Raw genomic sequence first — 72,089 nt, forward strand, 5'->3', positions numbered from 1 at the left:
TGATTTCGAAATTTCCAGCGCATCCCAAACCTGCACCATACAGTTCTACGCGGCTTCCTCAGTGGTACTCTCTGCAAAACCCACACCACTCCTGGTAGTTGTCATCTTGTTTGAACTGTCTGTGGTTGTTTGTGAACTTGGGGGCTCAAATACCGCTTGGCGCTCAACACTCTGTGCTCTTCGTAATAGCTCAAACCTCAACTAAACAAGTGTTGTCTCATGGCTAGCCTTTGGAGTTTGATAGTGTCCTTTGAATTTGAATTCGACCGTTCCCCCACTTTTGAGTCATTAATGCATTCTTGGTGGTAGATCGTTCTTAATTCGTGTCTTAATTGCCCATCGCCCACTCCCTTTTTCCTTAAATTGGACATCTCGTCATGAACAGTGACACCAACGATTACTCCCCAGTCTATCCGCAAGGCAGTGCAGCCCCCCGTGCACGGGTGCAAACCTTGTTCCATGCTGTTTCTGTGCACACCTCCCTCATCGCGCAGCTCCCACACAAACTCTTTTATAGTCCCGCGCTCTCTTTCAACTGCTTGGAGTGCTGAGACTGTGCTCCCTACGGCTAGTCAAGTGGTCACACCATCTGTGCGAGACTTCAATTTGACTTCTAGTATAGTCTGTGGACACTCCTAAATTTCCCTTGTGACAGCTGGCACCATGTGTTCTACCTTATGTGGTGCACTCCCCTTGTTACTGCATTTGGTAAGGTGCGGTTTCAGCCATGGTAGCAAAGATAAATTCTCGGCAACAATCTTCTAATGCAATGGTATGATCACCTGTATCTTGCCTTGTCATCCTTGGTTTATCAGCAAGACATGCCTGCATGATCTCTTTTTCCAGCCTCTTGATCTCAGTGTCCATCAAAATGCTTTTCTTCCTCAATTGTACCTCGTCCTTTTCAAGTGCATAAAGTCTAAGGTTCCCTTGTCGGATGGCTTCATGAATCCTTATATGTTCTACCTCGCGTAGATGTGTGATTTCTTCCTTCTGGTCATCGTGCACTATCACTACTACAGGGTCCAGTATGTGCGGATTGCTTTTTTCATTTTCTTCAGTAAGTACCATCTTCATTCCATTCTGCTCCTTTGGAACCGTCTCCGCATTCAGGGTTTTACACATGGTTTGGTAGGCCCATCGAACCGCTAGCACATGTAAGTCCCAATCATTTCGTCTCGCCTGGTGAACCTTATTCAGTACTCTGCACAACTTATCGAAGGCTTCGTCGTGGACAACTGGTAGTGCACATCACCTTTCCTGTTGTTGCGCTTTGTTCTGATTCATTATTCTGGGGCTGGTGTGTGCTTGTCTGGCTTTTACAACATATGTCTGTACCCATCGAGAAAGGTGGGCTTGCAAGTTGTTCCGCCCATGTTGACTGATTTGCATTTGAAGTTGGGGTTTTCCAAACCATAGGTGCATCATCCTTATGCATCCATGCCAGTCCTTGAAATTTCCTTGATGGGTACCCCACCATTGCGTGGGTGTTGTGCGTAGTGCCCACTTTAGTGCATCGAACCGCTACTGTTTTGGTACTGCACTTTCGAATTTTCTCAAAAATTCATCCATCGCTGACAATCCATCATATGAAGACAACTCCCTTACCTCTGTTGTTATGCAACACAATGACCTAATCATCATGTTACAGTTTAGTGTTGTTACTTCATGCAGCCGATTCTGCCATCGCTCTATCTCTTCATTTGAATCTGAAGTGTAGGAGCTTTCACGCTCCCATGAAATCATTCCATCAACAGTCGGATTCACCCAATCCTCTCCTTGTGTAGTTATCTTGTAGATACAGTCGAGATCATCATGTAATCTCACTTAGAAAATTTCCTAATGAAAATAGTCAGATCGAAAGAAAGACGGAGAACAAATTAGATCCATTTCCTTTATGGTTGACTTTAGCATACATCTCATACTATACTTAAAGGACGGACGAATGACTTGAAAGGACAAAAGATTCTATCTGTCCATGGGATTCCCATATCTCGGCGACATAGCCAAGCGGTAAGGCAGAGGACTGCAAATCCTCCATCCCCAGTTCGAATCCGCACTATCATCATTGTGGATCGGTTCAATGTATCACACTCCTTCGATTGGATCTAGCGGTACTACTATGCGTAGTGGCGTTTTCTCAAATATCATTTTGTTCTTCTTCAGATTTATGACTCCATTCATATGGGTAGCCTATTCTATTCCTAGTAGCATGGGATAGGGATTGTTGTCATCGACAATCTCTATCACTTCAAAATTCGCCTACACGTTCATGCCTTCAATATCAACTATCAACACTTGCAATCTTCCCATGGGAAAAATCTTCTGTTGGTTTGCCATTCGTAGCTAAATAGGGGACCATTATAATGCGGGTCTACCCATGCGTTCCCATGTTTGTTTTCGTAGTACATTTTCATTCGAACTAGATCTAGGATTACCTGATCCATTTCATACTCGCATATTTGCGCAGTCAACCTCATCTCCCTTCCGGTGCGCAATGCATGCTTTCCAAGTTTTTGGACCACGCACGGTTCTCCTGACCCCGCACACCTAGTGATAAGTTCCTGTAGCCCTTTCACTGGCTTGCTATCATGCAACAGTTTCATGCATGTCTCCAAAAAGGTAGTGAGCATTGAAGGATCCATCCCTAGTTCTAGTTGATCCTTACTACCTGAAGTGGAGACCTCCATGAAGCTCTCTTTAGCTTCCATGAATGTCTCCTTTGCGCATTCTAAGTCAAACTCGGGTTCCTTTGTAGGAGCCTTGTGAACCCACACGCTTTCTTCTGGCTGCTTCCCTTTATCATCTCTCATGGTCATACCACTCCTGAGAATCATGTTTACATTTGGGTCTTCTTCGCATGGTTCAGACCTCATCATTTGTAAATTCTAGGTCAAAGGAGGCTGTACTACCCCCTTTTCATGCATCCTCGCTATCAGAGAAGGGCAATATTCTACATCATGATCAAACTAATTACAGTACCAACATCATATCCTAGTTGGGTTCGTACAATCACGGGCATAATGCCCTGGCCCTCCGAAATTGTAACAAATTATCTGGTTGCGACCCCTTCCTAGTCCCATTCCACCTCGACCTCGATCGCGCCCATGAAACCCAGTGCACACCATCCCTGCATTTGGGTCGAGGGCTCCCGTTTCGGCCTGAACCCTATACACAGGAGTCTGATCCATCATTAGTTCATAGCTTCGGCAGGTGTGTTCGTCATGGCCTACCGACCTACGGAAATTACAAAACAATTGTTGGAACACCTACGTATACTTCTACAACAGATGACAATTATCTGTGGTGTGTTTTCCTCCTATCTGGCAGATCATGCACCATAATTCAGATGCCATGCTCGGCCCTGTCTGTGCCTCTAGTATTAACGACATTGGTCCTCCCCCTACCAAGTAGTTCGCAAACACTAGACAATGGTCCTTGTCATGCCCTTGTGTTATAGACATTTTTGTGCCTTGCAGCTCCAAGCATGAAATGTCCATAAACCAAGGGCTCCTAAGTCCCTAAAAGTGTTGTTCTAACCCCTAAAGGAACAAGGTCAACAAATTACAGCTTCTCCCAGAAGTTCTCCACCAGAAACTGCTCAGAATAAGTCAAAACAGGATCATTTGAGCTACTCCACTAGCTAAGTGCGTTGCATAGCACCTAAATCCACTAGCTAGGTGCGTTGCAACACACCTAAATGCACTACCAGGGTGCGTTGAGCGGGAAATGATAAATGGAAGTGTCATTTCACGAGGTGGAGAGACAATGGAAGCTTCCAGGATCTTCTCCTATGACACTTGCCTGACTGAATTCGACCAAGGATGAGTAAGAGGCCTTCAGTCTCCAAGTGGAAGCAAGAACTGTCAGAGAGAAGCCACTAATCAAATCACAAGCTGACTCATCCTCCTTGCATACATCTATATATGGATCCCTCATCCCAGAGATCCGGAGGCTGGAATTTTGCACATTGTAAGGAATTGCTGTTGGTTTTGAGACACATATCAGAGAATTGGGTGATCTATGCTTTGTTGGAGGTGAAGAGGGGATTCTTTGCTGGGAGGTTGATGCTGGGTCAGGAATCATCGGTTGTAACTCCTCCTGGATCTTCTTGTATATCAATAAAAACTATTTGAGTTTCTCCTCCATGCTTTTGTATCATTGATGCTTGTTACATTTGTATGGTTAACTTAAATCTGATCCTAAGTTATTTATGAATATAGATCCATGTCTTTGTATAGTTGTCTTCTTCTGTGAACTTATAGGTACTTGGTGAAGCTGGGCAAGTAAGGGAGCAGGCAGCTGGAAGCTGTCAAAGAGGAGAGAGATTGGATCAAAGGACTAGCGCAAGACACAGGTTGGTTCTTCCTATTCCTCTTTATTTATAGTTCATAAAGGAGATACAAAAGTAGTTTTCTCTGTTTGTTTCTAAGGCAGCTGTCACACCTTAGTGGGATAGAGCAATTCTAAATAGACACTTTTCCCGGTAACACCTTGTCCTTTGCATTTTATGCACCATACTTCCTCATGCACCTCTAGCCGATTTGTCCTATCCTATTTCAAACTTTGCATCTCTAGACACAGTTTCTGCAGTTGTGTGTGGATTTTTTGGACTCCCAACCCAGGGTCTTGTATAGGGGTCTCATGCAATCTCATTTTCATCTCCCACGCTTCGGCCTAGGTGGCAAGTTTTTGCTGTGACAACGTCATCCTTAAGTGTGGCGTAAGTGAGGCCACAAACCATGTGTGATGTTGTGCATCTGTTAACATCATATTAGCTTCATGGATCATACTCTTCAGCCTTTGGTCCCGATCCTAGGGGGTTTCGCCTGGGAGCATCAAGATCTCCTTAAACCCAATGATTGATTGTGTCTCCGATTTTGGCCTGCTAAATTCCCTGTTCAGCGCGGTTTGGATCTCTGCAATTCGTGTGTTCAAGTGGTCATTAGAATGCTTGATATACCACTTTAATGTGTGATCCTGTAGCACGCTCACCAGTGTAGCCTTTTTAATTATCATCCATGACGCCTTGTGCTTCCAATACTTCTCTTACCACGAACCAGAATTGGTCCAGATCTTCATTTCCTACTCCTCTGAACACCAAGAGTTTGATCACACTCACCATACTGAACTGTGGTGGTGGCAGAGGTCGAGTGGGTGGAGATGGAGGTGAGGGGGGTGAAATGAGTGGTGGTGTGGGTGGGGGTGGTAAATGTGGAATTCTCTGTCTTATCAAACTAACTGCGCTTCTCAGAGAAACTTTCGCAAGCTCCTCCTCGCTTTCCCGCAAGGGTGAAATTAAGGGACTATTTTCCAACTCCTCACTACTTCCGCTTCTTTACATCTTCCTGCTTCGCGTAGTCCCAAAAATTAATTTACTTGCATAACCCGCTTTTCACACAATAGCATCTTAATCCAAGTGTTCAAAGATTTAATATACTTACCTTGCGGTCCCTTGAGAAAATGTCGCTCTGCCTCACTATAGCTGACGGTCGTGTCTACCGCGAACTCAGTGATAAATCCTCCTATTATTCGGTCGATCTAGTGGTCCACAGCTCGCGCTATCTTATCTTCTGATGCTTCTAGTCTGTGCACTAGTTCTGGAGTCCACACTATTGGTTTTTTGAGCCTACACCTTCCCTGACTGTCTGCTAACTTCGCGATACACTGATACAGCTCAGACAGAAAATATCGAAAGAAAATTTCATGGATTTCTGTATACAAGTAGCACTCCAACCACTATTCCTTAGATACTCACATATTTATGTTTTCCTGTGCCACGAACTCGTGAATCTTCTTGTCCCACCACTCTTCAATTTCTTTCTTCATTGGATTCCAGTGGCACGACATCAGACATCCTTTATGCAGATCTAGGTCCTGGCAACAGAACCATTTGTTGGCTTGTATGGGCCTGACCTAGGTTCAGTGGTGATTTAGCTAAGCAAATCTCGGTACTACTGGCCCTTTCGGCAACAGTCCACGGAGCGCGGACTAAGGTCTCACTCGAAGTAGTATGGGAGGGTGCTAGAACCAGGTTTTCGCACCCTGGGGATGTCTGATGGGCTTCTGGAGGTTCGCGGTCCGACCCATCGCTACGCACACTTGTTAGTCCTTCACAACCTATGTTGTTGTTCCCGTGTAGCCCTACTCGGGGTGCGACCCGTATAATACCCAAGTTCCTTGCTAATTAACTGATTACTTAACTTGTGTGTGTAAGATTTATGGTTATTACAACATATTCAACAATCATATCAGTGCGCCCGATACATATCTAATACAAACATGAATAAGATAATGCACAACAAATACACAGAAATAAGAATCAACTTCTCTTTATTAATCTTCATTCCCGCTTACAGACTCGGCACCGCCTTGTGCACTCAGTTGTAGGGGTCTGCGCACTCAGCTGCAGACTCTACTAGGCCTCTGCGCACTCAGCTGCAGAGCCTCTTCCTACTACTACGACCAAACACACTAAGAATCCTACTCTAAGCTCGAACCATTCCTTCTACTCACTCTATCCTCTACTATCTTTACAACTTAGAGCCTCACTCTATTTATACAATCCCATGGTTCTTGGACCATGGGTAGGCCGACATGACTTTACATTACGTTACATTACTTTAGGGTGGACAACCCTATGACTTAACCTCTACTTCGCGCACCGCGCCTGAAATTCACGGAGTCTTACAAAACCTTTGACCAAAACTTGCGCTTTGAGCCCCAAAACATGTTGTGGAGGGATTCCATGCCCAACAAATATATATCATATGCCTACATCTATGCCCATCCTCCAATCCTAGGCATCAACTAAATCCACCAGGTCATCCAAGGTTGAGTCCTCCCTTATTGTGGCATTAAAATCTACAGTCATAATATTAGCACCCACTTAAAAAAGAATGATATTATAATGTTTCCATACCTAAACAAGCTCTATTTTCCTATCCTACACTTGATCCAATTTTCCTTTAGGTTCACCAACAAGATTTCACAATAGTTGGACATTGTAGGGGCCATGATCTATACCGCAATGGCAACTTGGACTTTGGAAGCCAAGTGGGGACTCATTGAACATACCACTCAAGTCATAGTGAATAGGATGGTGCAAAGAGGGAGGTCCACTATGTCCCTAACCAGGATCTTTCCACTTAATTTCCAAGCAATGGTAACACAGTACTCAACGATGAAATCCTCCATTGACCTGTCACCCACTAATCTACCTCTAAACACTAAGACTAGGGCTCCTTGTCTTGAAAGAACCATGATAAAGTGGATATACTCCCCCTCTATGTTCAACACAAGACCTTTTACTTAGAAATGTTGCTTCAGAGGAATCCGCCATTCGATGATCCTCTCCAATAATCGAAGTTGACCCCTCATGATATGGGTACCAAAGAACTTGAGGAGACCATAATCTAACAAGGAAATCAATGTCCCTGGATCTACCATGGTAGTGACATCATCAGCCTAATGTTTTATTTCCCTCTGCTCAATCATCTTGAAAATTCAACAAAAACCATGTAGAAAGCATCAATGTTTATCCATAATCCAGAAACATGAGTCAACCCTTGCTTCAACTGAGATAGATCTACCGAAAAGGAGATTCAACACTCTACCTTAGGCTTCATGGAGATTTTTAACACTTTGTACCCTCCACAGGGGAGCATTCAACAACCTAACAACTCTCCATTTGCTCTATGATAAAGCATTAGAGTGCACTCAACTTGAATAGGGTTTCCCCAACACCTAGTTTTCATGGTAAATTTTATGAATATAATTTATGTAAAAATAATATAAATAAAATTAATCATAATAATGATTAATTAAATATTGATTAGGATAAAAGAGGCATGTTTCTAAGGACAAGACCATTCATGAATGGGCATCAACGTAGGTATATAAGCGGGCCCTCATTTGTAATCAATCATATCTCATATCAATTATTTTATTCACTATTCAATATATACATTATTATCCTCAATGGATGTTTTCATCCACCAAGTGTTATAAAGATTATTGTGAAGCACTAGCTCTACTCATTACATTGGTACTAGAGTTGTTTGATCCTCATGCATTCAACTATTGCATAGAGCCAATATGATCTGACCTTTGGCCATCAACCCTTTGTCAACTTGTTGTTGTTGCAATTGAAGCATTTCGTTATAGAGAGTTTGGAGTTTCTCCATTTTTCCATCAGTCCTTTGGCCATTAAAATAATAATAATATATATATATATATATATATATATATATATATATATATATATATATATATATATATATATATATATAGAGAGAGAGAGAGAGAGAGAGAGAGAGAGAGAGAGAGATTAAAAAAAAGAAATATATGCATATGATAAAATTATTTATATATACTTAAAATTATTATTATTATGAAAAATAAAAATAAAAACAAAAACCAAAACCAAAAAAAATAATTAAAATATAAAATAAAATAAAAAAGCAGGTGTAGCTCAACCAGTTGCCAACAGACCTGGAGCTACCACATCCATCGGTGACACCGTAACTTACAAAGCCACACACTGCATTGAAGCAACGTGACCACAACACTTTTCCATATGTTTAAGACTTTACCACATGTTAGCACTCAGATGAACCTCAAGGCTGAGAAGAGGCAATTCTGAGGTAACCACAAACCAAGTTTTTGATCTAGCATCTAGCCCTGCCAAACCAGAGAGAGCTCTCTCTTTTCCGAAAAAACGTGGCTGCGATAATTGAATCTTAGGCTAGCTATGAAGTACGGGGATTTTATTGAAAGTTGTGGGTCGAAAACAATAAGAGAAGATATCATTGGGCTATGGAATCGAGGCTAGTTTCTACCAACAAACTTAGGGAAAAGTAAGCGCAATGATCACCAGATTAAAGATATAATGAGAGAAGAAAAGAGGAAAAATACCAGAGCCCTACAGGCATCAATCAGGGCATGGATCTACAGTGGCAACTTTAGAAGAAAGAGAAGCACAGGGTTACTCAACAAAGCATTTAACAAAGGATGGATTCTGAAAAGATAACCACTACACTAAAAAACATAATCATTATGAAAGGAGCATCGTGCATGGATGGATTCCTAACACTTCCCTTAAAGAATGTTGTAACGAAATTAGTAGAAAAAACAAAGCATGGAAATGAATTTACAAGAAAAACTTGTTGCACATTAAACACCATGATGGATCCTAAGTTTAAAAGGCAGAGACTGCTCCAATAGAATAGTATTAAGAAAAGTTTAAGCCTTACACAGTTTAATAACAACTTTCCTCTGCTGAAAAATTAGAACCCTTTACACTTTGAAATTCATAAAATATATACAATTATCTCATCCCTGTACTGAGGGAGTTGAGCTCAACCATCTCCCGAAAGATAGAAATAGTTACATTAAATTTGGACTGAATTTCTGAAAATAGGGGTCAAAGATGAACTCGTATCTCTTGAACCATAACACCTGTTACAAAACTGAAAGAGGGTGTTGTATATAAGGTCATTTTTGAGAAAACACTCTCTCAAAGTTTAGAAATTCGTTTCCAGTTTCTCGGAATCTGTGCCACACAATAATCTCTAAAATAAGAAATCATTAAATATTTAAATCTATAACAATATGTTGTAAATATCTAGTAAAATATTCTAATTCATGACACCTATACATAAAATTAAAGAGGTTTCTGTTATATGGCTCATGGTTGACAAAAACCTCCTTGGGTTTCTCAAAATTACTTTCCATCTGTTGTACAATGGCGTTGCACTACAATGAGTAAAACAGTAAAACAAATGCAAAATTTGTTTTGTTTTAATGTAGGCTTCAAAAATCACTGTATATCTCCCACATAGTAACCCCTATGCATAAACAGAAGGAGGTTTTTGTTATTAGGTATGTCATTGAAAAAAACCTCCTTCACTTTTGTAAAATTCATGTCCATTACTTCATAAACTGATTTTGTAGTAAACTTGTCCCTGTGTGTAGCAAATGACCTCAAAACATGCATAACCAAGAATCAATCATTCATTTCGATCATATCTTCTAATCTAGGAACCAGTTTCAGGCATGCAATATACCGTTGGAAATATATTTTTGAGCTGATTCTGATGAACATGCTTATGACATGTTTTTCACAGAAGATCATGTGAAAAACATCTCTGAAAACCAAACATAGTAAGAGCCCATTTTGATCCCTGGTGACAGGTTGCGAAGGATGGAACTAACATTGGCCTTATTGGGGATGGCAGCTCCTTGAAGGTGTCAAGAACATCGTATACCAAGTGCCTCATCCATTGGGCAATATGGTCACAAACAACTGCAAACCTGGACAACTTATACCAACAAAAAAAAAACACACATACTACAACCTGTACATTAGGAAACTAAAACAAATGCCAAAAACTGAAATGATTCTTTGGGAAGCTTATTTATGTACAACCCTACCCTACTTTGCTGCAAATCACTAGATCAAATGATGTTGTAAGGCCAAATTAACCAATCAAGGAACTGTGGCAACGATGATGCTAGGGAGTGCTTGAACCAGGACACAACTGGAAATGTTGACAACCATACATGCAAAAAAAGAGTTTGGTTGTGTAAAAGACAATCTGGTTTGTCATTCAAACTAAAAAAATACTCCATATATGCAACAATAAGATCATAGAAACCAGACCATGTCTGCTGCTCTAACTCCTCGACATATGCTTCCAGCTGCAAACTGTTAATGCAAACATATATGGGTAGCCCTATTGTTTCTTATTTTGAAGGAGCGAGAGTTTCCAAGAACATTTTGGGATCTCGGAATTCATATGACTTAATTTGAACATCTATATACTCAATCTCCTTCTCAAATTTTTCGACCACTAACTCGGAGAAACTAGTTTTACCGTTAAGAGGAAACTTTGGAGATCTCAAACATTGAAGTACAGTAATGAAAAATACCTCATCTATTTCAATATCTGCTAATTGATCTCTAACTTCTTTGAAAATTTCACAACACACAGGGTTTGCCACATACCCTACCATCTTATTTTAGTACATGAACGGATCAGTGAGCATTGGAATCTTTGGATTGAGTTGGAGTCACCAGGTGAATGTTTCAGCCTTCATATGTGTCTGATCAATGTCCACCATCAATAACCATATCTGCAACTTGAATGATCTTTCTCGGAGAAGATCTGTCACCTCGTTCCCCAGCAACGGCGCCAATATGTTAGCACTCAGAATGAACCTTAAGGCTAAGAAGAGGTAATTCTGAGGTAACCATAGACCAAACTTTTGATTTGGCATCTAGCCCTACTAGACTAGAGAGGGCTCTCTCTTTGCCAACAAAACGTGGCTGTGATAACTGAATCTTAGGCTAGCTATGAAGTATGAGGATTTGATTGAAATTTGTGGGTCGAAAACAGCAAGAGAAGGGATCATTGGGCTTTGGAATCGAGGCTAGTTTCTGCTGGCAAACTTGGGGCAAAGTAAGCACAATGTTCAGCCAAATTAAAGATATAATGAGAGAAGAAAAGAGGAAAAAGACCATTTCCCTGCAAGCATTAATCAGGGGATGGATCTATAATGGAAAATTTAGAAGAAAGAGAAACACAGGGTTACTCAACAGAGCAACTAACAGAGGATGGATTCTGAAAATATAACCTCTACATTAAACAACATAATCATTGTGAAAAGATCATCATGCGTGGATGGATTCCTAACACTTCCCTTAGAGAATGCTATAATGAAATTAGCAAAAAAAAAACAAATCATGGAAATGAATTTACAAGAAAAACATGCCGCACATTAAACACTGCGATGGATCCTAAGTTTAAAATGCATAGACTGCTCCAATAGAATAATATTCAGAAAAAGCTTAAGTTTTACACTTTCCATCTGTTGTATAATGGTGTTGCACTACAATGAGTAAAACAGTAAAACAAATGCAAATTTGTTTTGTTTTAATGTAGGCTTCAAAAATCACTGTATATCTCCCACACAGTAACCCCTATGCATAAACAGAAGGAGGTTTTTGTTATTGGATATGTGATTGACAAAAAACTCTTTCACTTTTGTAAAATTCATGTCCATTACTTCAAAAACTGATTTTGTAGTAAACTTGTCCATGTGTGCAGCAAATGACCTCAAAACATGCATAATCAAGAAGCAATCATTCATTTCGATCATATCTTCTAATCTAGGAAGTGGTTTCGGGTGTGCAATATACCGTTGGAAAGATATTTCCAAGATGCTTCTGATGAACATGCTTATGACATGTTTTGCACTGAATATCATGTGCAAAACATCTATGAAAACCAGACATAGTAAGAGCCCATTTTGATCCCTGGTGATAGGCTGTGAAGACTGGAACTAACACCACACACTCTACTTCATTATATGTTGCCACCCATATGCTGCAACCTTTTTACCACCATTTTTGTCCTCGTTAGTTGGTACCATTGCTACCAAAAATCATTGTTAGGTTAATGAGAATAATTACAATTAAAATCACATACTCCATTGCATCATGTCTATGTAAAGATACCTTACCCTGACACCACTATACCACCTTCCAGCCACCTTTTGAGTCATACAAGCAATTCAAATGACACATCAACACAATCTAGTCATACCTATCATGTATAGCCATGTCTTTCATTGTGCCTTTTAATTTTTTAATTTTGAAGAGAAGTGTAATCTCTCTCTCTCTCTCTCTCTCTCTCTCTCTCTCTCTCTCTCTCTCTCTATATATATATATATATATTTATTTGTTTATTTAAGAGAAAAATAAATAAATAAATTACCAATTATAGGAGAAGAAAAAACATTATAATAAAAAAGTACTAGATTGCAAAGAACAAAAAAATAGGGTTTATTGAAAATTTGTTTAAGGAAGATTATAAGCTAAAAGGGTATTATAATTAAAAACAAAATGAAAGATTAGATATACTTTTATAAATTAAAAAAAAAGAAGGAAAGGGGTTATAAAATTTAAAAGGAAAAAAGAAAAGGAAAAAGGAGAGCATTTATATTTTAAAAAGAAAATAAAATAAGTCCAAGTCAAAGACATACAAGGAGAATTCGTAAGGTTGGAAGGAATAATAAAGTTTTGAAGATTTAAAAAAACATATATATATATATATATATATATATATATATAGATTAGAAAAGGTTACCTTTAAAACCCTAAGTTCATATCAACAAATCAAAATGGAATCAATCGTTGTCAAGAAAGGAATGGAGTCTAAGTTGGAAATGAAGGAAGATTTTAAGGAGCTTCATTTAACTATGCTTCAGTGCTATTTAGAATTAAAGGAACTCTTGCAGGGAAATATATTACTATTTCTATCTAAGTTACGAAAAGTAACAATTATATAAGCCTGAAATTTTCTAACCAATTGATGATTCCCGAGTCAAATATAATAGAAAAATTAGACCTCTAGAACAAAAAACAACATGACATAATCGACTTACAATTAAACATTGGAGATATACATTTATATCGAAATTATTTGTTCAATCCCTATGGAATGATCGAGGTGACATAATTTTGGGTTCACCCTAGATGGAATCACTAGCATCATTTATTTTAAACACCAAGAAAAAATTCTTGACATTTTCCTACAAGAAGGAAAAAATAAGGCTATAGGATGTTACAGTAAACCAATTTCAATAACACCAGAAGATATACAAGATATCTCAAAATTATTCCTTTAAGAAGGTCAAAATTCAATGCAAAATATGTAAAAGGAACTTGACAAGATTGTCATAGACAAAAATGAAGAATGTTCTCACCTCAAAAACCACAGTGAAAAATTGTTTGCATAGATTAATAAGTCCAAGGCTAAGAAACAAAAACTGAAGCAAGAAAGGAAATTTTTTAGAAGAAACTCAATGAGAATCTATCAGAGAAAGAAGAATAGAATTTGTGATTTAAAAACCTTAATAAAAAAAGACTGGGACAAATCAAATATTTAAAAAATGAAAATCTTGAGCATCAAAATCAAGAGGCTGAAGAAATTTCACATTTAAAAAATCATAACGAAAATCTGCTTACTTAAATTAAGAAACTTTAAAATGATAAGAAATAATTGGAAAATAGATTATAATAACTTATCACAAAGGAAGCATCAAAATCTTTGCACATGTCAGTCTAAGTTGAAGAAAAAGGAATTAATATTGATCCGATCAATATCACAACTAAAGAAGATAACCAACAAATTGAAATCAAAACATATCTAGATGTTTTAGTTTAGACGATGAAAATTCCAAGTGAAGATTTTGTAACCAACTCAACAACATCAGTACCTGAATCAATCAAGAAATTTCCAAACACATGATAAGGGAAACTCAAACCAAAAGAACTCATTATCGACATTTGAATCACAAGAGCATACATCTCATTCAATCTGCATATTTGTATCACTCAAAACAATAACCACGTACATGTTCTAAAGAATACTAATGTCTAGACAATCTAGTCTTACAATAACAAATTGTCCAGCTATCAAACAACTGTAAAGTTCCACAAAAAATTGATTTGGGATGGTTAGATCCCTTCTCAGTTAGACAATTTTGTTTATCACTCAGAGTATCCTATCATCTTATATCAATGAATATGACAATTCAAAGGAATGTGAAAATGTGAATAGATTACAAGACAAAGAAATAGATGACACTTCTTATTAGCAATAAGATTTGAGGACAAATATTTATGAAGAGGAAGGAAACGGTATGAATATAATTTATATAAATATAATATAAATATAACTAATAAAAATAATCATAATAATGATTAGTTAAATATTGATTAGTATAGGATATGCATGTCTATAAGGACATGACCATTCATGAAGGGGCATTGTCCTAGGTATATAAGCGGGCCCTCATTTGTAATCAATCATATCTCATATCAATTCTTTTATTCACTACTCAATATATACATTCTTATCCTCAATTGATGTCTTCATATACCAAGTGTTTTGAAGATTATTGTGAAGTATGAACTCTGTTCATTATAGTAAAGAAAGGAAAAATGGATATCAAATGAAAGAGGAGGTAAAGAGCTCTTACCTAGTGGTGACAAAATCATGTTTGGTGGCCTGATGTTCCTGAGACTGAAAAACAAAATTTAACAACAAGAGGATTTCTCCACAATTTGTGTCCTTTTGGGTAACAAATGAGTAGAATGATCAAAATTTCCTCCTTTTGTATGGGGGAAACAGTCTCAAATATCTCTTTTCACTTTGGCCATGCCTCTTTCTTTTAGATATTTCATTTGAATTTTTATCATAATGTCATGAACAAACTTTAGAAGGAACTTTTGATTCTCTATTCGATAGGAATATGGATTTTGTAACACATACACTAGTGACTTGAGGTATACGTCTAAAAATATCATATAGGTTTAAGATCCAAATCAATATTGCCACTACATCTTTAACCTTCCCCATACAATTTCATTTTACCTTAGGTCCCACCCTGTCAAGTTGTGGACTTAACCATGCCTTCTTTCACATCATAACTTGTGTTGTAGAGCTTACCCTTCATGGGCACCCTAGAGTAACACCCACTTGCCATTTTGGTGCCCATTCTACATTCATTTTTAGGTCTAGGACCCCTCTTTAGAGCCTTCCATGAAATTTAAATTTATCCGCATTCCTCTCTTTGTCTACTATTTCTAGTCATATATAGCCCTTATAGGGTAGTTTCCACTCTCTTTTTTGTTGATTTTTAGTTGCCTATGCCTATGGTCTTCAATGTATTACTTGATGTTGTCATAAAGTTTCTCTCCTCCGTCACAATTTCCAACCTTGCAGCCATTCTTTACCTCTTCCTTCACATCAATATTGCCTCCATCTTACAACCCATATCACCTTTTTAAGAAAACCACTATAATGAGTGGATTTTCATTGCTAGACACTTCAATATTATCTATTTCTTTGCTTAGGTCAATTATTTCAGCTTTAGAACTAGATGTACACCATTATACCACTCATCTCTTTGGAACGAGATTCCTTTTGGTATTATTTTCATGCTTGTTAAAATACTTGAAAATGTCGACTTATTTCCTTCCTTTCCTACTCATTAGTCAAGATGAAATTTGGTGATCAAACTCTTCACTATTCTCACACTCGTTAAACCATGAGAGATACATGCATGCAATTTTAATTCTTTTTCAAACTCACTACAAAACTCATGAAAAAGACATAGAATTGAGTTATTTTAACTCTTTTCAAGCTTATTAAAATTGAATGAAAAAAATTATATCGAGCTTACTTATATTTTCTTGCATGCTCATTAAACTAAAAAGGAAAAAAAGAGGGAGATCGATTTTCTTTATTCTATCATGGTAGCCATCAAGCACCCCTAAACGTGGCACTTGTTTGAGTCATCCTATTTCAGTTGGTATTTGCTAGGATTTAGAGCCACATCATCAACATGAGTCAAGTCACTTTGTTATTGAGTTAGTATCTCTCTTGATTTGTTACCCTTCAACCTCTAAGTTGTGGTGATGCCTCTTGTGAAACCATTGTTTTTGCATGGTATTATTTAGTCCAAACTACAAAGTTCACATTTGTGTCATGCCATTATTTTTTCAATGGAATTCATAGTCAAATTCGACCATTTGATAAATCATTATACCTTTTGTGTCAACCATCCCTGTGTTAGTTGTACACTAGTTCCTCATTTGCTATCAACAATGACCACATCTTGGTGTCACTTTCATGTCAAATGATTGGGGATACTTCAATTCTCTTCTTCATGGATATATTCCCATTGATTCCAACACCTTATTTGGGATGTATATCTAGAAATAGTCTAGTACCCTGGAGCTTGCACTCCTCATTGGTAGGATTCCTCGTGATTGATAGTGGTTTTTCCTCATTAACCCATGTTGGTAGATTCTACAAGTTCTCGACATCATATCATTCATTCGTAATAACTATTTTGTGATAGGTACCTTTGGAACCATTTTCACCATCGATGGACTCCCTCACATCTGCTAACAAGATCCTTTGATTCCTAGTAATCATACGGTATTCCTACATACTGAACATTAGCTCATTCATTTTCATGTAGTCGAGTCATACCATCACGATAAGTTGAAGGCCTTTGAGCATGTTGATACCTCACTCAAGCACATTCTCTACCCCAAGATAAGTTGGATAATGTATTATGTACTTTGAGGGCCACATTTGGGTGCTCTCTTGGTTTCTGTAACTCTATTGATATCTATTGTGATAAATATCTACATTGTATCATGACCAATCCTTGATGACATAACTCCACAATATTTTTTGTGGGTGACTATGCTCTATTATTTCAATAACAAGTATGGGTATGACTACCTCGCAAATGTATATTATATGTATCTAACTATGACATTGACATCCTTTTGTAGGTTTTATATCCTTGGATCCCACAGTCTTCTTGGATCACTAGAATTATTGTAATGTATTTCAACCATCAACTTCTCTTCTAACCTCATACATTAGGGGGGATTCACTATAGCTCAAAATTCCTTCCCCAAGGTCTATCATAACTCAAAATGACACTCACATTGGGCCTACTATGGAAAAACCTCAAAATGAAGGCTAGAATACAATACAAATTCAATGGAAACCCTACCAAAAACACTAAATTTCCTCTTCAACACCCCTAGAATACTAGCAGGGCGAGTTGTAATGCTTTAGTTGGCTTGCTAGGGGGAGTTGCAACTCTCTAGTTACAAAACAAAAGAGAGTTGAAGCAACTAGGGATATTAGAGTGAATGGATAAGGATGAAAAGGTAAAAAATGATCAGTTGTAAAAGATAAGGATGGAAGGACCATATCAAGCATGGTTAATAAAGTGTTTATATAGATTTGATCACTCCTTGAAGGCTTATGTATAGGCAATGATCTCCATGGAGCAAATGGAACAATATTGAAGATAACGAAATTTTAATGGATTGGGAACCCACTTCTATTTTTGATAAGCTATGAATAAAAATGAGCCTAATTGTGAGTTGTGGTAAGAGGAGGAGTTGAGATCAAGAACCAAAAAAATGGAGCAACATTGTAATTGTTTATGGTATAATGAAAAAATCTTGCTTTTCCCCCATCAACCTGTCTTTCATTTGGATTCTTAATATTTGTTTTTGGGTTATTATACTGCTAATGCTAATGTAGTTTGCATGGACATAGATATTGTGTCTTATTGTTGTTTGTGCACAATTTATAGGTGAAGGGATCCAAGAGCCAAGATCTCTATGGGTTTCATCACTGCAAGCATTGTGCACCCATATTCTAAGATAAGGTGCACTTCTTTCTTTCTCTTTCTTTACTTTCATATTGTATGATTGTGTCATATGTTTTCTTTGTTAAGTAAGTATCGCACACACTGTCTATCATAGGTCTTGGGCATACCTATGGGTTAAGAGTACTTAGTTACTATCGAGGAAATTCTATATAAACACTTGTGCCTAGTACATAAGCCTTAAAAACCTTTTTTAGGCCCTAAGACATCAAAAATCCTCCTCAAACAAGTCTCAAGCCTCAAGAAGCATTATTAGCATGCAAAAGCCTTGCATTGGTGTTGATACAACAATAATACATTGATTAATTGCATTACAAGGTATGTGTCATGGTTTTGTACCATGCATATGGTCCATGAGCATTAAAATATTCTTTTAGGCCCTAGGATGTTGAGGTTCCTCCTTAGACCATTGGTTCTCCAATTTCTTGTATTGGTGCCCATATTACACATATAAGCTCATTTTACAAAGGCTTTGTGATGGTTTTGGATTTTTTGCATGATTGTTAAATCATCAAAATACTTTTAAGCCGTAACATATTCATGTTCCTCCTCAAACCATGTCCAAGGCTGCAAGAGCAATCTCTAATGCACATTGACTTTATAAGGGTTGTGTGGTGGTTTCAGACCACATCCATGTTTCATGAGCCATAAAGGTATATTTTCAGACCTAAGACATTAGTTCTCCTCCTTAGATTATGGTTAAGGCCTAAGAATCATTTATGGTGCAAAAATTCTTACAATGACATCCATAGGGAAAATGTATCCCACATATTATTTTTTAATGTATTTTGTGATGGTTTTTGACTATGTGTATGGTAAATGGGTCTTCAGAGCCTCTTTCAAGCCTTGAGACATTAGTGTTCCTTCTTTATCCATGTGTAGGGCTATGAGAACCATACTTTGTACTTTATGGGCACCCACAAAGTACATGTAGGCCAAAATTGTGTTTTGTCAAGTGTGGTGGTTTTAGGTCTTGATAGTGGTCCATCAACACTAAAATCATAGTTTGGGTACTAAGATAGTGATGTTCCTTCATAGGCCATTTCTAGGGCCCAAATAATCAACCTTGAAGTGAAAAATGTTACAATGATGATCATATAACAACTATAGGTCAAAGATTTGCTTGATAGGCCTTATGCTGTGGTTTTGGACTATGTGCATGGTCCATGAGCCCTAAAAACATATTTTATGCCCCAATATGTTAGTTTTCCTCCTTGCACCATGTTTACTACCTTAAGAACCAACCATAGTGAATAAAACTATGCAGTGGTACTCGTATAACACTTGTAGACCAATGATTTATATGCAACCTCATAATAGTGTTCATATTGCACTTCTAGAACAAATTTCCCCTCTAGAAGACATGTGTGACTCATGGGCCAATGATTCCCTATAAAGGGCTTATATGGTATTTTAAAACCTTGTTCATTACCCTTTAGCCATACAAGATTCATTTAGCACATAAGTCCCTCATTTTTATTCTTGAGACACCCATACCCCCCTCATAATGACACCCATAAGCCCCTCATAAGCCATATATCCTAAACTCCTAAAAGCTTCATATTAGGTCGAATTCCATTTTTTTTCCTCCTGTAACATTTCTCAAGGCTTGGGATTAATCCTTGGTGTACAACACCTCCTAATGGCATCCATATAAATACTTCCTCTAGATAATACATGTGATGTTTTGAGGCCTCATTTATTGCCATTAATCCATAGAAGTCTCATTTAAGGCTTAATGCCTTTGTTTTCTTCTTTGTACCATGGTCAAGGTCCTAGCTAAGAGCCATCCCTAGTGCAATATGTCAACTATAGGCCAAATATTCCCTCTAGAGGAAATGTGTGATGCTTTGAGGCCTTGTGTGTGGTCTTTGAGCCCTAGAATCTTCACTTAGGGACCAATGCCCTTGTTTTCCTTTCTAAACCATGATTAAGGTCCCTAAACCCATTATTGATGTGTAAAATATTGTAACATTGCCTGTCCCACCAATAGATCTAATGTTTTGCATATTCCACCAAAATATCTATCTCTTATATCAAAATTATGATAATTTACCCATCATGTATCTTAAACGGTATGAGTGGGGCTTCTTACCCTCCAAGTAAAGAGGTTGAACCATATTGGTTAGGTGTGTGCATACCCGACATTGCCTGAATAAGGAATTCAAAAGGTTATAAGAAATATTTTTTGAAAAATAATAAGTTTAATATCTCCAAAATACCCATTTGTTTTGTGAATTTTCAAACCATGTCCTCTATGTCTATTAACATATTAGATTCATGTCTTTCATAACAAGTAGACTATAATGTAAGTATATCTTGCATTTTCATAAAAAGAATAGTTCTATGAAACTTAGATTTCCAACCATTAACCATGTGCACTAACTCTAACTCTATTATTGTTGCTATCTATCATAATATAACATAATTATATATAATTGAGATACTAATAAAATTATGTCATATATAAATGGGAGGGCATATATAAACATAGAATAAAAAATGAAGAGTACTTTGTTTTTGACCTTTTAAATTAATGAAAGAAAAAGAATTTTAAATTAATGTAAGAAAACATTTAATATGTTTTTAACTATAGGAAAATAATATGAAAGACATTCGCTATAAAAATAATATGAAATGCATCCATTATAAAAACTTTTATATAATGTAATTTCATTCTTCTAAATAAAACTATAATTTTTTCCTTACATATATAATATATAAAAATATTTTATAAATATTTATATTATTAATAATACAATCCATACCTGCAATATTACACTTCCTATATATTAATATCAAAAAATACCAATATAGTAAAGGGACGAAGTATCATACAAAGGTAATAGGATGCGTGTTAAAGTATTTTTCATCGTTTAGAAATACCAACTCTTAGTTAAACATCTTTCTTCACATGTTATACATTAGTTGGAGTTTGGAGTCCAAGATATATGTATGAATTTAAACATTTAAAGAATTAAATTAATAATAAGAATTTTATTTTTATTTATTTATTTTTAAATTAGAGAATTTGAATTTAGTCTCATCAATGTTAAATAGAAGAAAGATTTGTTGCCGTTGAGTTGTTACCAAAATTATGAGGCACAATGAGATAATTGTGTGTGACTCAGATTTTCCACCTTTTTATAATATTTGATTTTTAGTTTTTCTTATATTTAATAATAATAATTATAATAATAAATTTTTAAATTAATTTTAAGTTAGGTTTATTTTAGAATAAAATTTTTAGAAATTTAATCTAATTATTTATAATTATTAAAAATATAAATTTAATGAAAATTTTTAAAATAATTTATAGTAATTTTCATAGAACTTATCTTCAAACAAATTATGGTGTTTTTGTTTTTTTGTTAAATTAATTAGTATATATATATATGACATATAAAATCATTATGATTTTTTGTACATGTGGTATTAATAAGTCATAATACTGTAACAAAATTTTAATGTTTATTATAGATTGATGTTTATCAATATTTACTAAGCATTTAATAATAATAATAACAATAACATGATTACATCATTATCAATACACCATTAACATTATAACTATGTTATGAACATTTTGTTACTAATCAAAGTTACAATTTCCATGGGTTCAAAAAAATATAATTATAAATGGGTTTAAATAAAAAAATCACTGAACATGATACTATTTTGTTATTCCAAGAATTAAAAAAAAAATAACTATATATTTCCAAGACTATATGGGGCAAAAAACCTACAATTTTCATACCGCTAACTATGTAAAGTCTGTATAATTTGTATATAATGGTGCGATAAATTACCATGAGTTCCAAAAACGAATGACAATTTTGATATACAGTGAGTCAAAAAACTGTCAAAAAAGAACTGTGACCTGCAGCGCTCAAATTTTTTTGCAAACCTTTGCTCTGGGGTGCCAAAGTGCTATGGGAATGGGATGCATGCCTTGGATATAGCTGCTATTCAGATATTTATATAGAATGTAGCTTGGATTCAATGTTAGTGCATTTTTTGATATTCTGGCTGCAGATTTCTTATATTTTCTGTAAATGGGTTGGAATTTAATATTTGAAAATGATTTTTTTGGTTAGAATTTTTATTTTTGAAAATGATTTTTTTCCTTTTTAAAATTTGGACTTTTTGTTTTTTAGATATTTAATTGAGTATGGTTAGTGAATTAATTAATTAATGATACATTTGGAGTCACCATGAATCTGAAAGTATTTAATGTTTTTCAGTTTAACTAAGATTAAAAATGTCTAAAATGTTATCGGTTTAGTATTGGTGTTAATCTTAGATCTAGGCTAATTTTGAAATGAATTTTATGTATTTTAGTCATTTTTTAGGATAGAAATAGGTTCAGCACAATCAAGAATTTCCTGGGTACCCAAAATTTAAGTTGAAACTAGACAACTGTAAGCTGAAGCCTTAGCTCTCATAGGACTTTTAAAATTTTGTATTTTTCTAGACATTCAGCAGGTTGCTATCTATGGAGATTCGAAGATATTGGTTGATTCGGTAAATAGGAGAAATATCATTTTGGCGCAGCACCTGACCGGTTGGAGAGACAGGATCAACTACTACTGGAGCCGCATGGTTGATAGCACTATTCAGCACATCAGCAGGGACAAAAATTCTACAGCCGATACACTTTCTAAAATGGGTCTCACCTCCTCTCCTGGACTTTGGCATCTTGAGATATTTTCGGAAGGAACCACATTTCAGATCCAAGATTTTGTTTTGCCAGACTTTTAGTGCTCAGATTTGAATATTTTGCCTCTCCAGATGATGGTTCTCACTATAATCATGTTTTCTCTGTCCTGGTCACAGAGACTTGATAGTTGACAGTATTTGGCTACTTAGATATTATGTTACTTTTTTGAATATAGGAGTTTATTAGACTATGTGGCATACAGAACTGATTTAGAACAATTTAGATGTATCCAGATAAATTTTGGACTCTTATATTTCTCATATAATATATTGAAGCTTTTTTCTCTCTGAAAAAAACTGTAAGCTAAATTTTCAAAATTTCTGCTAAATTTTCTCAAAATCTCAAAATCATATCATAATTTTTATTGTTTCCTAAATTTTTCGAAATTTCTGCCCAATTTTCTCAAAATCATATCATAGTTTTTTATTGTTTCCTGGACAAAATTGTGTGCTGTTTAAAGTCTAGACTACGCGTTTTGTTACTCCGTCATGAGCATTTCTTACTGTACGTATCAATACCCAACTCACTTTACGCATCATACGACCGTTCGTTAGCATTACAGCAGACGGACTGGTAGCTAACATGGTGACTGCGTCATGAGCATTTCTTACTGTACGTACCAATCCACAACTCACTGACATTTTGCTTCATATGGGCCGTCCGTTAGCGTCAGAGAAGACAATTTAGTGCATCGAGCAGTGAGCCATACACTTATAAATAATGTACTTGCTACACGTGAAAGTCGTTCCGGACCACGTGGTAGCTGCTGCATGAAAACGAAGCCATTACCTAATTGCTTTTCAAACGTATCCCCAGTGCTCACTCTGTGTGGATGGGATGGACTGATCCTTCTTCAACACTTCCCCTACATGCAGAGCTTGTCTGTACGAAATTATGGTTTCTGTGGAGTTTATTTCATAGCCTTTACATTAGATAATAGACTGACTTGTAGCTGTAGGTATATTCTACTCAGGACGTACAATGCTGGGTTCAAATTACCTTGTAAAAGCTCTTGAATTTGTATAGTTTCACAATTACTTGATAACCTCACCATTGTGTTGTATGAACACTCTGCACGTATTAATTTATTGGAGTAATAGTGTAAAATATTTGAAATTTGAATATAAGTTTAATTTATTGTTAATCTCGTTATGTTGTTGAAATTTATAACTATTCTACATGTTTTTAGATAGATTGATCACTATGATGGAGATCAAATATTTTACTTGTTACTATAACGCCAAGAATATATTCAAAAGGTAGTAAACAAGATATACTAATATTTTTTTTAGTTTAGTAAATAGTTATTAACTTATAAGATCCAAAATCAAAACTTTCCACTCTTACTATAAGATCAAGAGTATATTTAAGATTTCTAGCTATACCAATAACTTATGACTTAGTAAAAACCAAGACATTCTAAATCCATTCAAATAAGATCTATTAGCTGTGTCTCTTGAAATTGAATCCTAAACCTAACCTAACCTAACCTAACCTAACCTAACCAAACCAAACCAAACCAAACCAAGCCAAGCCAAGCCAAGCCAAGCCTATTGATACATTCATATTCCATAGATACATTCATATTCCATAGAGTGATTGATTTGATTGATTCGTTAAGGTTAAGAAATACCAATATATTCCATAGATACATTCATATTCAATAGAGTGATTGATTCGTTAAGGTTAAGAAATACCAACTTTTAGATATAGGATTAATCCATATCATTATAGGTTATATTGTGTATCACCGCAAGACAAAGTTTTTCACAGCTCAAAGTATAGTGGGGATCATTATGTCAAGAAGAGGACAAACTTTAAAATATTTTAAAAGCCAAATATTATGGGTCAACACTGCTCCAAATGCATATAAGTATGCAACTTCTTGTGATGCGAGAGACTAGGGCATCCACTAATTCAGTATCAATGCCACTTCCATGACTTGTCATGATAAGATTCCCCACTAAGCGGGGACTTCGATTTTGTAGGACCAATCACACAATACCCTTTAAATAACAATACCCATGAGAGAAGTCATTGCTATTAAAAAAGATTTTTCACTAAATGAGGTTGGTGACACTGTCATTAAATTTGGTAACTCAATGAGGTTAGTTAGTGAAATAGGGATTAAGGGGGTGCCTTTATGGGATGTTATTAAATAATTAACAAAGTAATATTCTATTTATTAAAGGAAGTCTACACCTTACTATGATGGTGAAAGTAATATTTAATTTATTAAAGAGAGTCTACACCTATTATGATGGTGAATAAATATAGGAAAATTGAAAATATCATCACACCTTACTGCGTACGAGTTAATGGTTTGGCAATGGTTAGTAAATGTATATGGTAAGAGATCATTTATTATTATTTAGTTATATTAATATATGGGAAGAGATTATAAATATTTTTTTAATTTATATAAAGTACGAGTATAATTATGTTAATATAATTAAAGGTCGAAAAATTTACTCAATTTGAATGAGTATAAGGTTAAAAAAATAAGTTCATGTAATAATAAGTTTTAAATGAGTATATATTATATGTATTATAATATGTAAAAATTATGTGAGACTAATATAAAATATAATAAGATGACTCAAGCACAAAGATAAATTGAGGTATGTTGATGTTCGACAACTAAGTAGCCACCTCATGGCTTTTTAATCTTTGTTTACCTTTTTAAACTCTCACTTTTTTTTAATTTTTTTAAATGTTGGGGGTGGGGTCAGTCCCCTGAAGAAGTTAAGTTTTATTAGCCTAGTGTACAATATTTACCGATATACATGCTCAACGAAACAGTGTGCTTTTAAACTCTCACTTTACTTATTAATTGTTATTTTCTTTGTGTGAGGGTTCTCATGTAAATATTTTTATATGTGGCTTCCAAATTAGGAAAAGTAACCTACTATATAAACAAAATTACCAAGTTACCACCATGGTGGTCTCATTTGCAACTAACTTTATTTTCCTTTGAAATTAGCTAATCATTTATTCATAAAAGTTTAGGTTATTATGTCAGTCTATCAAATGCTCGAGAAATCTTAAAGAATTAGAGGGTTTGGGCATATCCCAAGAATGATTTTGATTTCAGTGAAGAAGATGTTTTTACCATCCCTAAATACCTCCCTTGGCCATTGAGCACTACCAACCTAACTTCTTAATGTCATTGACCATTTGCAAGACTAAATGCAACCTTTAACAATAATATAATACATAATGCATATAGAAATATAATATAATATAAAAAATAATATTGCATATTCTAAACTCATTAATTAGGCATTTGTTTCAAGGCATTAGCCAAATAAAAGGAATTATACAAAGAGATAGTTATTTGTTACTTATTTTCAAATGAATAAAATTCTAGCAAATCAATTGCTAAGGAGTGATTTACCACCCAACTATGGGAATTGGCCATAAACTCAACATCCAAGCTAGACCATGATACCACTAAGGCAAAGTAAGCTCCTATGGAGCTTTAATATCACTCATCCTAAGCCATTGTTCTCATCTCAAAGCTAATATTCTCACCACTAGGTGCCTCACACCCTCATCTAGCCATCAATTAACCATGCCACTCTCTTTCACTATCTTACACAACACAAGAAATATCTTCCCTTTCTTTGCAACTAATCATCATGGATATTCTCCCCTTTTAATGATCTTTAATGCATGTAGAAAGAGTCCACGGGTTGGTTTTCTTCCAGGAGTAACCTGGAAGAGAATACATCTAGCCCCAAAATGATTAATGAGTGGTAATAATAGGGTTTAATAGATTTTTCTTCAGCTAACGTGAACATTTTGTCCATCATTTTCCCACATAAAACATTCTATTTCCTTTTACATTTTCAATAGAAAATTCCCCAAATAATATCATCTTACCAATCATAAGTCTATGGGATTATCTTGCCATTTGTACCCATAAACACCCATGGTTTCACCCATGTTCCTTTATTAACTAAGAGTAGGGGAAAGTACATAACATGGGAGAGGAATGATGAATAGAGAAAGTGCCCTCCACTTTTCCCACAAAAGGATTATAATGAAAAAGAGTGCAGCGATAAATCTTTCCATGCGTACATGATATCTACCCCCTCCCAAAGGATATGACAACTTGTACTTGGTATATGCACACACTTCAAATATTGATAGGAAATCATGTAAGGGAGCATGGGAACGAAAGGGTAGTACTTCCCAAATGGAAAGTCCAATGACCCATTCATCCCCTTTCATCTACCCCTCTTATTGTATCATGGTCTCTTTGTTGTTTCCTCAAGCAACCTTTTTGGTGGTTATTATATCATTCTATATTTCCTCTCTATAAATGCGTGTACATAAACATAAGTGCACCATGAAAACATATAAAAATTAAACAATATTTTTATCCCACTAGTGGAACCCATGATCATTCACTAGTTGGTTCTTAGCCTTGAACCCTATACTAGGAATATTTACAATTAATTTCACTTTATTTACAATATGTGGTTATTATAGTTCAACCAACATGGCTTGACTCCCATCATGTAACCTCGTCATGTAAATAATACTTGGTTTAACATATTAAATTTTGGGGGCCAAAATTTTATGGACCAAACACCCCAAATAAAAATAGGAAGCATGAGTAATGCCACACCTTGATATTGCAAAAAAATCAATGAATAGAAATGCCACTTTGAGAGGGCAACCTCCTATATAATATATCTTTACAAATTATACTTCTTGATGATTTCTAAAACTATACCTCGTGGGTATATGTAGGAGATAAAGAATACTGTTACAAATTAGGGGCCTATTCAACCCATAATGGAAACAATAACATTACAATAAGTAATGATCAAATGGCCCAAGATCTAGGGATTAACATGCTTCGACCCTTCAAACAATTGTTGTCCTCAATGCTTGATATGAAAAGGAATCATCTTCCCAAGTGGCATGTTCTCCTTGTAAGTTCTTGCACTTCATGAGGTACTTAGTAATTGCTCTATTTCATTGTTGTTTAATTCATGCTTAAAGGGTTGGTTCAAGTTATAGTATATTTTTTCTTGATTTAACAATTTCTAGAAAAGTATTATGAGTTGATATTTTTTTACTAGTTACCTTCTTTAAATAATAAACATATAATACTAAATGTATGTGTAAAGATTGGGGAAACTCTAATCTGTAATTCAAATTTCCAATCCATTGCAATACTTGATGAAAACCATATTAATTTGATGCTGTTGGGTCCCTATAATACTAATGATTACCCATTACTATTGTAGTTATACCCCTTATTAATATTTTTGTGCCCCTATTGCCCCCATATTGTTATTACTGTGCCCCATAGAATCCCTCTATTGTTATTTTTGTGGCTTTATATTATTATTGTTAGGTCGGCTGGATTATATTGTGACTCCTTAGACTCCTATATATAGAAAGGAGGTTTTGTCATTTGTATCATCCAAGAATTGTTCATTTATGTAATGTAAAGGAGGTTTCCCCCTTGAAGAGGCTGAATTCTAAGGCGTTGATCCATCTTTTCTATCTTTTCTTGAGCTGGTTTCATAACATTTGGTATCAGAGCTTTGGATTCTAGGGTTTCGCTGCTGCAAACAGGTCATCGTGGCATTTTTGCTATAACTTTTTTCTGTGACGTTTCAGAAGTCGCAAAAAACACCCATTTGAGAAGAAATCGCACTGAACCTTGGGTCCGAATTTCAGAGCTTTTCGCGTGATATTTGCGGAGATATGATATGAGGAAGTTGGTCTTTTTGCAGACTCCTGAATTACATTCAAAACAGGTGACCTGGGGAAAATCGTCATAACTTTCTCTCTGGGGATCGGATTGAAGTTTCGTAAGAAGGTACAGAAAGAGGACAGACTATAGTTTCTTGTGTGTGTTTTTTAGATCCAAAGGTTGAAACAGTGACTCGTGGCATGTCGTACAAGTTCGCTCTACTGAACTAGTATATAATCAAGTCACTGTGGGAGATTTCGCATAACTCTTCCTTGGAGAATCCAATTTGGGTCAGACTTGTGGCATTGGAAAGAGGACACAGAGGGCTACTACAGGTCACAAATTCAGAACTAGATAATCAGAAAGTACAGAGATACATCAGAGGAAATATCGAGCTCCTACAAAGTGAAAAAAGGTGTGTAGATTTTCTTAAATTTTTTCTTAAGCTTGGTTTGAAAATTTATTTTGAAGGAATTCAAAGGGCATATTAGAGCATTATTATCGGTAACTGAAGCCCCGAGGAAAGAAAATGCAAACACCTAGTAAGGAACCTGAAAGCTCTAGCATGACTCATGAAGAAGAAGAAGAAATGCTATATGATATATCAAAATTACAAGAACAAGTGCAACAAGTGTCACTTGCACAAAAAGCAACAGAATCTAAGATGGATGGTTTAAGGAAAGATGTAGAAGCTAAGATGGATGGTTTAAAGAAGGGTGTAGAAGCTAAGATGGATGGCATGGAAGCTAAGGTGAATGGCATGGACACTAAAATTGATGGCATGGATGATACGATGGAAGAATTGAATATAAATATGAATAAGTTGCTACATGAAATGGTCACTAAGGGTGAAAGGGTACTAAAGGAAACTCATGATGAGAACAAAAGAAATGTTAATCATGATTCCATAGACTTTAATGTTGGATCGAAGACTCACCATATTCCAAAAATCGATATGAGGAAGTTTGATGGCAGGGATCCCGCCACATGGATATTACAGATGGAGCAATTGTTCGATCTCAATAATGTGCAAAACACACAAAAGGTACGTATGGCAACTTTATATTTGGAACCAAATCAGTTTGTATGGTATCAATGGCTTTGCTCTCGTAAACAATTTATCACTTGGGCAATTTTTACGGAAGAATTGATAGCACATTATGAGGATACAAAAAGCAACACTTTTTTTAGCCAATTGATAAGTCTCAAACAAAAGGGTTCAATAATGGAGCACATTGAGGAGTTCCAAAAATTGAACATAAGGGTAAAAGATATTCCAGAGGAGCATAGGATTGATGTGTTCATAGGGTCATTAAAGGATAATATCCAACATGATGTTCGCCTTTGGGAACCTGATTCATTAGAGAAGGCATTCAGGTTAGCAAGAAAAATGGAAAGCAAAATTATGGCAACGAGGAAGCATACCACTCACAACTATAAAGACAGAAGTGTTGTTGCCCCTAGTCTTCCACAACCTATAAGGTTGACACCACAACAATTGGAAGAAAAAAGAGCAAAAGGGCTTTGTTACAGTTGTGATAGCAAATACACTAAAGGTCATAAGTGTGCTGAGAAGAAATTATTCTACATAGATTGTGAAGAGGAAGAAGAAAAGGAGCAAGAAAGGTCAAAAGAAGAGGATATACTCCAGGAACAAAGCCTAGATAAAGAAGAAATGAATCCGACCATATCTTGTAATGCATTGGCGGGAATTACCACTCCTCAAACCATCAAGATAGAAGGACAAATCAAGAAGAAAAAGGTAATAGTGTTGATTGATTTAGGAAGTACCCACAATTTTATTCATTGTAAGGTAGCAAAAGAATTGAATTGCTTCTTATATCCAGCACCAGAGTGTCAAGTGATGGTTGCAAATGGAGGAACAATAAATTGCTCGGGAAAGTGCCATAATATCAAGCTATCCATGGGAGAATATGTATTGACTAGCCCAATGCTTTCCATTCCAATGGGAGGTGCTGATGTTGTACTAGGAGTCCAATGGCTACAATCCTTGGGTACAATAGCTTTTAATTTTCAAGAACTTTTCATGAAATTTTCTGTGGAAGGAAAGGAAGTTGAATTAAGGGGTATTGCAGGGAAACCGGGAAAGATAATCAGCTCTAATGGTATGACAAAGCTTCTAAAAAAGGAACAAAGAGGTGTAATTGCACAATTATGTTCGCTAGATGTGTCCACAGTGGAATCATCTATTTCTCCAGATCTCCAAAAAGTCTTGGACAATCATTCCAAGGTATTTGAGACTCCCAAAGGTCTCCCACCTATTCGTGATCATGATCATGCTATTCATCTGATTCCAGGAAGTGTTCCTCCAAACATCAGGCTGTACAGATATCCCTATGCCCAAAAGAGTGAAATTGAACGTATGGTTGCAGAAATGCTAGAGGCTGGTATAATTCAACCAAGTCAAAGTTCTTTCTCTGCTCCAGTAGTATTGGTGCACAAGAAGGATGGATCATGGTGCATGTGTCCGGATTATAGGGAGCTCAACAAGCTCACTATTAAAGATAAGTTTCCCATTCCTGTCATTGATGAATTACTGGATGAATTGCATGGATCAATTTACTTCACCAAGTTGGATCTTCGTTCGGGATATCATCAAATCAGAATGAAGATTGAAGACATTCTGAAAACAACATTTAGAACTCATGAGGGTCATTATGAATTTTTGGTCATGCCTTTTGGCCTTACCAATGCACCTTCAACATTTCAAGGTTTGATGAATTCAATTTTCAAACCATTCCTTAGAAAATTTGTGTTAGTATTTTTTGATGATATACTAATCTACAACAAGTCTTGGAAGGATCATGTTGAACATGTTGACAAGGTGTTACAACTATTGGAGGAGAAACAATTATATGCAAAAAGATCCAAATGTTTCTTTGGAGTACAAGAGGTGGAATATCTGGGTCATATTGTATCTCATGAAGGAGTTAAGGTAGACCCTAGCAAAATTAAAGCCATTAAGGAATGGAAAATTCCCACATCCATAAAGCATCTGCGAGGATTTCTCGGGTTGACAGGGTATTATCGCAAGTTTGTTAAGAATTATGGGAGAATAGCAGCACCTCTAACAACATTATTGAAGAAAGATGCATTTCCATGGACTCCAGAAGCAACAAAGGCCTTTGAACATCTTAAAGAGGCAATGTGCCAAGCATTGGTCTTAGCTACACCGGACTTCACAAAAACCTTTATTGTGGAATGTGATGCTTCAGGAAATGGAATTGGTGCTGTTTTAATGCAAGATGAAAGACCCATTGCTTTTGAAATTCATCCAATCAAGGGAAAGTTTTTACACAAAGCTATTTATGAGAAGGAAATGTTGGCAATACTCCATGCACTTAAGAAATGGTGACCCTACCTAATGGGAAGACACTTCAAGGTAAAAACGGATCATGATAGCCTTAAATACTTTTTAGAACAAAGATTATCCTCTGAAGAGAAACAAAAGTGGGTCACAAAGATGTTGGGTTATGACTTTGAAATCATCTACAAAAAAGGGAAGCAAAATGTGGTGGCAGATGCACTCTCAAGAAAGGATGAGGATGTGGAAGCATTGTTGTGCGCCATTTCTATTATCCAACCAGATTGGATAAACGAAGCAAGGGAGGAATGGAAGAATGACGAAGAAGTGTGGGCACTTATTCGAAAGTTACAACAAGATTCCAGTATGTCTGATACATTTAGCTGGCAAAATGATTCGTTATGGTACAAAGATCGCTTATACCTCTGTAAGAATTCCCAGCTAAAACAAAAGATTCTTATGGAATTGCACACTTCTCCCTTAGGAGGGCACTCAGGATTTTTAAAAACTTACCACAGGGTTAAGAAGGAATTTTTTTGGGATGGCCTTAAATCAGATATTCAAAAGTTTGTGGCAGAATGTTTGGTTTGCCAACAAAATAAAGTTGAAACAATTAAGACACCAGGTCTATTACAACCTTTATCCATTCCAAGCCAACGTTGGGAGGAGGTTTCAATGGATTTTATCACAGGTTTACCAAAGTCTGAGGGAAAGAGTGTCATCATGGTGGTAGTTGACAGACTTACCAAGTATGCACACTTTTGTGCATTATCACATCCATTTAAAGCCAGTACAGTTTCTACTACATTTATGGAAACAATTCAAAAGCTACATGGAAACCCAAAGATTATTGTAAGTGACAGAGATCCCATTTTCACTGGAAATTTTTGGACAGAATTATTTTCTTGTCTTGGTACTCAGTTAGCTCATAACTCATCTTATCATCCTCAATCTGATGGGCAAACTGAGATAGTAAACAAATGTTTGGAAGGATATCTTCGTTGCTTTGTATCTGATAAACAGACACAATGGGTCAAATGGTTGCCTTTGGCTGAATGGTGGTATAACACTTCCTTCCATACAGCAACAAAAATGACCCCATTTATGGCACTTTATGGGTATCAACCACCATCCATCACATCATATTTAAGAGAAAATTCTAAGGTTCAAGCAGTGGAACATCACATCGAACATCAACAACAAGTCCTCCAACTCTTAAAGGATAACCTCGTGTTGGCACAAAATAGAATGAAACAACAGGCAGATCAACATCGCAATGAAAGAAGTTTTGATGTAGGTGATTGGGTATTCCTACGGCTACAACCATATAAGCAAATGTCCCTCAAGCAAGCTAAGAATGATAATAAATTATCACCAAAGTATTATGGTCCGTACAAGGTGTTGCAAAATATTGGTACTATGGCATACAAATTGGAGCTTCCTGCAGCTTCTCGATTGCACCCAGTTTTCCATGTTTCATGTTTAAAGAAGGTTATAGGCGACAAGCTCCCAGTTCAAACAATATTGCCAGAACTTGACGAGGAAGGAAAAATTATATTGGAACCAGAAGCAGTCACAGAAACAAGAACTCGACAGCTACGAAATCGATCAATTTCAGAGTATCTTATCAAGTGGAAGAACTTATCCGATGAAGATTCCACATGGGAGGATGAGAATTTTATGCAGAAGTATCCAGAACTACTCAAGCGTTGAGGACAACACTTTTTTGAAGGAGAGGGGCATGTTGGGTCCCTATAATACTAATGATTACCCCATTACTATTGTAATTATACCCCTTATTAATATTGTTGTGCCCCTATTGCCCCCATATTGTTATTACTGTGCCCCATAGAATCCCTCTATTGTTATTTTTGTGGCTTTATATTATTATTGTTAGGTCGGCTGGATTATATTGTGACTCCTTAGACTCCTATATATAGAAAGGAGGTTTTTTCATTTATATCATCCAAGAATTGTTCATTTATGTAATGTAAAGGAGGTTGCCCCCTCGAAGAGGCTGAATTCTAAGGCGTTGATCCATCTTTTCTATCTTTTCTTGAGCTGGTTTCATAACAGATGCTAATTTATTGTCCTTTAGTTTCTTAAGTGACATATGGTTGTATGGTTGTGGCTTTATAGATACCCAATCCCTAACCTCAAAGTGTCTTTCACTACAACATTGATATACTTGTTGTCTCATCCTATTTTGTGTTATCATCAAGTTATCCTTCAATATTTAGAGGACCTTGATCATTGTGATCCTCCACTACGTGAACCTAAGTTTTCACTTTCAAGGGTGATGTAATTGATGGAGGATTATACCCATAGAGTATAATAAACGGGGACATTTTGGATGATATATTGATGGACGTGTTATACAATAATTCTACCAAATGTAATCATTTGACCCATTATATTATTTTTTTTTATGCAAAAGAAGTTGATATAACCTTATAGACATTTGTTCACAATATCAGTTTTCCCATAAGATTGATGATGGTAAGAGGATATGTGAGATAGTTGAGTGCACAAATAAGAAAACAAGTCAATTAAAAAATTACCAACGAAAATTTGGTTTGTGTTGCTCATAATAATTTTTGAGTTTCCATGTAGCTTTTGAACCATTTCCATGAATATTGTGGTTATTGTACTTGATTTTAAAGGATGTAAATAATCCAGGTCGATATTAGTGGCCACCCATCTATTCCACTTGGACCCCCACCATTGTTTCTTTTTAGTTTCCTTAGTTGTAGCACAACTTACTATTTTTGGTAGCTTGTCGGATCCTAAACTTCTGGAGTCATTTTGAGGGGCTAAAAGACGTTTTTAGGAAAAACAGAGAGACCAGAAAAGTGCTTGATAAATTCAATAGTTTTTTTTCGTCCTCCTCTTTGAGATATTCAAAACAAGGTATTATGATAGCCAAACAAAGATCGTATGTCAAAGTTACGACCCTGGGAAGTTGACGTTCCAACTTACCCCAACAGGGCCCACAAGATTTTGGCACTTCATCTCCTAGGGTTAGGTTTTTGGATGTTTAAGGTTTATCATTATTTCTCAATGATCAAAAGGCCACAAAGACTCATTGTAACACAGTCATAGGCATATAGCCGCCACATCTCTTCTCAAAGATAAGCCATTGTCGCCCAAGCTAGTTTCTTTCCATTCTGTGTGTAAGCATATTTCAGTTCTTTGATATTAATGAAATGAAGTTTTATTTCTAATGAATATCGGTGTTTATGTTTGTATCTGTATTATGTTATGTTCCTATATAAGTCTAGATCAGCGGTATCAGAGCGGTCTACTCTTTCTCTGTTTTTCTTTGCATGTCCCCAGTGAGGTCAGGGTATAAGGAGTTAGGGCTCAAACTAGTTGAAACTTTGCAAGACCACCCTTGCAAACCCCGACGACCTCCCATGGAGGAAGAAAATAAATATAAGGGAGCACAAGATCCTTTCAAAATATTTCTTGAGGAAGCCCTCGAGCAATAGAGGAATGCGATGATGGATAACTTTGCCCAGATCCTTTGGCGACTACTCACAGGTGACACGTCTTCATCGAACAACCACTCTAAAGGCGTCACTCTCTTTAAGGTACAAATAAACTTTGATATTCCCATATTTGAAGGCCAAATAGATGCAGACGCTGTAGATAAATGGTTAAATCTGTTGGAAGGATATTTTTAGGTTCATGACTTTTCCAATCAGGAAAATATTACTTCTACACTCCTCAAAGTCTCCCCTCATGTGAAGGACTAGCGGGAAACCTATTGTGAACAGAAGGACAAGAGGGAATCCTCACTGTTTTCAGTCATACCCACTTAGAATTATCTCTGAGACGCCATCAAGGAACAATATTACCCTATCGGGAGATATGAAGATAAATATATAAAGTGGACCAGATTGTAGTAGGGAAGGGACCAAGATATGTTAGAGTTCACAAATATTTTTTATACCCTTCGTACAAAGTTGTGTATCGAGAATTTTGAGTAGCATTTGGTACTCAAGTACCACGACTATATACACAAGTGCATCCAAGACGAGATGGAGTTCCTGGAAATCTCCTTGATTGGCGCCACTTATCGATACATTGTCAAGATCAAGAAAAAATTCAAACAGAAGACCTAACCTAACCTAACCTAATACAATGTTTAGATTGATTCCTATGTACTTTGAGGAAAGCTAAATATCCTATTGATACATTCATATTCCATAGAGTGATTTATTGGTTAATGTTGGTTTTATATTCATTAGTGATAATAGTATTAGTAAGGAATAATGGTAGGGAATCTTATCAAGTCATTCATATGGAAATGACTCCTCGAAAATGGCCCCTCAAAGAATTATTCATGTTGGGGATATCTAGGTTACCAATCTAAAAGAAATACCATTTTTAATGGAGATGTAGGATTAATCCATATCATTAGAGGTTATATTGTGTATCAACGTAAGAAAAAGTTTTTCACAACTCAAATTATAGTGAGGATCATTATGTCAAGAAGAGGACAACCTTTAAAATATTTTAAAAGTCAAATATTATGGGTCAACATTGTTCCAAATGTATATAAGCCTGCAACTCCTTGTGATGTGAGAGACTAGGCCATCCACTAATTCAATATCAATGCCACTTCCATAATTTGTCATGATAAAATTCCTCACTAAGTGGGAATTCGATTTTGCAGGACCACTCACACCATACTCCTTAAATAACAATACCCATGAGAGAAGCCATTGCTATTACAAAGAGATTTTTCACTAAATTTGGTGTGTCAATGAAGTTAGTGATACATTATTAGTAAATTTGGTACTTCAATGAGATTAGTTATTGAAATAGGGATTAAGGCGTTGCTTTCATGGAATGTTATTAAATAATTAACAAAGTAATACTCAATTTATTAAAGAAAGTCTACACCTTACTATGATGGTGAAAGTAATATTCAACTTATTAAAGAAAGTCTACACCTTACTATGATGGTGAATAAATATAGGAAAATTCAAAACATCATCACACCTTACTGTCTATGGGGCAATGGTTTGGAAATGGTTGGTAAATATAGGAAAATTGAGAACATCATTTTGGATACCCATTAGACAGAAAGATCGGGAGAAAGGTAGCTAGAGGTTACTGGTACACACATGTTTACTTGAAAAAAATTGTTGTTTTCATTTTTTTATTAGTATATGGTAAGATATCATTAATTATTATTTAGCTATATTAATATATGGTAAGCAATTATTTAACTATTTTTAAATTTATATAAAGTATGAGTAAAACTATATCGATATAATAAAAGGTTAACAAACTAACTCAATTTGAATGAGTATGAGGTCCAAAGAAAGAAGCTCATGCAATAATAAGTTTTAAATGAGCATATATAACATGTACTATAGCATGTTAAGATTATATAAGACCAATGCAAAATATAACATGATGATTAATGCACAAACTAAAATGTATGCCTAATGGAAAAATTGAGGTATGTTGATGTTCGACAACCAAGTAGCCACCTCATGGCCTTTCAATCTTTGTTTACCCTTTTAAACCCTTAATTTACTTATTAATTGTTATTTCCTTTATTTGAGGGTTACCATGTACATGTTTTTATACATGGCTTCCAAATCAGGAAAAGTTACCTACTAGATAAACAAAATTATCAAGTTACCACCATGGTGGTCTCATTTGAAACTAACTTTATTTTCCTTTGAAATTAGTTAATCTTTTATTCATAAACGTTTAGGCTAATATGTTTATCTATCAAATGCTCAAGAAATCCTAAAGAATTAGTGGGTTTGGGGATATGCCCAGAATGATTTTGTTTTCAATGAAGAAGATGTTTGTAGCATCCCTAAATACATCCCTTGGTGATTGAGCACTACCAACATAACTTCTTCATGTCATTGACCATTTGCAAGACTAAATGCAACCTTTAACAACAATATAATACATAATACATATGGAAATATAATACAGTATCAAAATTAACATTGCATATTCTAAATTCATTAATTACACATTTGTTTCAAGGCATTATCCAAATAGAAAGAATTATACAAAGAGATAATTATTGGTTACTTATTTGCAAATGAATAAAAGTCTAGCAAATCAATTGCTAAAGAGTGATTTGCCACCCAACTATGGGAATTGGCCATAAACTTGATGTCCAAGCTATACTATGATACCACTAAGGAAAAGGAAGCTCCTATGGGGCTTTAATATCACTCAACCCAAGCCATTGTTCTCATGTCAAAGCTAATATGCTCACCACTAAGCACCCGACACCCTCATCTAGCCATCAATTAACCATGCCACTCACTTTCACTACCTTGTACAATACAACAAATATCTTCCCTTTCTCTACAAATAGTCCTCATGGATATTCTTCCCTTTTAATGCTCTTTAATGCATGTAGAAAGAGTCAATATGTTGGTTTTCTTCTCTGAGTAACCCGGAAGAGAATACATCTAGATCCAAAATAATTAATGAGTGGTAATAATAGGGTTTAATAGCTTTTTCTTCAGCTAATGTGAACATTTAATCCATCATTTTCCCCACATAAACCATTCCATTTCCTTTTATATTTTCAATAGAAAAATCTCAAAATTTAATATCATCTTACCAATCATAAGTCTATGGGATTCTATTGCCATTTGTAGCCATAAACACCCATGGTTTCATACATGTTCCTTTATTAAATAAAAGTGGGGGAAAGTACATAACATGAGAGAGGAATGATGAATAGAGAAATTTTCTTATCACTTTTCCCACAAAAGGATTATAATGAAAGAAAAGGAAATGACAAATCTTTCCATGCGTACATGATATCTACCCTCTCCCCAAGGATATCACAACTTGTACTTGGTATGCACACACATTTCAAATATTTATAGGAAATCATGTAAGTAAGCATGGGTAAGAAAGGGCAGTACTTCCCAAATGGCAAGGTCAATCACCCATTCATCCCCTTTCATCTTCCCCTCTTATTGTATCATGGTCTCTTTGTTGCTTCCTCAAGCAACCTTTTTCGTTATTATTATATCGTTATATATTTCATCTCTATAAATTCTTGTACATAAACATAAGCACAACATGAAAACATATAACAACTACACAATATTTTTATCCCACTAGTGGAAGCCATGATCATTCACTAGTTGACCCTTAGCCTTGAACCTTATACTAGGAATATTTACAATTCATTTTACATTATTTACAATATGTGGTCGTTATAGTTCAACCAACATGGCTTTACTTCCATCACGTAACCTCATTATGAAAATAATACTTGGTTTAACATATTAAATTTTAGGGGTCAAAATTTTATGGACCAGACACCCCAAATAACATAAAAATAGAAAGAATGAGTAATACCACACCTTGAGAATGCAAAAAATCAATGAATAGAAATGCCACTTTGAGAGGGAAACCTCTTCTACATTTTATCTTTATAAATTATACTTCTTGATGATTTCTAAAACTAGATCGTGTGGATATATATAGAAGATAAAGAGTACAATTACAAATTATGAGTCTAGTCTACCCATAATGGAAACAATAAAATTAAAATAAACAATTATCAAATGGCCCAAGGTCTAGGGATTAACATGCTTCATCCCTTTGAAAAATTGTTGTCCTCAATGCTTGCTTCGATAATGATGCCTTGATATGAAAAGGAATCATCTTCCCAAGGGGCATGTTCTCCTTGTAGGTTCTTGCACTTCATTAGTTACTTAGTAATTGCTTTGTTTCATTGTTGTTCAATTCATGCTTCAAGGTTTGCTTGAAGTTCTAGTATAATTTATTTCGCTTTAACATTTCTAGAAAAGTATTACGAGCTGTGATTTTTTTACCAATTACCTTATTTAAATAAGCAACATATAATACTAAATGTATGTGTAAATATTGGGGCAACTCTAGTCTGTAATCCAAATTTCCAATCCGTTGCAATACTTTATGAAAACCATATTAATTTGATGTTAATTTATTGTCCTTCTTTAGGTTCTTGAGTGAGATATGTGTGTATGGTTGTGGATTTATAGATACCCAATCCCTAACTTCAAAGTGTCTTTCACTACGACATTGATATACTTGTTGTCTCATCCTATTTTGTGTTATCATGAAGTTATCCTTTAATAGTTAGAGAACGACTTTTTGGCGATCATTGCGATCCTCCACTACTTGAACCTATGTTTTCACTTTCAAGGGTGATTTCATTAATTGAGGATGATACCCATAGAGTATCATAAATGGGCACATTTTGAATGATGTATTAATTTAAGTGTTATACCACAATTCTATTGAATGTAATAATTTGACCCATTATATTATTTTTTTGATAAAAAAAAGTGGATATAATCTTATAGACATTTGTTCACAATCTCATTTTTCCCATAAGATTGAGGATCGTAAGAGGATATGTTAGATACTTGAGTACACAAATAAAAAAACAAGTCAATTAAAAAATTACCAATGAAAATTTGGTATGTGTTGCTCATAATAATTTTTGAGTTTCCGTGTAGTTTATGAACCATTTCCATGAATATTTTGGCTGTTGTACTTGCTTTTAAAGGGTGTGAAAGTGAAAAAGAGGGGGCATAAATTTTTCATATCCACCACAACCATGATGGTATTATTCCCTTATAACATTGGTAAACCTATGATAAAATTTATTGACAACTCCCCCTATTTTGGCTTGGCATGGCCCAACACTTCTAGAAAATCTAGGGTCTTAACTATCTCCACTTTGTTTTTTTGGCCAACTAAACATTATACCACAAATTTTTGAACATCAATTTCAATATCTTCTTAAAAATATTCCCTTTATATCCTATAATAAGGTTTCAAAAATCCTTAGTGTCCCCGTATAGGAGAAGAGTGTAGTTCTAAAAGAACTTCATGTTTAAGTTATGAATTCTTACATAGATACATGTGACCCCTATACGAGAGTGAATCACTCTTCTACTTGAATTTATCCAATGCATTAGGGTTTATTTATAAACTATCATGGATATTCCATTAGAAAAATTCATCATAACATATCTTTTATTATGTAGGATTATTTCCTTGGACCTTAGATTTATTATCACACTATTATTGCTAAAATTTATGAAAGTAACTAAAATGAAAAAATTAAAGAACAAGAAAATGTACACTCCATCCACACAAATGAACATAATATGTATCCTAGGAAACTTGAAGTTGGAGAAACAAATGGCTAGAAGGAAAGGTCTATGCTATGCTCTCTTTTCTTTAGGTATGACAATGAAAATACAAAGAAAGGGGAACTCACTATGGAGTTGTCTTTGACACTATGACTTGAATGGTTGCTATAAAATATGTTTCATCCTCTATAGTGCTCTCAAATCCCACTCTTAGATTCTCTACTAAACTATGGAACAAACACAATGCTAAGAGAATGAAACCCCCTCTCTTCCTAGCAACCCATTAGTTTAACATATCACAATAACCATCTATAGTTAGGGTTTTTGAGTGTCTTAACCCTCAATTAGTTATTAAGGTTTAGATATTATATAATATTCTTAAAATTCCACATCTGACTAACCCACATGTGTCAGTAGTGGAGGTTGGCATGACATCTACTTGGTACCATGGTGGTCAACAATTGAGGTCAACGTGTAGGAGGTATAGATTCCACGTACAAACCTTGTTTAAGGTTATTTTTATATTGTTGGAAAGATATTGATTTGTATAAAAATGTTGAGGGGCTAGGACCTATAATTGCAAATCTTATAATTTAATAATAAAAAATTATATAATTATCCAATCTAGATCAAGGGTCCTATTGAGGGGCTAGGACCTATGATTTAATAATAAAAAATTTATCATTTGCAGTAGTCATTTATCTTTTTTTGGTATTTTCATATTCATTATATAAATGACTAATTTAGTAGTTTCTATTCATTTCATTTAATTTCATTCATAATAATTATAAACGACTAATTTAGTCATATATTCATTTTATTCGTGTTCATCATTAATTAATATAAACTACTAATTTAGTAGTTTTAGATTTATTTTATGTGTTTATTATTAATCACCATAAATTAATTAGTATGATTTTGCGACTAAATTTTAAGAAAATGTCATACAATGTGCATGTTTATCTAATATGATAATGCAAAGTTACATATGTTAATTACAAGGCTAAATAATATCAAGTGCAAATAAAAATAATTTCAACCATATAAATTTTATTATATAAAATATCAAGTATTACAATATGAGTTTCCAACTTAATATGGGTTGGACTACAATTTACACATGAAATATTGTTTCATCATTTCAAAACATTATCACTGTGTTGCCAAAGCATTGCAAGTGAATTCACCAACTCTGAAGGTTTGACCATCAGTGTCTATGAGTGTGTCTTATGCAAGATATTGGCTCTAAGGGTATCACTAGATAGGACATTTTTGTCGCTCGAGTGTTATTGTTCTCCTCTTTCTTCAATTGTTGCTTCTTACCATCAATATTGAGTTCCTCCCTTGAAAATGAGAGAATATACAATGTAGAGTATAAGACATGAAAGACGATGAATACTTGAATATAAATTAAAGTAGACTATAAAATATTTATATGACATATACCTAAACATTCTATAGTGGCCACTATGTGGCTACATGACCTGTATAAACAAAGCAAATAAAATGTCACCATAGAAAATGGAATTGGAGGGGGATTCATCATGCATGCTAGGATTTTTGTGTGTGCACACATCATATTGCTCACTTCTAATTGTATTAAAAACAAAGAGTATGCATAATGACATGTAGTGACATGTGGGTGTCTATTTGACTCAATGATATGTTTGATTTTTTAACCCATTCCAATCATACCACAAAGAAATTAAGAAAGAAAAGGACACAAAAAGGACTATCAATAAATGAAATTAAATGAAATTAGAGACTTTAGAATGCAACTCAATTGTACCTGAATGTAACGATCTAAGTATTTGCAGCTTCTTGGTCACCGATGAGCATCAAATCACACTGTGAAAAATTCCTTGCATTATGATAATTTGGTTGTACCTGCACTAATCCTTTGTAGTAGTCCATTAAATTTCCTATAGATATAATTTTAGAAACAATCCTACTCCTGAAATTCTTCCCTATATGGATCATCTTTGTCCCCCTATTGATAGTTATTTTTAAAGGAAACAGAATAGAACTCTCCAATTGCATCATCGCCTTTCAAAACAATGCTTGAGTATTTCTAGGTGATTGTTGAACTAGTCTCTAATCAAGTCCATGAAATCCTTGATTTGTCTCCATCGCAAAAACCTATTTTCGTAATAAAATTATAAATCCCACATCTTCATTCCTTGTCCCTGACATACCAATTCTTTACAATGGAATACTTTATCATTACTCCCTCTATGCCATAGAGATCCACTAATGTGGCATGGAGATGATTGGTGTCATAAAACAGTATAGTTCATCATTCAGTATATGTCACAGAACTCCTCTCACATCACAGAACTCCTCTCACATCACAGAACTCCTCTCATCTACAAAAATAAGAGTCCTCTCAAAATTTCTGGTCTCCATCTCATTCATCTTGAAATATGTGGATATTTTGATGGGTGAAAAAGTGTGCTTGGAGATTTAATAGAAGGAGATATCACTAAAAAAATAAAAATACAATGCAACATAATAGTTATTAGTAGGAGCAAAAACCCCGCGAAGATACTTCCTAACCAGATAAATATACTCCTGAATTACCTCTTATAACGAACAAAAGATAACCTCAACTACCTATAGAGTCTACCTATGAATGGAAGCAATGAAAACACTATCGAAAATAACATATACAACAATGTTGGTCAATCCAATCTCTTCTTCTAGTCAAGGGCATGCCCAACTTTTGAAAAGTATCAAGCAGGTCAGGGTCCACCTCATCCAAGCTCCTCTTCTTCTTCTACTCTCTCTGTTTAGGTTCAAAATAATACCAAAGGTCTTCGAAATTGATGGGTGGGTAAAATTTATCAAACCATTGAGTTCTTCCATTTTTAATCATTGTCTGTAGGAATTGAATCTAAATTGAAAAAGGCGTTCACGTTCCTTATTTTTAGCTGAAATTAACGTAAGCTTTGGAGAGATGTAAGATTTAATGGATCTAAGTATATTCTACTTAAAATATAGGAACATGGTTTAAAACTATAGGCATTGAGATCAAAATCTAAGGATGAAGCATAAAAGATTTTATGTTGATGATTACAAGAAATTGTAATTTCATGTAACAAAGTTTGAGGAAGGTCTAGCATTTGCATCCTACCAGAAAATTTTCTTGCATCACTTGAGCCCTTTTAATTTGGGCATGGTAGAGTCCATTACACAAACAATCAACCACTAAAAAAAATGTGAAAAGAAAAAATAAAATTTCATGCATTCTGACCCTAGAAAAGTTAGGGAGGAGTGAACTAATTTGTACAATAAGGACATGCAAAATGCTTACTTGTCCATTGTCTTTTGATGAATTGTTGGCTGCAATCAAGATCTGCATTATCATAATCACTAAACCCTTTGTACAATAAAGACATGCAAAATGCTTACTTGTGCATTGTCTATCATAATCATTAAACCCTTTGTACAATAAGGACATGAAAAATGCTTACTTGTGCATTGTCTTTTGATGAATTGTTGGTCGTAATCAAGATCTACATTATCATAATGATTAAATTCTCAACTCTAGAAAATTTTTATGATTTGATCATATAAACCCTCAAAATTATTTACCCATAAGAACAAAAATCCTCTTTAGTAAAAAGGAAGAACAGAGTCCAAATTCATACCCACGCCCAATGACCTTTCCCTTATCATAATCATTAAAACCTAAACTCTAGATAAAATTTATGCTTTGATCACATAAATCCTTGAAATTTTTTACCCATACAAACAAAAATAATCTTTAGTAAAAAGGAAGAACTTAGTCCAAATACATACCCATGTAAAAATTACTCAAATATCCACATGGTGACCTTCCACTTCCTCCATCTAATCGTTGATGATCTCCTAACGTGTTTCCCATGCAAACTCCATCTCGTGTTCGAATCCCATGAAATCCATAGATCACGTCGATGGTATTCTTTCTTTTGTAATTTCCACATAGATATAGACAAGGTAGACCTTGCCCTTCCTCCATCTAATCGGTGATGCTCTCCTAAGGTGTTTCCCATGCAAACTCCATTTGGGGTTTGAATCCCATGAAATCCATAGATCAAGATATAGACAAGGCAGAGAAAAATACAGTTCTACAATGTGATGTTGTAATCTGTGAATATTTCATTTGAACCCAGTGCTAAACTGAAAATGAAAAGAAAAGAAATATTTATAATAGAAAAAATAAAAGAAATATTTATAATACTAAATAAAATATATAAATCGCAATTGGGTTAAATGATTTACTTTTAATAAGATTTTGCTATTTTTTCCCTAAATTAAAAATAAGAATAATAAGTTAAAAATGATATTGGGATGACTGTAAACATTTAAATATGACCTCAATTAACCATAAAAAGTTAAATTAATAAAAATAATAAAATTTAATTTGTTATATTTTGATTTTGTTATTTAACCTGTGAATAGACTTTGTTACAATACCATGGGCCAATACCATGGCTTATCAATACTACAAGTCCAAAAAATAACTTATTTCAAAACAAAAATATTTTACAACAATATGACAAGATTTTTAACTGTGGATATTCACCCCCACATTAACTTATTTCAAAACCAAAATATTTTACAACAATATGACAAGATTTTTAACCGTGGATATTCACCTCCACATTACGTTAGATATTATTAACTTGTAAAAAATAGTCTTTGTTACAATACCATGGGTCGATGCCATGGATTATCAATAGCACATGTCCACAAAACAACATAAATTATTTCACAATCAAATATTTTATAACAATATCACAAGATTGTTAATCATGGATATTCACCCTCACTTTACCATGGATATTACTTCTAAATCCACTTTGTTACAATACCAGGGGCTAATACAATGGCTTATCAATACCACATGTCAAAAAACCATAACTTATTTCATAGTAAAAATATTTTATTTTAATTTTAATTTTACAACATTTTTTTAATTGAATCTAAAACGTAAAATGTTACAATTTGAGATATATCTAAACCCTCTATCCTCACAACTAGTAAAAATATTCCCATAGAAATTAAATTAAGGTTTTAATAAAATTAAGTTAACATGGATCTATTCCGGTTTGACATAGATCCATCTTAGCTAAGGATTCAAGGGATGAGAGCAAGCAAATTGGGTAATTATAATAGCTTAAATATAGTGCATGATTTTTTAAAGTTTTTCATTATTTTATTTTCTTTGACATGATTGATCCAAAATATAGGTTTAATATTTTACAACCAATACCATGGGCCAATACCATGGCTTATCAATACTACAAGTTCAAAAACCATAACTTATTTCACAACTAAAATATTTTACAACAATATGACTTCTTAACCGTGGATATTCACCCCCATTATGGTAGATATTATTAACTTCTAAAAAATAGCCTTTGTTGCAATACCATGGATTATCAATACGGCATGCCCAAAAAACATAAATTATTTCACAATCAAAATATTTTATAACCATACCACATGCCCAAAAAACATAAATTATTTCACAATCAAATATTTTATAACAATATGACAAGATGGTTAACCATGGATATTCACCCTCGCTTTACTATGGATATTAACTTGTAAATCCACTTTGTTACAATACCATGGCTTATCAATACCACATGCCAAAAAACCATAACTTATTTCATAGTAAAAATATTTTATTTTATTTTAATTTTACAACATTCTTTTAATTGAATCTAAAAGGGAAAATGTTACAATTTGAGATATATTTAAACCCTCTATCTTCACGACTAATAAAAATATTCCCATAGAAATTAAAATAAGGTTCTAATAAAATTAAGCTAAGATGGATCTATGCCAGTTCTTTATATATATATATATATATATATATATATATATATATATATATATATATAAAGAATCGACATCCATCCATCATAGCTAAGGATCCAAGGGATGAGAGCAAGCAAATTGACTAATTATAATATATTAAATATAGTGCATGATTTTTTAAAGTTTTTCATTATTTATTTTCTTTGACATGATTGATTGATCGAAAATATAGGTTTAATATTTTACAACCAATTAAGTTTTTCTAATTTAGATAATTTCTTAAACACAATACAATGTGATCAAATTTAAGAGAGAGTTGGGGATGGGGTGGAGAGAGGAAGTAGGACGATGAAAACGTTGGAGGATAGAGAGAGAGAAAGAGAGAGTGATGGGGGGAGAGAGAGGGAGGTGGGAGAGAGGGAGCGAGAGGAAGGAATAGAGAGGAGATAGAGAGATGGAGTTGGAGTGGGAGAGAGAGGGAGGAAAGAACAAAGACGTAGAGAGATAGAGGTGGAGAGAGAGAGGAGTGAGAAGGGAGAGGTGGAGAGAGAGTGTGATGCAGGAACATTCAACCCAAGGAAAATCGTTGTAAATAGTAGACATAGGGGGTCATGCATTTTAGGAAATAGTTTTCCTAAGTCTCAAGTCAATGAAATATTTAGGCTTTTAAGTGATTTAATTAGATAATGGAGAATATGTAAATGCTCTCAAAATAAATAAATGAGAACATGAGTGGTAGAAGTCAAATCCAACTCTCTATGAGCAAGAGAGAGATTTTAGGAATTAATTAGAGTAGATATGGACCATTGAGCTAATAAGTAGACTTTTTTGTTTTAAAACAATGAAAAATATGGAGTAGATAAATTCTGCCACATATGTATGCATGCAGAGAGCTTTAGGGATTTTCTTAGAGGGGTGATTGGATCCTCCAATGATCCAATCCAATGCATTTCTTATAAATAGTGAACCTGCACGTTCAATAAGAGGAGGCCACAAATAGTAGAATCAGGCCTATGTGTGTGTGGAGAGACTGGGAGTCTCGATTGTAATCAATTGTTCGTGTTAATATACAGAGGTTCATTTGGAACTGAATAGATGTTTTAATGGATAATGAATGATTGGATTACATGCAAATTATGATTTCGTAGGTTCTGTAATAAATGCAGACAAAGTTCTGAAGCACGTAGAGGCGTAATATGCTTCAGAGGAATCACGAGGAATCATTGAATCCAAGTGAAACCCAGAGTTAGCTTTGGAGACGAATTGCGAAGCAAGAATCCGCTAAGGAGTCCAGTTCAGAGGAAGCTAAACAGTGGAAGCGAAAGAACAGAAGACCCGAACCCTTAGAAGAAACCAGGTCACAGAGGAAATACTGAAGACTTAACATAATTTCTAAGAAAACGGAAGAACGGAGGAACGAGGAGTGAGGCATAGGTACCATTAGATCTCTTAAGATCAACGGTCTAGATCGTGTCACATCGGAAAAGATCCTTTTAAAAGTGATCAGAACGAGCCTTGGAGATTTGTGAAGAGCGAGTAGTGATTAATCGTGGACCATTGGATTGTGGCCAGATCAACGGTCATGATTAAATCGTAATTGGCAGCCTGAGGTGCAAAGGGTGGTGATAATAAACACAGCGATTGCGACGATGCGATATTGCCGATAGCGATAATCAAAGATTTGCGTAAGGATTTAATCAGTGATTGAAGCTCGAGTAGATTAGATGTCTGAAGAATAGCACTTAAAGAGATGGACCCGATGTTTATAGATGCGGCCCTAAAGAATTTGAAGTCCAGTGTATGCGGTTTGGAGCAGAATTCCTTTGTAATTGCGCTTAAGTGTGGCCGAGCCTTTTTAAGGCTTAAATGTTATGTTAACGACTTCCGATAGTCATATCGGAGTCGGAGGAGGAGTGATGAACCACATATGTGATAAGGCTGGGAATATAGCTAATAGCGATTGCAATGAGGTTTAACCTCAGGTTCTCTGCGATAGTCATACGAAAGGCAGAGGAATGCATGTTTGCGGTATTTCTCCTTTATAAATGGATTTTATAAGGAAAAGCGCAATAAAGCATTTAAGTGATAATATATATATATTAACCAAAGGTTTAGAGGACTGGTTATATATATATATATATATATATATATATATATATATATATATATATCTGTGGCTAAAGGCTTGAACTAACATTCTGAAGGGTTCATATAATCCTGATAGATGTTTCAAGCAGGGTGATTGAAGTTCCGTTACATAGGAACTGTATAAGAGGGCCACTTGACCATTTATGGTCTAAAGGTTTAACTCCATTGTAGAGTCAGACACCTGGGACAATTGTGTTATTCATTCATGCATACTGTGGGTATGTGCGGGTCTTACCCTGCACCATTAGTGGTATCAGAGTAGAAGTTTGTATCATAACAGATTTGTAATTTGTAAAAGAAGAACTTTTGAAGTTCTTGGAAGGCTATAGCATTCCAGCAGAGGCTTGGAGTAGGCAGGAACAGAGGATTCCTTGAAGGAAAGAAAAATAAAGATTTCTTAATGAATGTTCTGAAGGAAAGAGGATTTGGTGACAAAACCAGAGGGCAATCCATTCAAAGTGCAGAAGAATGGGTGAAACAAGATCATGCTGAGATCTTGAATGCGAGGTAATGTGTTCTATTTTAAATTAAGAATGTGCGTTTTTATACTAATGTACAGGTGACATCAAGAGAAGCTATGAGAGAAGAACCAGGTGAGTTCTTGAAGATAGAGTAAGGAGAATACTTTGAAGAAAAAGTGGCAGTGAACCTAAAGAATCCAACAAGAGATTGGACAGAGAGGACAACAGAAGTGTTCTCAAGAGGAAGTGAGAGATTGCAGAAGCCTAGAAGGAGCAAAGGTGTTGCTCGAGAGAAGTTTCCAGACAGAGGACCGTGCTTACCAAAAGACTAAGTGAGGAGAACTTAGTGAGGTAAGATTACAACCAGGAGGGCTAGTTGTTGTAGAGTCTTGTTGCAAAGGAGCTCATGAAGAAAGAAGAGAAGAAGATGACCATTGATAGTCATAGCAGAGGTTCATAGAGAAGCCACAATAGAGGATATAAGAAAGAGGATGCCAAAGCAAATGGCAAGAGGATTAGTCAAGAAGAAATTGACAGAGAGTTTGCTGAATTAAAAGAACAACTCAATGCATTAAGGAGAATGCTTGAGGAAAGCTAGAGACTAGGTTGGGTCTTGAGGAAGAAGCTAGTGGAATGGCATGAGATGCAGAGAAGGCTACAACAAAAGCAAGTAAAGTGGCTGAAGGAAAAAATCAAGGAAGTTGAGTTAGAAATGGAAGAATCCATTTGTGAACCAGAACAAGGAGAAATTCTGGGAGAAAGTGAAGATGAAGACTTGAAGACTGAAACTTCAAGTGAGACCAAAAGGTCTGATGATTTTAAATCTGAAAATTTGTGTATGTTTGTAGGTGAAGGACAATTTGCTGATATTGTCATAAAAGTGGAAGAAGACCAACAAAATCTAAATTTTGTTCTAGAAAAGGATGAGATAGATAGATCTCATATACAGTTGGAGAAATATGTCAAGCAACCAAGTGAAGGGCTTGAAGATATTGAAGAGGAGACAATCGAAAAATTTCTAAAGCATTTGAAGGATTTAGAATAGCAAGGAGATATGATAGCTGAACCATCAAGTGAGACCATAGGGTTTTATATTTTTAAAACTGATAGTTTGTGTATGATGGCAAATATTGCAGGAGAAAAGCATCCATTTGAAGATATCTTCAAAGGAGATAAACAACAAGGAACTGAAGGCAAACTTGAGGAAGAGACTATGTTGGTTGAAAATATAGCAAAGGATCATCAATTCACTATGATGATAGGCACAGTGGAGATAGCCATGGAAACTGTTGAGACAGACAGTAGGGAAGAAGGACATCTACTGAAAGATGTTAAAAAGGAATCCTATGCAAAGGATTTAACCTTGGGAAAAGGAACACTAATAAAGGAGTGTTTTGAAGAGGATGGACAGTCTTTTGAAGATGTCAAAATTCTGGAGGAGTACTCTAGGAGAACAGAGTATGATGGAGAAGACCTCTTGAATGAGGGAAGTAGTGATTTGATACAGCAGAAAGAACTTGAGAGTACAAGGGTTGAAGGAGGACAGTATTTTAATACTGTAACACAACATGTGAAGGATGAAGTTGGAAGAAGAGAGCATTCCTATGAAATTCTTGCTAAGTGTGAAGAGGAGATTAAACTACTAGAGAAACTGATGAGAGAACCTGACGGTAGAATAAAAGTTGCAGTTACAGTTTCTGAAGAAGAATATGTGTCTCAAGTAGCCATGGAGATAGGAAGATGCAATAATTTATTTGCAGGTTCATTAAAAAGCATGAGTGAGTATGAGTATGTAATCAGAGAGATTGAGCATAGATTGTTTGAAGATGATAAAAAGGTAGTAGGAATCAAACAATTTCAAAGTGAAGATAACCAGCAGCAGGTTAAAGGAGGAAAAGTTCACTACTGTGAAACCAAGCAGGAAGACATCATTAGAATAGATGGTGTGGAAGAGAGACTAACTGACAGTGTCATGAATTCTGCTAAGAATTCGAATCAACATACTGATGTGTTGACCAGGGAAGAGGACATAGAGCAGCAAACTGAATTGTTGCCAAAGGGAAATAAGGCACAACAACATTATGTTTTTAATTTTAACAAGCGTTTTGTGAGTGCAGGTTTTGTTGCAAGTGCTAGAGGAGATTTGGCACAAGTGAACAACCAAATAAAAATGAAAGAAGAGAATTTTATGGAAGAGCTCAATCCATGGAATGGAGAAGTTAGTTTGCTGGAGAAAATGCTAAATAGTCACAATTCAATCATGAAAGAGGGTAAGGATGATGGGGAGGCAGTGAGTAAAGAAAGAGTCAGTAAAGCAAACCAAGCAAAAGTGGAGGAAAAGTTTACAACAATGTATACAATGGCAGCAACAACAACCTGGAACACAAAGAAAGAAAAATAAGTAAAGAGCAGAAGATGGACCAGCCCAAAGATATGTTGGACATAGAAATTGAAGAAATATGGTAGCAGATGATGAAGCAGTCCAAATGGAGGACATTGGTAATAGCAGCAAGAAAGATCAACGAGAAGTTGAACCTGATTGATAGGAAGAAGAAAATGGAGCAAAAGACAATAGAAGTGTAGTAGCAGCAAAGGAACAAAGCATCTGGACAGTTATAGAACAAAGTATGGGATCTAGGAAGACAAAGACCAAAAGACACATGATTAGGAGATCATGAATAATTTCTACTTTGGGAGTCTGATGCAGGAGCATTCAGCCCAAGGAAAATCATTGTAAATAGTAGACATAGGGGGTCATGCATTTCAGGAAATAGTTTTCCTAAGTCTCAAGTCAATGCAATATTTAGGATTTTAAGTGATTTAATTAGATAATGGGAGAATATGTAAATGCACTCAAAATAAATAAATGAGAACATGAGTGGTAGAAGTCAAATCCAAATCTCTAGGAGCAAGAGAGAGCTTGTAGGAATTAATTAGAGTAGATATGGACCATTGAGATGATAAGGAGACTTTTCTGTTTTAAAACAGAGAAAAGGATGGAGTAGATAAATTATGCCACATATGTATGCATGCAGAGATCTTTAGGGATTTTCTTAGAGGGGTTATCGGATCCTCCAATGATCCAATTCAATGCATTCTTCTAAATAGTGAACCTATTCATTCAATAGGGGGAGGCCACAAATAGTAGAATCAGGCCTATGTGTGTGTGGAGAGACCGGGAGTCTCGATTGTAATCAATTTTTCATGTTAATATACAGAGGTTCATTTGGAACTGAATAGATGTGTGAATGGATAATGAATGATTGGATTACATGAAAATTATGAACTCGTAGGTTCTGTAATGAATTGAAGGTAGAGTTATGAAGTACGCAGAGGCGTAATATGCTTCAGAGGAATCATTGAATCCAAGTGAAACCCAAAGTTAGCTTTGGAGAGGAATTGTGAAGCAAGAATCCGCTAAGGAGTCTAGTTCACAGGAAGCTGAACAATGGAAGTGAAAGAATAGAAGACCAGAACCCTTAGAAGAAACCAGGTCACAGAGGAAATACTGAAGACTTAACATAATTTCTATGAAAAAGGAAGAACAGAGGAATGAGGAGTGAGGCATAGGTATCGCTAGATCTCTTAAGATCAATGGTCCAAATCATGTCGCATCGACAAAGACCCTTTTAAAAGTGATCAGAATGAGCCTTGGAGATTTGCAAAGAGCGAGTAGTAATTAATCGTGGACCATTGGATCATGGCCAGATCAACGGTCACGATTAAATTGCAATTGACAGTTGGAGGTGCAAAGCGCGGTGATAATAAACACAACGATTGCGATGATGCAATATCGCTGATAGCGATAATAAACGATTGGCGTTGGGATTTAATCAAAGATAGAAGCTCGAGTAGATTGAAGGTCTGAAGAAAAGCGCTTAAAGAGATGGACCTGACGTTTTATAGATGCAGCCCTAAAGAATTTGAAGTCCATTGTATGCGGTTTGGAGCGGAATTCCTTTGTAATTGCGCTAAAGTGTGGCCAAGCCTTTTAAGGCTTAAATGTTATGTTAACGACTTCCGATATTCATATTGGAGTCGGAGGAGGGGTGATGAACCACATATGTGGTAAGGCCAGGAATATAGCCGATAACGATTGCGATGAGGTTTAACCTTGGGTTTTATGCGATAGTCATACGAAAGGTGGATGAATGCATGTTTGGGTATTTCTCCTTTATAAATGGATTTTATAAGGAAAAGCGTGATAAAGCATTTAAGTGATAATATAAATATATAAATATAAATATATATATATATATATATATATATATATATATATATATATATATATATATATATATATATATATATATATATATATATATATATATATATATATATATATATATATATATATATATATCTCTGCGGCTAAAGGCTTGAACTAAAGTTCTAAAGGGTTCATATAATCCCGATAGAGGTTTCAGGTAGGGTTATTGAAGTTCCGTTACACAGGAACTGTATAAGAGGGCCACTTGACCATTTATGGTCTGAAGGTTTGACTCCATTGTAGAGTTAGACACCTGGGATAGTTGTGTTATTCAGATTCATGCATACTATGGGTATGTGTAGGTCTTACCTTGCACCAGAGTGAGGGAGAGAGGAGAGGAGGGAAGAGAAAGAAGAGGAGAGGATAGAGATGGGGAGAGAAGGGGAAGGAAGAGAGATGGAGAAGGACAGAGAAAGGGGGAGATAGTGATAGATTTGAACAGAAGAGAGAGAGAGAGAGAGAGAGAGAGAGAGATTTGGGGGAGAGATAGAGGGAGGTGGGAGATAAGGGATAGAGAGGAAGGAAGATAGAGATGAGGAGAGAGAGATGGAATTGGAGGGGGTAGGAGAGGGAGGGAACAAGAAAAACATAGAGGGAGAAAGTTGGAGAGAGAGATGACGTGACAAGGGAGTCATGGAGAGAGAGTGAGGGAGAGAGGAGAGTGGGAGGGAATAGAGAGAAGGATATAGATAGAGAGGGAGAGAAGGGGAAGAGAGAGATAGATAGAGAAGGGGAAGAGAGGGAGAGAGAGTGTGTGTATGTTTGGGGGGTGATATAGAGAGAGGGAATAACAAAAAGACACAAATACAAATATAGATATTATATAGTATTATATAACCAACCAAGATCCATATTAACCATATAACTATCAAGTGCCAAGAGGGATTCAATCTCTCGAGGTGAAAACGTTTCCTCAAGTTTTGCACTAGAAAAAAAGTTTGCACCTCGAGAGATTGGACCCCCCTCAACGCTTGATAGATCCGGGGTTAATATGGATGTGGGTTGGTTAATATGAAACTAAAGTAGTTTTTATTTTATATTATAGTCTTAAAAATTAAAATTTCCCTTTAAATTAATTTCAAATTAGAACTAGATCCAATTAGATTCAATGAATATATTTTTAAGATTACAAATTATTAGAGATACATAGTGCAAAGTTGGCTCACCTATACACCATGTGAGGATGAAGAAGTGTTTAAGGAAGGATAACCTTTCAACCAATCTTTAGCAACCTTTCAATCCCCTATCACTTGTAAGTTTAGATTGCTTGACATAATTAAGATGACTAACATAAAAACATGATTCATATTATTTTAGTACTTGTTAGGTAGTTGTATTTTTGTTCTTAGACTAAATTAGTCATTCATGTTAATCATTTTTAATTGTATTACTTGTTATTTAGTCACATATTTTAACCCGTGACTAAATTAGTGATTTCTGTTGATCGTTTTTTGTTCGCTCACTTAAGATTGCTCATTTTTGGTAGTATTTCACTTGGAAAAGTTGTGGTGACTAAAATTTTTAGTCACCTAGTCACTAATTTCTCATTTTCTACTAGTGACTCCACTAAAAATGATTTTTAAGGTCAAGTGTAGCTAGGATATGATTTATACATCACAACTTTAAGTTTTTCAAAAGTTTGCGCTACCTCTTGAGTCTAAGAAAATGCAGTCTTCTTTAATAACAATGTTAAATGTGTTTCTATTTGATCATAGTTCTTCAAAAACATGTAATAATATCCTATGGATTTTAAGAATCCTCTAAGATTCTGAAGGTTTTTAGAATTGGTCATTCCATCATTTTTCTTTTACTATGGTCCACTTTGACACCTTCATGAGATAGAATATCGGCTAAATACTCCCTTTCCACACTCCAAAGTAACACTTGGAAGGATTTGCATATAATTATCTCTTCCAATAGATTTAAGACCATGATAAACATGTTGAGAATGCTCTTCACAAAATTTCTTGTACATTAGAATATCATTGAAAATTATTAACATAAAATTTATAAGGAAGTGCTTGTAAATGGACAAATCAAGCTTTGAAATGTGGAAGGTGCATAAATAAGGTCAAAACGCATCAATGAAAAAACATAATGGAAATCATTTGTTATAAAGTTTGTTTTGGGGATGCCTTCTTCCCTTTTATCTAATATGTTAATCACTTGAATGGAGATCCAAATTTGTACAGTAAATCTCTCCCTGAAATTAATCTAGGAATTCATGAATGACAGAAATATGAAATTTATCTGTAATGGTGATCTTGTTGACCTCCATAACCTATACACATATGCCATGAGTCGTATTTTTTATAAACCAACACCAATGAAGATAAATCACTTTATCTAGGCCAAATTATGTTGGCTTCAAACATTTATCCAGCCATACACTCAATCTCACTCTTCTAGGAAGAGGAGTATCTATAAGGTCTAATGTTAAGAGGAACACTCCTTAATGGAATCGAGTGAATAACATGATCATGATCTCAATCAAGGGGAATATTTTTGGGTATCTCCACAAATACATTGGAATTATTGTCAATAAATCTTTAGAGAGCCAACAGAATGAGGGATTTATATGTTTGAACATCTAGTGAGCACAATTGTGCAATTATGATTATGTCCATTTTTAAACAAATTTGTCATGCGATCAAAGCTAATCAATGTGTCCTTTACATATGTTTGAATTAAATTTCCTTCCCTTCTAAACAATATCTCATGGAAATTTCCCAAAAACTACAAGCTAGTATTCCCAACAAATGTAATCATTAGACCCTAAAGGTCACATTAGTGCCACACATTTGACTTACAATAATTGGACTATCCAAGATAAAGTTCCCCATAGTGAGCTTAATACTATGACACTTCTCTAAACAATTTATGTTACCTCCATTTGAAATCATAACTTGAAACTTGAAATTGGATATATAAATCAATTGAGAAGTTTGACTAATTTGCAGTTAATTAAGTTACAATACTATTGAAATCAATCAAGCTAAAGGGCTCTGAAGCTACAATGATTTCCCCTCCCCCTGTCTAGTTTTTTCTTAGGGTTTAGCTATGAGGGGATAGTATGACTGGAATGCTAACCGTCGCGACCCCCTCCTCCTCTCTGCGCCTGAGTTCGACAATGTCTGAGGGGATGTCATTTCTCTTGTTTGTTTCTACCAGTGGGTCAGTGCACACATTTCTATATTTTCTCTGAGGCGTGGCTATGTTGTAGGGGTCTTCGTGGCTGTTGGTGGTGCTTGTGTGGGGAGTTGAGGGGCTGAGTGACCTCTTGTCGTCATGTTTCGGGCCTCTTCTGTGTTATGTTGTTGTGCTCATAATTCTCACAGGTCATTTCTAGCCTATATGTCATGGGGTATTTTGGGCTTTTGCTCGTTTCTTTTATGGAGGCCCGATCAGGCTTGTTTTTGTTTGGATTTTTGGGCAGTGCCCTGTGCCTAGGTTATGCTTGTAAATATTTTGCACCTTTTCAAGGTTTTTTTTTAGTTTCAATTTGACCTTGTTGGGGTTTTCTTTGGCAGGCATGCGTGCCCTGCATATTGCTTAGCCCTTTGGCTTAGTGGTTTGAATGTGCTTACACATATATAGAATGTAACTTTGTTCCTCTTTCAAAGAATAAAATTACGGGTTTCTTTCTACAGGAAAAAAATCAATCAACACTACTACTTTTTTTTATGATACATTCTTCTATCTTTAAAGTTTAAGGAGTGCCATACAACCAAAACATGACAATATATAATTGTAGTAATTTTGTTACATTTCTAAATTTTGAAAATGTTTAAATTTTGTTTTAATTGTTTATTTTTCTTTTTTATAATTTATTGAGATGAGAGGCTCATTCTACAACCCTGTATGACAGTGATCTATAAGTATGTTCATCCTCAAGGTGGAGCTGACAAGTGTCCCTGTTAATATAAAAGTAAAATATTCTCTAAAAAGAAAAGTATATAAAAAAATGGTGCTATGCATGTTTAGTTAGTATTCCATCTAATATAATATAATCTCATGTAAAATAATTAGAGGTTAAAAAAATGTTAAAATAAAATATTTTAATGTTGCATATAGTAAAAATATTCAATGTGGGTGATCAATAAAATATTTTAATACGAATTAATATTGATGTATACATAAAAATATATTAATAACAAAAAAGACATTTTGATGTGTTCATATAATATGTCTAGATGCACATGTTAGGTAAAATATTTTAATGTCAACCATTTATATATTATATATTATTTAAAAAAAATTATGTATATACTGTATAAAACTATGGTTAAAACGTTTGAAGTAGTGTCAATGTTTTACAATTTGGTCTTTTTCTAGGTATATGTTTTTTTTCGCAATCCAACAAAGATTTTTGGACTTACAAGTTTAAGTTATGTACTTTATATAGCATTCAAAAATACAACCTACACATTGTATTTTGAAATTTCAAAAAAGTTTACACATGAAGGAATTTGATCCCTGTTGACTCATGTTAAATACGTGCTTAAAATAGATCTATACTGACGTAAAAAAATTCATTGTCATACTCATTGTCCTTAATTATAAAGTAATCCATTTTCTAGTATTTATTGGAAGGCATGTAAATATCTCTAATAAAAAAAAACATTTGTATTAATCAATCATAAAATTGTCATATCCTTGAAACTCATGATATCAAATCATCATGGATATAAATTGAACAAAGAAATAATAAAATAAAATAAAGCAATCATAAAGTTTTTCCACCTATAAATAGGCTACATTTTACATCAATATCATGGGAAAAACCATGGATGCTCGTATACCACCATTAACGCGACTGAGTCAAGTTTATGCGAACATATCTAACAATCCCCCCTTAAAGTTGACTTTAAGAGATTTACATTGTCTCATTCATCAACCATCTTATTTGATTATTCACATTCCCCCCATCAAGTCAGGATACTAGTACACCCTGGTACCTTTCCAGGTGGCCTAATCCAAAACTTGATGATGTCATATGCCACTTTCACTGCATGTATGCTTGAGAAAGCTCTCAAGTCTTAAAACTATGTGTGCTCCTACCTAATATGTCTTCTTATACATTAGTTCTTACAACTTCCTAGGGAAATGTCTTCCTTGAATCAAAACCCTAAGTGTGTTTACTCATTACACACTAGCTCCTTCTTTAAACTTGATCACTCTTGATTCCATATCCATTCTTTTCTTTCTCTTGTCCACATCACCTATGTGTCGAATTCTATAACTTACTTGATCCATACCTTAACCTAGGATTTTTCAACCATGAAATCTATCATTAGATCCATCCATCATTCAACTATTCCAGCCACTAAATCAATTTTGCAACCACACCATCAATAGTTTGTCATTGATGCAGTCCTTTTAACATTGCCTCACCACTCATTTCGATCGCTGCTATGGAGTGTTTTCTGCAACATGTTTTCTATCCACATGCATAGATCAAACGTTCTTATTGCTCCTTCACCTTTTGATGCAGTTTTCTTATGCCCATGTTAATTATCAATTGCTTTTCCTTCACATAGCTAACTCCAAGGCCCTTCCTTCACACAAACCAAGTATCCATGCATGATGAAAGTCTCATCGTTGTCCATCCACTCACTCATAATCTTATTTGAGGATTTATGTTTGGATTCTTTTACAAAATGATTCACCATGGGGACGGGGGCTAGGAATTCTTGTTGTTTCTTTCGTGATTTCATTTTCATAGGGTTCAAATTTGGGACTTCTTCTCCAATGAGTTTCCTTTTCTTCTTTGGCTCACTTTTATTTTTAGCAGCCTCATCATCTTTCACAATTTCTTCAACAACGAATTTTTTTTTCCCTTGGAGACTGATTTCTTCTTTGACACAGGTTTCTCTCCATCAACACCATAATTTTTCATGAATTCTTGTTTAGTGGGTTTGTTTCCATTGGACATTGATTTCTTCTTCTTCTCAAGATACCCTTCTACAAACTCATTGTCTTTAGCGGTTTCTTTATGTTGTTACTTCTCATCAGACTTCACAAAATGATGACACAAGTTTCCCACAACATTTTGGTTAGCTTGACAACTTCTCTCCTGATGAACGTGTTTATAACAACTTCTTCATCCAACAATTCACATCCCATCTTGCCACACTCCACGTTTTAGAATCTTCTTGTCATACAATCAATGCACTAGGTATGCCAACACAGTTGGTGCTCTAATACACATAGGTTCTTCATCGTCGCCTTTTGCATAATATCCAACTCTATTGCTCCAACCATGTACAACCTTTTGCATGCCCTTAAACACAGGATCTTTCACTGACATTCAATTGGCCAAATAAACCTTTCAACTTTCATATTCATCGAGATCTAATAGTGCTTATCATTTTTGTTCTAACAACTTTAGCTCTGATACTAGATGTTAAGATCACAAAGCACCGAGAGAAGTGGTGGTGTCTAATGACATCATTTTTTATTCAACTAGCCAACAAGCTGAATAATCATGATGTTTTTTAGCTTGTAAATAGGCTACATTTCACAAAAATACCATGGGAAAAACCATGGATACTCATATACATGGAGTCGAAAAACTACCACTAACTTGACTGAGTCAAGTTTACTAGAATAACCCTAATAAATTTTATGGCTTCTTTTATCAATATAGAACCATGATGATTTTCCATCATGAGTTCCAAGGTTTTATTGTTGGAAACTAGATCACTACTAATGGGGGGGTGAATCAGTAGTGATGGCCTTTATACCAATTTTAAATATTTTTCCACAACCTCATGTATCCATTGACATTCACAAAATTATATCATCAAAACATGTAAGTAGCAATAAAATCAAAACATAATAACCATGAGAAATGTCAACAAAAGCATGCACACATAATAACAAAAGTATTTCTGGTGGAAACCCTTTCAAGAGAAAACACTCCACTATTGTTGCGCTACTCAATTCTTATATTAATATGTTGAACAAATTGTACATGGATTAGCTTACACCCATAATCTGAAATACTTGGATTCCTCTACAGTATGTTGGCATATATCAATTCAGAATTCTATTTCTCTCACGGATCTACGAAAATCTATCTGCTAGAAGCTCCCACGACCAATGATCCTAACCCAACTACAATTGGACTGTCTAACTCCAATTGAATGGAGAAATATCTTCCTGTTATTGAATCCACTAAATCAATGTCTATTATGAAGCCTCCATGCCTTCACTTCCTCCATGCAAACCACGTTTCACATATTTTTAAACTAGGTTCTCAATTCACTCAACATGAGCAACCCAACAACAACATCATTCTGCACATAATAAATCTGAATCAAACTCTATCCTGGAGGAGGAAAAATCTTCTCTTCTTCTCACAACAAACTTTACTCTCAAACACATCATAAGCTGCCAATTTTCTGCCACAAACTACACATAAATTTTGAATCTTCTTCTCAACTCTATCTCTAATTTATGCATACAATTATCTAATATAACTTTGCAAAACTATGTGAGAAGCTATTTCAATCTCTACTCATTCTCAATTCCCTCACAATGATATTCTCTCACACTCTTTAGACAACCAACCAAATAGACTCAAAGCCTTCCTCTATTTATCATTTTCTGGAATGATTAAATCAGTAAATGCAACTCAGTGATGGATGTTGGGCAACAGATCCCCCCATAGCAGGTTTCTGGGGCTTGAAGCCCAAATTTTGGTCAAGTGTAATGTAAAGACCCTGCAAAATGTGGGTGCAGAGTACAAGAGTCTAGGGTTGTCTGTCCTAAGATAATGTAATTTAATGTAAAGTGTGTCGGCCTACCCATGGTCTGCGGACCATGGGATTGTATAAATAGAGTGAGGCTCTAAGTGTAAAGTCAATCTTAGTTTTGAGAAGTAACAGATAGATGTGAACGCATGGTTAGAATATAGAAGTGAATTTGAAGTGTATTGGGTCGTATTGGTAGGTAGAGGCTCTATAGCTGAGTGCGTAGGGAGGAGTCGTGGCTGTAACTGAACTTGAGTATTAATAAATATTAGATTGATCCAGAATATTGTGCATCTGTTTATAGAACTATATTTATATGTTCTGGTTATCTTTATGCATTTGTATTACTTTCAAGTACGCACGCTAATCTGAAAGGTGAACAAGTAATAAGAATATTGGGCCTGCACAAACTAAGATAAGCACTAATATACTAGCACAGTAAGGATCAGATCGGAATAAAACAGAATTCGTGAAGGTGCACATGGGTTGCGAAGAATTGAAAGCTGCGCGGAGCAGTGCAGTGCCCAGAATAGGATCGTGACCCTCTAGAACCCTCATCAAGACATACCTAGGGTGCAAAAACCTAGTTCCAACACCCTCCCATACTACTTTGGGTGAGACCTCAGTCCACGCCTTGCGGATTGTTGCCAAAAGGGCCAGTAGTACCGGGATTTTCTTGGCTTAACTAACTGCTGAACCTGGGTCAGGCCCCTCGTAGCCAACAAATGGTTTCACTGTCGAGAGTAGGATCTGCCTAAGGGATGTCTGATGTCGTGCCATTGGAACCCAACAAAGAAGGAAACTGAAGAGTGGTTGGACAAGAAGATTCACGAGTTTGCAACACAGGAAAATAGAACTCCGCAGGTATCCGAGAAAAGGTGGCTAGATCGCTACGTGTATGCAAAAATCTACGAGATCTTCTTCGCATCCTTTCCTTCTGAACTATATGAGTGGATTTTGAGGTTAGCCGACAACCAGGGAAGGTGTAAACTCAACTAACAGATAGTGTGGAATCCAGAGTTAGTGTGCAGACTAGAGGCATCAGAAGATAAGATCGTGTGAGCTGTGGACCATTGGCTCGACCGAATAATAGGGGGATTTATCACTGAGTTTTCAGTAGACACAACCGTGAGCTATAGCGAAGTATAATGACATTTTCGCAAGGGACCGCGAGGTAAGTACATTAAATCTCTGAATACCTGGATTAAGATGTTGTTATGTGAAAAGCAGGTTATGCGAATACATTAATGTTTGGAACAACGTGGAGCGGAAATATCTAAAAAGGTAGCAGGGAATTAGGAAATAGTCCCCTAATTTCACCTTCATGAGAGAGCAGGGAGGAGCTTGCTCGGGTCTCTCCGAGAAGTGCGGTTAGTTTGATAAGACAACATATTCTGCAGTTACCACCTTCACCCATGCCACCACCCGCTTCACCTCCTTCAACTCCATCTCCACCCACTCCACCTCCACCAACCCTGCAGTTCAGTATGGCGAGCGCGATCAAGCTACCCGTATTCAGAGGAGTAGGGAATGAGGATCCGGACCAGTTCTGGTTCGTGGTAAGAGCAGTGTGGGAAGTGTAAGGGGTCATGGATGACAACATTAGGAAGGTTACATTGGTGAGCGCGCTGCAGGTGGTGGGCTCCAGTATTGTAGCAATAATGCTACAACTCCTGGAGCTTCCTTCTCTAATTTTATCAACCCGGTAGTTTGTAACAAACTTGGAAGCGACGGTGCTGTATGCACAAGTACTAGCTCTTGTCGCAGCTGTCACTTGGTCAGCTGGTACAAGTCCGCTAGGGCTCAAGCCAACTTCTATATTTTCTCAGAAGAATCTTTTTAAGTGATGAACGAAAGCTATCTCAAAGGAAATTAACCTATTTTGCAAGAATGAACTGAAAGCCAACAAAGCATGGAAACCCTAGTAAACCCTAATCTGACCAGCTTAATCCTTACGATGCAATGGTGGGAATGCAACTTCTAAAAATGATGCCATTACTTTTAGTGAGATGAGATGCATGAGTTTAAACTACTTTCATCTGAAGAGAACATGTTTTTGTATTTTTGCTCAAGTGGTTGGAGTTATGATGACTGTGCTTCTTACTGGGTCTTGACTGTGCAGGTGTAGTTCAAGGAGAGGAAGGCTTGGGAAAGGTCAGGAGGACTCTGAGAGGTTCTAGGGGATCCCTGACATCATTCCACAGAAGTTCACAACGTTCAGGTGTCTGGCAACCGTGTTTGCAAACTTCTACAGGATGTCTGCAGGGGATCCTACAGGAAGCTCGGGATTTCTACAGGAAGTCTGCTACCTTCTACAGGATGTTCTGCAGTCGGAGATTTGGGTGATGGAGGAGTGAATGAGCTGTGTGGGTGGATAGGTAGGATGAGAGGGGAGCTTGTGATGGCCTATGGACAGAGAGATGATATGGATAAGGGGTGTGTCAAGCTGATTGGTCGATAGAAGGGTAGAGGCAAATGGAAGGCCGAAAAGATAAAACAACGTGGATAACAGAAGAGATGGTGGCCAAATGATCTAACTGGGAGGTAAGGAGATGGCTTAGGCATGGCTGAGAAGGATAAGGATGTGATAGAGTGGTGCTGCGCAGTGTAAATGGAACAAATCACCTCTGTCTTGCACAAAACTGAGAATTCATCAACCTATTCTAACTGTTGTATTAAAAACCAAAGAACAACGATGTGAGTTAAGAGAGAGATCATGCATGGTGCTGAAACAAGGAGTTATTGCTCAAGAGCTAAATGCATGGACACTTCTACCAATGGAAATATGACTTTAAAGCTTGCATGAACATGTAAGACTACGTTTTTTGGTGGTTGGCACGGTCTACACTCCCAATCTCTAAACAGAGGTGGAAGTGAGTGTACGATCAACCTTTTCTTGGAACTCTGATGAATTCTAATCCTCCTATTCTAAGCTAAACTGCTGAAAGCATTTTATCCATAAGACTAACCTACTTAATCACATCAAGAAATTCAAATCAGCAGACTGTGTTTTCCAAATGCATGTCAAGGCAAAGAAATGAAATGCTGAAAGGAAAGACAAGTAACAATACAAAGAAAGGAGGCCTATTGCTCTCAGGTTGGGCCCAAACCTGAGAGCTATAGCTCCTCTAAGAACTCAGAATTGAACTCAAATCTGCCTGCCTTTTATTAAAAGATCATAATCACAAGTCTAACAAAATGCCAAAAATGGCTTACAAAGAGCAAAATAGAGCTATAGCTCGTAATTCAAAATCTGCAACAAAGGTTCAAAAGTCCCCATCGAAGGCTACAACCTCAATATTTATACATTATGAGGGCCAAGCTGGCCTCCTAAATTAGTGGGGCTTGGCTGTCCAACTAAAAGTAAACTGTTGTTCCTGTAGAATCCGTTGGCTGCCTTCTAGCTCGGTGGTGATAGCTGTTGGAGCTCGGAGCTGGGGTGGAGATCACGAGGAAGGTCATTCAAGGCTGTGGACAACCTTCCTACAAACCCGCAATGCCACCTTGGCTGTCTCCTTGCCTCCATCTGCGTGGTCTTTGCTCCATTTAATGTCAAAAAACCTGAAATAAATGTGTATTAGCCACATAGGCATAATGACTGCCCTCCTTCCTACAAATAACATGAATATACTAAGAAATGATGCATAAGTGATAAAAAATGAAGGGTTGAGCAAGGTAAGTAGGCCAAATGAGCCCAAAATGTTACCAAAATTTGGGGCTCATCAGCAGGATCGCACGTTGACATGGTATATCAAGCACTCTAATGACCACCCAAATGCAGGGATAACATAGATCCAGAATGCGTTGAACAGAGAATTTAGTCGGTCGAAATCAGAGACACAGTCAATCATTGGGTTTAAAGAGATCGCGATGCTTCTAGGCAAGACCCCCTAGGATCTGGACCAGCAGCTGAGGAGTACGATCCGCGAGGCTAATATGACACTAACGGATGTGCAGCACTACGCATGGTTTGTGGCATCTTTGACACCACACCTGAGGACAACGTTGTCATAATAGAAGCTTTCAACCCAGGCTGAAGCATTGGAAATGGTGATGAGGTTGCATGAGACCCTGATACAAGATCCTAGGTTGGGAGTTCAACAAATCCACCTGCAACTACAAAATATCTTCTTGGAAATGCAGAGCTTGAAGCAGGATAGGGCACCATGGCTAGAGGCACACGAGGAAGTGTGGTGCATAAAATGCAAAGGTTAGGGCCATGACAAGGACCACTGTCCAGTATTCGCGAACTACTTGGCAAGAGGGGGGCCAATGTCATTGGGACTAGAGGCACAGGTAGGGCCAAGTGCGACACCCACGTTATGGTGCACAATTTGTCATATAGGAGGAAAACACATGATGGATAATTTTCATTTGTTGCAGAATCATACACAGACTCCCCAACAGTTATTTTGTAATTTCTATAGGTCAGTAGGCCATGACAAGCGTACTTATCGTAGCTATGAGCTAATGATGGATCGAACCCTAGCATATCAGATGCAGACAGAAACGCGAGCCCTCTACCTAGATGCGGGGATGGCACACACTGGATTTTAGGGGAGAGGTCGAGGACGAGGAGGAATGGGACCAGGAAGGGGCCGTAGACAGTTAATTTGCTACAATTGCCGGGGACCAGGGCACTACGCCCGTGATTGCACCAACCCGATGAGAATATCTTGTTCATACTGTGCTCAGTTTGATCATGAAATGGTAGATTGTCCTACGTTGATCACACAGATGCACAAGAAAGGGGTACTCCAGCCTCCTCCAACTCAGAATATCCAAATGATGAGGTCTAAACCATGCAAAGAAGACCCAAATGTGAACATGATACTCAGAAGCAGTGCAACCACAGGGGAGGATAAGGGGAAGCAGCCCAAGGAAGTTACATGGGTTCGCAAGGCTCTTATAAAGAAACCTAAGTTTGACCTAGAACGTGCAAAGGAGATGTTCATGGAAGCTAAGAAGAGCTTCGCAGAGGCCTCCACTTTAGGTAGTAAGGATCAACTAGAGCAAGGAATGGATCCCTCTATGCTTACTACCTTTTTTGAGACGTGCATGAAACTGCTGCACGATAATAAGGTAGTTAAGGGACTACAGGAGTTGATCACCAGATGTGCAGGGTCAGGGGAACCGCGTGTCATTCAGAAATTGGGAAAGCATGCATTGCATACTGGGAGGGAAATGACATTGACGGTGCAGATTGGAAAATATGAAATGGATTAGGTAATCTTAGACCTAAGTTCAGACGTGAATGTATTACCAAAGAAAACATGGGAATGTATGGGTAGGCCCATGTTACAGTGATCCCCTATTCAATTATGAATGGCAAACCAATAGAAGATTTTGCCCATGGGAAGGTTGCAAGGGGTAACAGTTGATATCGAAGGTGCGAGCACACACACAGACTTTGAAATAATAGAGATTGTCGATGATAGCAATCCTTATCCCGCGTTGCTAGGAATAGACTAGGCCATTGATATGAATGGATTCATTAACATAAAGAAGTGGAAGATGATATTCGAGGAAAAGTCCCTACACATAGTAGTTCCTCTAGACCTAGCCGAAGGAGCACATTACACTGAACCAATGCACGACGATGAAAGTGATGATCAACTAGATTGTATTTACAAGATAATGGCGCGAGACTAGGAGTGGGTGAACCCGACTGCATATGGGAGAATCTCATGGGAGCACGATAGTTCCTACACTTCGGATTCAGACGAAGAAGTAGAACGCTGGAAAACCGGTTACACGAAGTAACAATGCTAAATTGCAACGTCATGATTATATCATTGCATTGCGTGATGACAAAGGCAAGGAAACTGCCAACCTATGATGGGGTGATGGCGGTGGATGAATTCCTTGACAAATTTGAAGGCGCAGTACCAGAACAGCAGTGGTACGATGTGCTAGAATGGGCACTGGACGCAACACCCTCACGATGGTGGACTACACATCAAAAGACCATTGTAAACTGGCATGAATGTAGAAGATGGATGTGCTTATGGTTTGGAAGCCCCTAGCATTGAACAAAAGCCGGGCTACTAGGATGAAGCAGCTTGTGCACCCACCTGTGTCGATGGGTGCAGACGTGTGTTGTGAAAACACATCCCAGACTAAGGATTGAAAATAAGAACCCAACACGACAGCAGGAAAAGCGACACACACCACAAATATTCCATGTAGGAGTAGTCAAAAAGCTATGCGGAATCATGAACATATTTCACCAAGCGAGACGAACTAATTGGGACCTGTGCGTACCAGTTGTTCGATGGACCTATGAGGCCATGAGCAAAAACCTAAGCGCAGAAATGACCCCAACACTGACGATAAGAGACGAAACCATAAAAGTAGAGAAGAATCCCCATACAATAGCTCCCACAGTTGGGACAGTATGCGAGGACCCGGGTAAAGGAATTATGCAGTTATAGGAAGCCATTTGGCAAGGGAACTTGAAACTTCACGAACGCAACAAAGGTTGGGTACGGATGAGAAAGACAAGCATGATATTGGACAAAGAAATCAACAAACTGGAGACCGAAGTCATGCAAGCATGCTGCACCAAGAAACTAAGCATGATGGGACAAGGTATAGCTAGCCATACTACTGCATTAGAACAATTTGAGACCCTACTACCATGGCTGCGACCGCACCTGACTAAACAAAGTAAACAAGGGAATGCACCATACAAGGAAGAACATGTTGCACTGATGGACGCAAGGGTAATTGAGGGGTGCCCATGGACCGAGCTGGCAGGTAAATTGAAGCCTCGCACCGATGGTGCAACCACCTAACTATCCATAGGAATCACAGTCTCAACGCTACAAGCAGTTGAAAGAGAGCGTAGGACTATAAAAGAGTCTGTCTAGGAGCTGCGCGAGATAGAGGTTGCGCGCAGGATTGGTTTGTCACAGGGGTCATAGCCACGCATAGAGGGCTACGCTATTGCGCGAGTAGGCTGGGAAGTGATCGTTGGTGTCACTGTTCATAACAAGATGTCTAAGGTAAGGCAATGAGGAGCGTACGATGGGCAATTAAGACACGGAGTCATAAATAGATTTGGGACGATCTTCCGCTAAGAATGCATTAATGACTCAGAAATGGGGGGAACATTCAAATTCAAATTCAAAGGATGCTATAAAACAACCAAGGTGGGCCACGAGACAACACTTGTTTGTTTGAGATTTGAGTTGTTAAAGAGAGCCCACAGTGTTGAGCATCGAGCGGTGTTTGAGCCTCCAAAGTTGCGAACAACTACAGACAGCTCAAACAAGATGACAACTACTAGGAGAGGTGTGGGCTTTGTCAAAAGTACCACCGAAGAAGCTGACCAGAGCCCTTCACTGTAGGTGGGACTGGAAATTCCAAAACCACCCTGGACACCAAGGCCTAAGACGGATCCATAGGCAGCGAGACCAGTCCGCATATCCCTGTGAAATCCGAGGTTCGGTAAACTGTCTATGGAAGACAAGAGAAAAATTGTTAGTATTGAGACAGAGGAGGAGGATCTCCAAGAGTTCATAGAAGAAATCAAGGCAGATGAAGAAATGGAGGAAGACATTCAGCCAATGTGTGCTAAATCAAAACTGCCCAAGTATGTCTCCCTGCGGAAAGGGAGAGTGAAAGTACCCAAAGATTTGGATGTCGTTAAGAGCGCACTCCAAACCCCATTTCTCCCAGATGGAATTCTGTTTGAAGGATCAGTTCTGGGCTACGTGCCCATGATGAAATTTGAAGATTGGGACCTCACAGACAGCGAAAAGTTCCCACATTTGGAAACCATCCAACTCATGAAACAGAGCAAGGAGGGGTTAGTTACAGTGCTAAAGCTGTAGAAATGGTTGCGCGGTGTGGAGGAGGTCAGGCTACTCCACCTACTATGGATTCCACACTATCACTGAGCACCAATCATGATATTCGTCATCAGGCAACTGCTTTGCCTAGTGCATGATGGATACTTGTCACTGGAGGAGTCGATTCCCATCACAGCAGAGCTTATTCATAGGATTTCTCGGCTTCCCTGTACGAGACGGGACCTCGCAGAAATAGTTGGCCAAAGCAGAGACTTGGCTCTGGTAGAGGCCATGAAGAAGAAATACAAGTTGGAGAAGAAGTAAAGGGGTTATGTCATTACTAGAATTTAAGAAAAAGGGGTGTGTGTAGCCACCCAGCTGCTGGCAGGAAAAGTGATGAGAAAATGTCATGGAAATGAGGTACCAGCAACAGTCATCGCACTAGATGATCAATGCACCAAGGGAGTATAGTTCAACTAGGCACAGTTCCTTTACGAGGAGTTCCTGACAAACTGCAAGGAGGCCTAGGAGTAGGGTAAGACCTTCCACTGTGTGTGGTTGCTCTTATCCATCTTGTTGGTCACAGGGGAATTGTCAGAGGATAGTCAGTTTCCTCGTCTTGATCAAGACTTGCTAGAGGTAGCGAAGTATGCGTTGCTATGGGCAACAAGGAATGCCACGCAGATCCATGAGACCAAGATCTTCTGGATACTCATGGAGATGAGCGTACGGATGTGGATCAACAAATGGCTGCACCTACCCCCCACAGTATACGATAACCTGAGGAGTTTTGCAAACTTTAAGGTAGATATGCACAGTGTGTATATTAGGGCGCGGAAGGATCTAGAGCAGAAATGGACCAAACTCCCCTTCATCGCGATTGATGACGATGTTTTCATGGTGCTCGACTCATGGCCACGTGAGTGGCACACCCCGAATCTAGCAGCATGTGATGAGACGACGATTCAAAGACAGAAGGATGTCGCCAAGCTGCTGGCACAACAGAAGTAGAATGAGCAGTTCACTGAGGAGATATGGGCTTCTCGTGAGGCAGTGAAGGTCGCCGCGGAGTAGACCAAGTCTACAGACAAAGCAACAACAACATCGGCAACTGGGGCAACCACGACACAGGAGTGAAGAGGCCCGCATCTAACCGCGGTGTTGTTGGAAAAGTATCCAATACAGAATGACCCTATCCCACTCTAAGGGCGATAGTACCTCAGCAACAATCGAAGCAAAGCTATCTAAGATTTCTTCTTTATGAAAGTAAAATAGGGGAGAAAGAGATCCACTAACCGATGTCTTCCGCTAATGGTTGATCCAATCTTCTCTCCTTGCTGCTTGCTCCCAGCTCCTTGCTCTTTCACTGGCCCAGCTACACTAAGATCCTACAAAATGGCAAGAGAGGGAAACTACAAGAAGCATACATTCATAATTAATTCAAGGATTAGAATAAATCAAATACACAAGCATAACAATACACCATTGAGACACATGCATATAGAAGAACCTCAAATGCTTTATTAATGGAAGAAGTAAAGTTCAGGAAGTGATACAACCATAAAAGGCCCAATCCAGCATCACCTCCCAGCAGAAAGAAATCTCCTCTTCACCTCCTTCAAAGCAAATCACCCAATAGTTCTAAACTCAAACCAACAGCACTTCCTTACATTCACAAGATTCCAGCCTCCTTAGACCTCATGAGAGAGCTCTATATATAGGAGTTTTGGAGAAAGGATGAGTCAGCTTGAAGCTGGCATGAAGCTGACTAGTGTCCTCTCCCACTTCAGTTATTCTTCAGTTCTTGAGTCCACTTGGAGGTTCTTGCTTCCACTTGGAGATCTAGACCCTCTTACTCATCACCAGTCGAATTCCCTGATCCAAGTGTCATTTTGGAAGCTTCCTGGGCATTGACACCTTGAGGAATGACTGTGCCACATGTCCCAACTCGCCCAGCGCAGGTAGCCTTCTTTGCAGTTGACATTCAGCGCAGGTAGACAGTGGAGCAGTTGACATTCAACGCAGATGCTCAGTGGAGTAGTTGACATGATCCAGAATTAGCTTGTTTTTGAGTGTTTTCAGGTGGAGAACTGCTATTCAGTGCTGTGGTTTGCTGACCTTGTTCCTCTAGGGGTAGGAACAACATGTTTAGGGACTTTGGATCCCTTAGATTATGGACATTTCATGCTTCATGCTGTAAGGCACAAAAATGTCTATAACAGTTGCCCCCTAAAGTATGAGGTCGTTTATCGGGTGAAATGCTTTATCAGGAGGATCCGAAGTTCATTCAATCGCTGAGAGGTGACCTGTAATAAAATACAATACAATACATTATTTTTCATTCTGCTTTCATGATCTAGCTGAGGCGGGCATTCCCATGCTCAGCTTTATAAATTCATTTTGGTACATAGAACAGACGATCGTCTGATGGTAGACGGATAATTCTCTGCTGAAATTATCATCCTTTGAGTAGGATGATCATCTGCTACAATGATGTACATGTCAAATGTCTTTATATTTCCTGAATATATATCGCAGCCCGGATGGATGAAACTAGATCCGGGGTCTTCAAACTCGTTCGATCTTCACTCTAAGTACAAGTCGATCCATGTGAGAATTGCGCTGAAGTCGAACATGGAAAGACATCG

Source organism: Pinus tabuliformis, chromosome 9 (assembly GCF_031772625.1).
Source record: "Pinus tabuliformis cultivar Carrire ecotype Pingquan chromosome 9, CPIR1, whole genome shotgun sequence".
Taxonomy (NCBI): Eukaryota; Viridiplantae; Streptophyta; class Pinopsida; order Pinales; family Pinaceae; genus Pinus; species Pinus tabuliformis.